Source organism: Ursus arctos, unplaced genomic scaffold (assembly GCF_023065955.2).
Source record: "Ursus arctos isolate Adak ecotype North America unplaced genomic scaffold, UrsArc2.0 scaffold_14, whole genome shotgun sequence".
NCBI lineage: Eukaryota > Metazoa > Chordata > Mammalia > Carnivora > Ursidae > Ursus > Ursus arctos.
The window spans coordinates 23,023,912-23,096,000 of NW_026622808.1; the positions used below are offsets into that span (position 1 = coordinate 23,023,912).

Sequence of the window (72,089 nt, forward strand, 5' to 3'; positions counted from 1 at the left end):
AGGAGCTTCTGAGACAGGCAGAAACTGAAAGAATATGTGACCATCAAGCCAGACCTGCAAGAAATATTAAGGGGAGTTCTATAAAAGGAGATGGACTCCACGAGTGATACAGAACAGAAATTTACAGAGATAATCTATAGAAACAAGGACTTCACGGGCAACATGCTGAGAATAAAATCACATCTTTCAATAATCACTTTCAACATGAATGGCTTAAATGCCCCCATGATACAGCACAGGGTTGCAGATTGGGTAAAAAGACAGGAACCATCCATATGCTTTCTACAAGAGGCTCATTTTGAACATAAAGATACATCCAGACTGAAAATGAGGAAATGGAGAACCTCACTTTTTCATGCCAACGGACCTCAAAAGAGAGCTGGGATAGCAATTCTCATATTTGACAAATTAGATTTTAAGCTAAAGACTGTAGTAAGAGATACAGAAGGACACTATATCATTTTAAAGAGTCTATCCAACAAGAGGATCTAACCATTATAAATATCTATGCCCCCAACACGGGAGCAGCCAACTACATTAGCCTTTGTAAACCAAAATAAAGAGACATTGATAATAATATGTCAATAGTAGAGGACCACAACACTCCACTCTTAGCAATAGAAGGATCATCTAAGCAGAAAATCAACAAAGAAGCAAGATCTTTGAATGACACACTGGACCAGACGGACCTCATAGATAAATACAGAACGTTCCACCCTAAAACGATAGGATACTCATTCTTCTCAAGTTCACATGGAACTTTCTCCAGAATAGTCCACGGACTGGGTCACAAATCAGGTCTCAGCTGTTACCAACAGACTGAGATTATTCCCTGCATATTCTCAGACTACAGTGCTTTGAAACTGGAACTCAATCACAAGAAAAAAATTGGAAGAAATTCAAACAGTTGGAAGCTAAAGACCATCCTGCTAAACAATGTTTGGGTCAACCAGGAAATCTAAGAAGAACTTAAACAATGCATGGAACCCAATGAGAATGAAAATTCATCAGTCCAAAACCTATGGGATACTGCAAAGGCGGTCCTGAGGGGGAAATACATAGTCATCTAAGCATCACTCAAAAAAATAAAAAAAAATCCGGAATACGTAAACTAACTTTGCACCTTAAAGAACTGGAAAAAATACATCATCTGTAAATAAATAAACACTTTTACTTCTTTCTTTCTTCCTGATTTGGATGCCATTTATTTCTTTATCTTACCTGATTGTTCTAGCTAGGACATGCAGTATTATGTTGAATAAGAGTTGTGAGAGTGGACACCCTTGTCTTGCTCCTGATCACAAAGAAAAAGTTTTCTAACCTTTCAACATTGAGTATGATGTTTTTGTGGATTTGTCATATATGGTCTCATTTTATGTTGAGGTATATTCCTCCTATACCCAGTTTGTTGGAGCTTTTTTTTTTTTTAATTCATGAAAGGGTGTTGTATTTTGTCAAATCTTTTTCTGCATATATTGAGATGATCATATGATTGTTGTATTTCCTTCTATGAATGGGGTGTATCACATTTATTGTTTGGCTAGAGTGGTTTAATTCCCACATATCTGAATATATCAGATATCTGTGCCCTTCTATTCATTGCAGCATTATTCACAATAGCCAAGACATAGAAACAGCCCAGAATCCTTCAACAGATGAATGAATAATGATGGCATGTCTGTAAAATGGAACTCAACAAATAAAAAAAGGAAGACAACCTGTCCTTTGCTAAAACATTAATGGACCCTGAGGGCATTATGCTAAGTGAAATAATCAGACAAAAAACAATTACTGTGTGATCTTACTTATAATGTAAAATACAAAAAGCTGAACCCATAGAAACAGAGACTAGGTTGATGTTTGCCTGTGTCTGGGGTGGGGAAATGAGAAGATGCTGGTGATAGCCTACAAAACTTCAGTTATAAGATCAATGAGTTCTAGGAACTTACATACAACATGGTAATTATGGTGATTTCTATTGTGTTGTATACTTGAATATTGCTAACAGTGTACATAGTAAATATTCTTACAACAAAAAAAACTGATAACTTTGTGAAGTGATGGATGTATTCACTAACCTATTGTGGTGATAATTTCACAATGTATATGTATATGAAATCACAAATTTGTATGCTTAAATTTCCAGAATTTTATATGTCAATTATATTTAATAAATCTGGAAAAATGAGGAAAAATATTCCTATGTCTCTGTCTTTTACTTGCTTTTTAAATGTCACCTCCTTCCAGTGGAACCCTCCCCATAAAAAATAAAACATAGTATCAGGATGAAAACCATTATAAATATGTCAGTGTCATTCAATAGTATCTACATAAGGATGCCATGAATATGGCATTGGTGATACAACAGTTCTTATCTCCATTAATCAGTGAGTTACATACAAGGTCCCTGCTCTCTGAGACATCTGGAAAATAAATCTTTCACTTCTTTGATCTTTTATGAGACTAGGAATAGTGATTGCTAGGCAAAGCGTGGGAGGAAATATTTACTTTTGGAGGAAAGCCTGACCTTGTGGAGTAGAATTTCCATAACTGCTCAGTAGACACATAATTCAGTCCCACTGTCTTCTCTGAGATCATTCCACTAGCTATCCAAGCCCCAGTTATATTGGAATGCACTGGAGAGATCAGCAGAGCTCCTCCAGCTGACACACAGCCGACTCAAGACTCTTGAAGAAATCAACAGAGTATAACAACTCATGACCACACAATTCCACTTGATACTAAAGTCATTATAGCAATCCATTTGCTTTCAGGATGGCTTGCTATGCAGCAACATTCATGATCATTCTGTTAATCAAGTTTATTTTGGATAACTGTTAAAAAGTGACATTAGGGACATCTGGGTCGCTCAGTCAGTTGAACTTCCAACTTAGTGTCAGCTTAGGTCATGATCTCCAGCTCCTGGGATGAAGCCCGACTTTGGGCTCCATGCTCAGTTAGGCAGCTAGAAGTCTGCTCGAAATTCTCTCTCCTTCTCTTTCTGCCCCATCCCCCTTTCTTGGTCTTTCTCTCACTCTCTCTCCAATAAATAAATAAATAAATAAATAAATAAATAAATAAATAAATAAATCTGAAACAAAAAGAGTAACTCTAATGAGGATATTTTTCAGGTACCAAGAAGAGTTTGGAATGCCATGCATTTTTGTGGAGAATAAATAATGACCCAGAATCACGTAAGTAGGAAGGAATTCACTCTCTCTGTGTCCTGCAGAGACATCTTGATTTTAGCCCGAAGAGATTCATTTTTGGCATTGACTTCCAGGACTGGAAGAATATAAATTTGTTTCTGTTAAATCATCATTGTGGTACTTGGAGATAGCAGCAATAAGAAAGTGACAAAGACATGTCCCCAGTAAAATTTTCTTTGAAGAAACGAAATTTAAGCCTCTCAAATCATTCACTTAGCTTCTATGGGTCAGGGCATTGTGTGTTGAAACTGTATCTTAAGTACAAGAAAAATCTAGTCAGTTTGGAGATTTTCAGTCCTATTAGCTGGTACGGAGGAGTTTTCCTTGCATAAATTTCAATGTGGTTCTGTCTTTGAGGCCTCTGGGCACTTAGGTAGGAAAAGTGATCCGTTGTGAAAACTAAGGCCACCTGTTCTCTAGATTTTGTTTTTCTAAATTTCTACACTCCTAGCATATGTGAAAACAAACATTCATACTTTTCATTTATTTACCCATTAAGTTTCTCTAAAGCTTTCTTTCTTTTTGTTTTTTGTTTTTTTGTAATTCATGTATGCACATGCATTTCATTCTCCCAGGACAGTAGAAAAATGCCATACAAAACGAACTCACTTTTTTTTCTTTCTTGACATGTGCACGGTCCACCAACGCTCTCTCTCCCTCCAGCTACCTGATGAGTGAGTAAGGACCACAAGGAAAAGGAACTCCATGTTACGCTACCTTTTCTTTCCTGTCTTTGTCATAATTTTCAGCCTCAGTAAATGCAGGGATGTATCTCTAATGAAAAAGGGTAAGATGCGGTTCCTTGGTATCGTTTTTATTTCTCACAACACCATTTAAAGCTTTCTTTCAACACAATAGAGTGTTTATAACGAGTTATAATGAGGGTTAGGAGCCTTGTGCACGTACATCCTTGCGTGTCAGTATGTTTTCTTGAAATAAAAATGTATGTGAATATACATACATTTACATACACCCACTCTTAGTCTTGAACATTCTTCATCCCCAACAAAGTATTTTCACACATTGCATCTTGCTTTAAAACATCCCTTGAAGTTATGTTTCTGATTCCACATTGCCTTCGGAAGAAAACGAAGGTTGGAGGGATTACCCCCTAATAATTGCACAATGAAGTAGTGAGAGCTTACAGTGCACCTCCTTGAATTCTGTGGAAATGGAATCATGCAGTACGTACCCATGATTTTTCTATGACTCTTTCAATTCCTAAAGTTGCACACTTTAAATATGTACAGTTTATCACATGTAATAATGCCCAACTAAATTAATTAGAATTAAAAATTCTAGTGGTGCATGACTCAGGGTCAGATCTTTAGCACAGGTAGCTGGGTCACACCTATCGGGGTGGGAGAGCTCTTGTCCAACTGTGAAAAGCATCGGTTCACGTGTGGGTGTTAAAATCGAGGAATTAGGGATGCCTGGGTGGCTCAGTTGGTTAGCGTATGCCTTCAGTTCAGATCTTGATCTCAGGGGCCTGGGACCCTGAGTTGGCCTCTCTGCTCAGTGGGGAGCCTACTTCTCCCTCTCCCTCTGACTTCTGCTCCCTGTGCTTGTGCTCAATCTCTCTTTGTCAAATAAATAAATAAATAAATAAATAAATAAATAAATAAAATCTTTAAAAAGAGAGGAATTAAACTAAGACAATTCACATTTGATAAACTCATTTATTTGGTAACTAGAAGATTTCCTACATATATGAAATGGGTAAAATGACATAAGTTGACTCAAGACAGAAGAGCACTGCAGCCACACACTTCATGGATGAGCCTTAGAATCACAACATAGAGATTCCCACCTGACTTCAGACTCTTGAGGAGCCCTGCAGAGATCAGAACAATTCCTGACCCTAGAACTTCCTTCAATAATAAAGACATTATAATAAGCCATTTTTAAAAACTTTATTTATTTACATAAGAGCAAGAGAGAGCAAGCTAGAGAGAGAGCATGAGTGGCAGGCGGGGAAGGGACAGAAGGAGAGGAGGAAGCAGACTCCCCACTGAGCAGGGAGCCTGCTGGGGGGCTTGATCCCAGGACCCCAGAATCATGATCTGAGCTGAAGGCAGACACTAAACCAACTGAGCCACCCCGTGGCCCCTATACTAAGCCATTTTATTTTAGGATGCTTTGTATGAAGCATTGCTAACTGATATAATAATCAAATCAGACAGAGGTCAAGGAAATTTGTAGTAATCTGAGTCTTTTATCCTAGGCATTTGTTCTGATACTTGAAACTAACTTTCAAGATTACCTTATTCTTCAAGTTTATCGCATGTGATTGTGTTATAAAAATGACTCCATTGAGGCCCCTTTGAGGTAACATGGAAAGGTTGGAAGGACATGCATGTGTGCACCAAACTTATGACTCTGATTCACATCCTGGACAGGAACCCAAGCTTCCTGGTGAGTCCTCCTGTGGTTATGAGGATCATATATAATGGGTGATACTGATGTTGTTCACTCACTGCCACTTTAGAAGTTATGACAAAATTTTGAATAGCAGGGGATAGCTCATTTGGAGAAATGGAAGGAATCACATTCATACGTAGCACAGGAATATTTCAATCGGAATCCAGAAAACAATTTAGTAAAACCCTAAACATGCCACCGGTCTTTCATCTTAATGAATACACTTTACAAATGGACTCTGATATACCATAATTCAATGAATAGATGAAGTGTCTGATGAAGAAACATTTTTTCACAGCAATAAATGTGCACTTTAATATATTTCTTATCATTCTTAAAGCCAAGTTCAATTCTAAGGCTACATTATGTCAACGTGTTTTTCCATATTTGCTTCTCTGTGTAGATTCCACTTGGAGACACGTATTTATTAGCATTTTCTTTGCCAGTGACTATGGTAGGCATGGCAGACACATCTGTGTAAGAGGACACAATCCTAATGTGCAGAAAAATCCCTTGATTAGCTATAACCACCGGTACATCAAAGTCTGCATTGCCGGGAAGAGCAGGGAAGGTAGTGAGATACACAGGATTCGTGTTCACAAGAGTGAAACACATGGTCTCAGATTTTTCTCTGTTATGAACTTACATAAACAGCTGTGGTGGCCAAGAGTAGATTTTCCACAGGAGTAGTGTTCAGTCAAACAAAAGAAAAAAATATTCACTGTGATATATTTTATTTGAGAAAATTATTCTTAGCAGATTTATATAGTCTTTTGGATAAGTGAGAACGTCTTAATATTTCACATCCTAGGTTAGAAATGGTATTGAGAGAGCACGATGATGACAAAGAGAAAATCTCTTGGGTATCACAAAACTGAATAAAGTATGTTATGTAAATTATTCAGACAGGTAAAAATATAAATTCTAGGAAAAAAATAAAAGAGGCATGTTCCACTTTCATAATCTGATCAAAGTATCCCAATATTCGGCTCAGGCTTTGGGTGCTGCCGTCATGGGCACTTCTTCAGCTCCAGGATGATTGTCCCTTTCAGAGCTGCCATCCCAGAGAATCTCATCAGAGCCCCCTTTATATCTCTGTTCCTCAGGCTGTAGATGAAGGGGTTCAGCATGGGGGTGACCACTGTGTACATCACCGAGGCCACTGTACTTGTGTGGGAGCTCTGGGGAGCAGCAGAGCTAAGGTACACTCCTAGGCTGGTACAATAGAATAAGGAGACAACCGAGAGGTGAGATGCACAGGTGGAAAATGCTTTATACTTGCCCTGAGCTGTTGAGATACCAAGTATGGAGGAAACTACCTTAGAGTAAGAGTAAAGGATCCCAATGAATGGACCAGCAGCCAGCAACATAGCTGCAAAATACATCATCATATTATTGAGAAACATGTCAGAACATGCAAGTTGTATCATTTGATTGAGTTCACAGAAAAAGTGGGTGATTTCCACCTCTGTACAGAAGGACAACCGCAACACCATGCAAGTATGTAATAAGGAATTAAAGACACTCAGAACCCAGCATACCAGGACAAGCAGTCCACAAAGCCAGGGGTTCATGATGACCATGTAGTGCAGGGGGTGACAGATGGCCACAAAGTGATCATAAGCCATCAGAGTCAGGAGGAACATGTCTAATCCTGTAAACAGCATGAAAAAGTACATCTGCGTTATGCAGCCTGCAAAGGTTATGACTTTGCTCCGAGTCTGGATGTTCAGCAGCATCTTGGGGATGGTGGTGGAGGTGAAACAGATGTGAGCAAAGGACAGGTTGGCCAAGAAGAAGTACATGGGTGTGTGGAGGTGGGAGTCTGAGCTGATGGCCAGGACGATGAGCAGGTTTCCAAACACAGTGATCAGGTACATGGAGAGGAAAGGCCCAAATAGGAAGGGCTGCAGTTCTGGGTCCTCTGAAAATCCCCAAAGGTGAAACTCTGAAATTCCTGTATTGTTTCCTGGGTCCATGTGGTGGAGGTGACTACTGGCACAGGGGAAAATAACATAACTAATTTTCACACATTGCTTACAATGACATTGGTAGTCATTGCTCTCTTTGTGGAAAAGCACAATTTATATTTTCCAGTCAAGAAACTAATTGCAATATTTTGTGAATGGATTTGGTCCCCTTTGAAAGGATTCTTAGTTCCTCACAACATCAGATGTTCCTGAAAAGGTCGGGTATTGTACAGTTTTTAGTAAGAAATTATTTCATGCATTTGAGGAATATATAGAGTGTTGACCATATTTTGGAAATTCTATCATAAAGCAGAGAGTTCTGAGAAGCAAAAATCCCTGCAATTCAATGATGGTGATAGGGTAAATACGTATATAAAAATTAAATGATCATGAGATGGTGACAGACGCTAAGAACAAAACAGAAGCAAGTTAAGGCAGATAATGAGTGAGGTGTTATGTTGGGTATTCAGTCAAAGTTGGCTAAGGTGGCATTTGAACAGAGACCTCATGGAAGAGAGTGTGGAAGAAGGGAGGTCTTCCTGGTAGAGGGACTGGTTGGTGCAAAGGCCCTAAGGAAGTGGTTCTGTCAGAAAATCAAGGGTTTAAAGGAAGCCACTATGTTGAGGGGAAAGGACAAGAGGGAGAGTGATGAGAGGTGGTGGCAGTGAATTTTGTAGAATGATGTGACCTCATAGCTGCTTAAAGTTCAAGACACAGGGAGTTCCTTGTCCACACTATGTACGTATTACACTTTATGATGGTTGCAATAGGGTCCTGTCTATTGAACATCCCTTCTTAATAATATCTGTTGATTGAGTTTGGATTGTTTATTATAAGGGTCACCTTGAAATAGAGGAGCCTGTGTATCACTGCTCTGAGGACTGCTCTCACTCATCAAGGTGCATGCACCCATGTACACACACACACACTGTCACACACACACACACACACACACACACACACTGTCTCACACACACACACACACACACACACACACACACACCACATCACACCATGTCCTCCTGGTGTGTGTTGCTTCTATGTCCTTCTCATCTCTCCCCGACCCTCTACAACACACTGTTTAGAATATGAATGCATACACATCATATTACCTTTTCCATAAGGAATGCAGAAATAGTACTCAGAAATTTCTATTCATAGCTTCCCAGAGACAAGTCCTCTCGGGGTTCCATTTTGCAATGGCCACTTTCTGACCTGTGTGTAAAGAAACATTAAAAAATTGTGTTCAGCATTTGGGGTCTTTCCTGGTTCCATACACATTTTAGATTATTTGTTCCATCTTTGTGAAAAATGCTTGCGGTATTTTGATTAGGATTACTTTGAATGTGTAGATTGCTTTGGGTAGCATAGACATTTTTAATAATATTTGTTCTTCCAATCCGTGAGCATGGAATGTTTTTCCATTTCTTTGTGTCTTCGTCAATTTCATTCGTAAATGTTCCACCATTTTCAGAGTACAGATCTTTCACCTCTTTGGTTAGTTTCTTCCTGGATATCTCATGGTTTTTGGTACAATTGTAAACAGCTAAGAAATACATAGAAAAATGGTTACATCACTCAACATCCGGAAGATACAAATCAAAACCACAGTGAGATACCACCTCACACATTCAGAATGGCTAAAATTAAGATCTCTGGAAACAATAGATGTTGACTCAGATGCAGAGAAAGGGGAACCCTCTCACACTGTTGGTGGAAATGCAAACTGGTGCAGCCACTCTGAAAACAGCATACAGGTTCCTCAAAAAGTTTAAATAGAGCTACCCTATGACCAGCAATTTCACTGCTTGCTATTTATTCAAAGGATATATAGTGATTCAAAGGGGCACATGCACCTCAATGTTTATAGCAGCAATGTCCACAGTAGCCAAGCTGTGGAATGCCATCCACAGATGAATGGACAAAGAAGATGTGGTATATATACATGGTGCAATATTACTCAGCCATTAAAGGATCAAATCTTGACATTTGCAATGATGTGGTTGTAGTTATCATGTTTTATGCAAAGCAAAATTAGTCAGAGAAAGACAAACACCATATGATTTCATTCATTTGTGGAATTTAAGAAATAAAACTGATGAACATAATGGAAAAGAAGGAAAAATAAAATAAAAACAGAGAGGGAGAAAAACCATAAGAGATGTTGGTTGTAGGACAGAAACTGAGGGTTGCTGGAGGGGAGGTCGGGGGGGGGATGGGGTAATCGGGTGATGGTCATTAAGGAGGGCACTTGATGGAATGAGCACTGGGTGTTATATGCAACGGATGAATCACTAAATTCTACCTCTGAATAGAGCAATACACTGTATGTTAATTAAATCAAATTTAAATAAAAAATTACGAAAATAACAGCAGCAAAAATATTCTGTTCAATAGACAGAGAGAGAGACAGACAGACAGAGGGAAGGAGAAATGAGATGGACATAAAAAGTAAAATGATCTAATAAGCTCAGTTGTCCTGAGAGACTGTGAGGAAGGAAAGTTTCCTTGGAACTAGTGGCATCCAGTCCTGGTTACATCCCATTTATACCCACCAAAAATAATAAAAGAGCAAAATTAAATTTGTCCACAACACAAGGTAGTGACATCTTTATGGTGTGAAACACCTTACAGAATGAACATCACAAGGGAAAAATGAGTAAAAAGAATAAACCAAAATTTCACAAAATTTGGGCATTTTTATCACCAGATAGCAGACAGCAGAAGACTTGCTTTTTCTGGGGCTATTCAAATATAAATTAGATTGCCAAGGACTCATGAATAAAATAATTTGAAAAAGTCTTTTAACATGGAGAGAAGCAGTGTCTGAAGTTTTAGTTTATCTCACATAAAGAGATGTGGGAGAAGTGTGCTTATGGAAGGTATAGGTGTTTCGTGGTCAAACATAACAAGAAGAATCCCTTCCAAGTGATGGCATTTCTATTTTAGAAAGATATCCAATAATAAAAAGCCAAAAGGAACAGTAAGGAATACAGAGACATGAACACTAGTTGTAATATATGTATAAAGGGTGATTTGTGAGTAATAAGTGTGCAGAAGGACATGCACTTTCAGTGTTTGGAAAACAAGTATGAACAAATGAAGAATATTAAGGTGACAGACCAATTCTAGCAAAACAAACAAACAAACCAAAAAAAGTAGAAAATCAGTGGAGGGAATATATTATGAGCAACTCCAACTTTATCACAAAAAGTTTATACACTCTCACACATTCTGCACAAATACATCTACACATACTTAAAAAAGCAAAATGGCAAGTAGCTAAATTGGTGAAATAAACAGCAATCATTTGCTTGAAAAACATAATAAAAAAAAAGGAATAAAACCACTCCAATCCCACTATGCAAACACCAAGGACTCCCACAGACCATTTTCAACAGAGAAATTGGGTGGCGAGCTAACCCAGACCATATTCAGGCTCACAGGTAATGAGGTAATTGTAAAAGAAGCTCGTTAGCTGACTCTTTTTCACATAATACGTGTAAAAAATTTCATTTGAATATTCGAGAGAGGAGGTATTGTGATATGTATGCTTCATAAACTGTTCTTTTTTTTTCATGTTCAATTGATGGTGTATTGCATATTTTCATTGAGATATAATTGAAATGAAATACTATGTTAGTTACAGATGTACAGCATGGTAATAGGATACTTGTGTATATTGCAAAATGATCAACATGATAAACTGTTCTTGCATAGATGGACCTGCAAGAATTCTTTCGTCTGGATTTTTCTGCTCTGTATGGAAATGTAGTCTAATATGTCCCAATTTAAACATGAAAAGACATGTACTCACTTCACTGTATATCCCTCCACAGCTAATACTTGACTTTTCTACTCTGGTTAATTGCAAACATCCTTGGTCTCATGTTCTACTTTTCCACTTCCCATCTCTAATAAGATTGGGCTTCTGTTATTATTATTTACTTGTTAACATTGAATCTTGCCTTTCTGAGTTCAATATTCACTTCTATTGTTAGCATAAGAAATTCATAAATGAGTCTATCAATAAATTTCCTTTTTTTATTTGGTCCAAGGGAATTTTTTTATAATAATTTTTTATTATATTTTGTTAGTCTCCATACAGCACATCCCTAGTTTTTGACGTAAAGTTCCATGATTCATGACTTGCATGTAATACCCAGTGCACCATGCAATATGTGCCCTCCTTACTACCCATGACCGGTCTATCCCATTCCCCCGCCCGCCTCCCCTCTGAAGCCCTCAGTTTGTTTCTCATAGTCCATAGTCTCTCATGTTTCATTCCCCCTTCTGATTACCCCCCCTTTCTTTATCCCTTTCTTCCCCTACCGATCATCCTAGTTCTTATGTTCCATAGATGAGAGGAATCATATGATAGTTGTCTTTCTCTGCTTGACTTATTTCACTTAGCATTATCTCCTCCAGTGCCGTCCATGTTGTAGCAAATGTTGAGAACTCGTTCTTTCTGATAGCTGAGTAATAGTCCATTGTATATATGGACCACAACTTCTTAATCCAGTCATCTGTTGAAGGGCATCTCGGCTCCTTCCACGATTTAGCTATTGTGGACATTGCTGCTATGAACATTGGGGTGCATATGGCCCTTCTCTTCACTACGTCTGTATCTTTGGGGTAAACACCCAGTAGTGCAATGGCTAGATCATAGGGTAGCTCAATTTTTAACTTTTTAAGGGACCTCCACACGGTTTTCCAGAGTGGCTGTACCAACTTGCATTCCCACCAACAATGTAGGAGGGATCCCCTTTCTCCACATCCTCTCCAACAATTGTTGTTTCTTGCCTTGTCTATTTTTGCCATTCTAACTGGCGGAAGGTGGTATCTCAGTGTGGTTTTGATTTGAATTTCCTTGATGGCTAATGATTTTGAACATTTTTTCATGTGTCTGTTAGCCATTTGTATGTCTTCATTGGAAAAGTGTCTGTTCATATCTTCTGCCCATTTTTTGATTTATTTGTTTCTCGTGTATTGTGTTTGAGAAGTTCTTTGTAGATCTTGGATACCAGTCCTTTATCTGTAGTGTCATTTGCAAATATATTCTCCCATTCCGTGGGCTGCCTCTTAGTTTTGATGACTGTTGTAAGTTTTAAATACTGATCTTATATGAATTGACAAGGCAGATCTCTCTGCCCTGCAATTTGTAACCTGAAAACATTATTACCAGATCCTGGATGGGTGTCATTTTTCTTTGTCTCTTATTCTTGAAATGATTTCCATTTTGGGGTCCTCCCTCAGATAACATCAGAGACATGGGAATGCTCTTGGCACTGTCTTAGGTGAGGTTGGGTGTATTCAGGGGGCATCACCATAACCGTGAATGAAGGTACCAGAATTTCGATGGGCCTTGAACCAATGTGTATATCATTCCCTTTGAGTATGGAGAAGTCCTGGCTCAGGGGCTCTGGGACTATTTCTTTGGGCATCCTTCACAGGGGAGGCCAAAGCTGATGGGGGAAGTGCTTCCTCTATGAAAGAATCCCTGTGCTTTTGGATTCACACATGTTTTAAGTGAATTTAATGAGGAACCAAAGGTTCACTTCCTTGTTGAAAACCATCAACTATTTTTTTTAGATTCCAGATAATGTTGATACTGCCTAGTTTGCCCCAGTATTTTCAATGCTTTTGTGAGTTGGAATTCCCTACATCATCATTTCCTCTGTCATTGACTATCTAACTATTTTGTGGCACTTGTTCCTTTTTTTTTCTTTTTCTTAAGATTTATTGATTTATTTGAGTCGGGGGAGGAGGGGCAGAGGGAGAGGAAGAGAGAATCTTAACCAGACTCTGCCCTGAGGGCACAGCCTGATCTGGGGCTTGATCCACCACCTGAAATCACAACCTGAGCCAAAACCAAGATTTGGATACTTAACTGATTGTGCCACCCAGGCACCCAGAGAACACTTTTTAAAGTACAAGTATGAATATGTATGTATACCAAGCTCTGAATCCTTTCCTTAAAAACAAAAAATGCCCAAATATAACATCAGCCTAAACTGTGGTGCTTATATTACTTTTAAAAATGATACTTAAAGAATTCTACTCAGGGATAAAAGAAAGAAGGCATAATGGCAGGTTTTCAAATGACATAGAACAGAGTGTCACAAAATGACCATGCAAAATAGTATAATATGGTCAGAAGAAATACAAATCATTGTGAAAATTATAGATATTTGTATTGAAAAACTAAATATAGGATTCATACACAGTGTTTGAAACAGTTAAGACAAATGGATGAAAATTATTGACTCCACACAGATGGCAGAAAAAGAGCTCCTATTGAGCTAATTATTAAGCTCCTATTATTTATTGAGCTCCTATTTTTCCTACATAGAAAGTAAGGAGGTTTGAGGGAAGATGTAGTGGAAAATAAAAGTGAGGAGATAAAAGTTGAAGGACTGAAAGGCACAGATGTTCTAGACCAGCACAACTCAGTCATGATCAAGCAGGGGAATCCACCATGATCTTGTCACAATGTGGATTGTGATTCAGCAAGTCTGAAAGTGGCCTGGGACTCTGCATTCAAAACAGCTCTGGGCAATGCTGCACCTTCTGGTCCAGGGACCACACTCTGAGTAGCCGGGCTATAAAGGGCACGACTGCTTTGGAACTAGGACTACATTTCCAAATGGCAGTGGCAGCAGAGGGAAGGATGGAGCATCTCCAATTCCCCAACTGAGGCGATTATAAAGGGGAAGTACTTTATTAATCCACTCACCTGAAATTAAAGGCAATCACATTTCTGTGCTGTCACTGTGATGGTCATTGAATGCTGATTTTTTTTCCTTTCCTGCTAGTTTTTTCATCCACATGGAATCAGGAAATCAAACACACGCCTCAGAATTTCTCCTCCTGGGGCTTTCAGCAAAGTTGGAGACTCAGTTCATGCTCTTCGGGCTGTTCCTGTGCATGTACTTGGTCACGTTCACTGGGAACATGCTCATCATCCTGGCCATCTGCTCAGACTCCCACCTCCACACCCCCATGTACTTCTTCCTCTCCAACCTGTCCTTTGTAGACATCTGCTTCACTTCCACCACTGTCCCCAAGATGCTGCTAAACATCCAGACTCAAAGCAAAGCCATAACATATGAAGGATGCCTCAGTCAGATTTTTTTTTCATTGTATTTGGATGCCTGGACAATTTACTCCTGACCATGATGGCCTATGACCGCTTTGTGGCCATCTGTCACCCCCTACACTACTCAGTCATCATGAACCCCCAGCTCTGTGCATTGCTGGCCCTGGGGTCCTGGTGCATCAGTGTTATGGGCTCCCTGCTTGAGACCTTAACTCTTTTGAGGCTGTCCTTCTGCACAAACATGGAAATCCCACACTTTTTTTGCGATCTTCCTGAAATCCTGAAGCTCGCCTGTTCTGACACCTTCATAAATAACGTAGTGGTGTATTCTGCAACTGGACTTCTGGCTGTGATTCCTCTCCATGTAATACTGTTGTCTTACTATCAAATTGTTTCCTCCATACTCAGTATTTCATCAGCTGCGGGCAAGAACAAAGCCTTTTCCACGTGTGGGTCTCACCTCTCGATGGTGTCCTTGTTCTATGGCACAGGCCTCGGGGTCTACCTCAGTTCTGCAGCAACTTCATCCACTAGGATGAGTCTGGTGGCCTCGGTGATGTACACCATTGTCACCTCCATGCTGAACCCCTTCATCTACAGCCTGAGGAACAGGGACATGAAGGGGGCCCTGAGCAGACTCCTCCACAGGGTGGTGCCTCTCAGTGTCAGGACCATCACAGGACTCTCCTGAGTATCTGGGCACACAATATGGAAGCCCAGAGATCCTGGCTTCCTCCATCCACTATTTTAATTTTTTCCCCAGGTGTACACATTTTAAAATGGTTCTCTCTTTGGGTCTTCCTTGTCTTCTCTATTTTTCTTCAGGTTATAATCAGGGTTCCCCCTTTCACTTTATAACCAGTCATTTTCACTTGATGTGACTACAACCTGATTTTCTCAGTAATCTTTGGTGATGGTTTGGATTTCTTGACAAAATAAGTCAAATCTCATGTAGTTAATATCTATACTCAGAGTGATAGGATGAGTGCTTATTTTGGAAATGTCCTGAAAATTCACTTACAAAGATGTTTTCTCAGATCATGTGAATAAAACCAACTCAACAATTTGACTCTCCCCCCCTTTTTTCCTGATCTGATTCAATTTCCATCCAGTCACCTCAACTTTACTAATTTTTTCTATTCATGCACAATATCCAGGCCTTGAATTTCAGAACTGTCTCCTACCTATCTTTGAAAGTGCAGTGCTTACTACAGTCCTCAGGATGGTGTTTATGCTCAGCGAATTTTTGTTGAGTGAAAAACAGATGAATGGTGGTTAAATATAGTCAGGACCAGAAAATAAAATGTATTGATCTAATGAAAGTTTTTGAGTTAGAAAACAAATTTGGTGTTTTTTGTTTGTTTGTTTGCTTTTAGTAGGTTTCATGGGCTGAACTCAGGACCTGGTGATCATCACCTGAGCTGAGATCAAGAGTCAGCCAGTTAACTGAGCCACCCAGGTGCCCTAAGAAATTTGGTTATTGATGTGGATCTTGATAACACAAAATAATAATAACACTCTGCCTGCACTGTTTAAGTGTTTGCACACATTATCTCATTTAAGTTTTCCAATAATACTTATATGATTAGTATCATTCCCCTATGTTATGGAGGGTGTGAAGCTTATGGAATCTAGCCGACTTACTCAAGGTCAAGGCTGTGGTGAAAAGGCTCACCCCTTCTGAGGTATGTGGAGGGCTGCCTGGTTCAGATGGTCTCTCAGGCATCATGTTATGTTACATCCAGTAAAATCTTATTATAATAACAGTTTAACCCCTAACACATAAATGCACGCTTCTAGAAATCAGCTATCCAGCTAAGAAATATTCTGTCCCTGGGGGCTGCAGGCTTAGAAATAAATCCAACCTTGTACTGAGATTTACTAAGATTTCCTTAATATTATAATTTCACTCCATTTGATTGTTATAAAGTTTAACACATTTTCGTGTTCGTATATTTATTCAAATGTACTCTTTGCATATTTTTGGTTTGTGTCCTTAGATCATTTCTCATCTTAAGTATTTTTATTCTAATTGGTTTAAAAGAACTTCTTACATGTCTATACTTTTTGCTTTGCAATATCCAATGTGTTCTAAATATTTTTCCTAGTTTTACACTTGTTTTTATATCTTTTTTATTGTTGGACCTTTAGGTTTTCACCCCCAGGAATCCATCAATGATGTTCTCAGTCTTCCATCTGGTTTATGATCAGTGAATTAATCTAATCTGTCTCCCACAAGTCAGCTGCTATTTTATATTTTTTCAACAAGTTTATTTTAGTCACGTTATTTTTCTGTAACTTCACTCACTTTATGCCAACAAATGGTTCATGTTAATATACACAACTAATGAATCATTGAACATTTCATCAAAAACTAATGATGTACTATATGTTGTCTAATTGAACATAATACAAAATGAAAAAATAAAATGCCAAAAAGAAAAGAAGATAGAAATTTAATGTTATTTTGCTTCTAGCTAATAAAAACTGTCCAAACATAATTTGTATCAAAAGCTTGCTTTCTTCATTGGTTTTAGTTTGTTTGTTTGCTTGTTTGTTTGTTTTTGAGTGATATATATATATAGAGAGAGAGAGGGAGTGTGCAAAAGGGGCAGAGGGCGAGACAGAATCTCCAGAAGGATCCATGCCCAGCAGGAAAACCCATGAAGGGCTTGATTTCACAACCTCAAGATCATGTCCTGAGCTGAAATCAAGAGTTGGATGCTTAACCAACTGAGCCACCCAGATGCCCCTAATTATTGGTTTCAATTCCACTTTTATTTATTTTTATTTATTTATTTTTTTAATAATAATTTTTATTATGGTATGTTAGTCCCCATACAGTACATCATTAGTTTTTTATGTAGTGTTCCATGATTCATTGTTTGTGTATAACACCCAGTGCTCCATGCAATATGTGCCCTCCTTAATACCCACTTTTATAATGTAACAGTTTTTTTATTTTATAGGATTTGTGTTTACTCATTCTCCTGTCTTAACACTAGTTTAGGCTTAAGCCAATTTCACAATTTTTAAAAATTGGTTTCAGAAGTAGAATTCAGTGATTCATCAGTTGCAAATAACTCCCAGGGCTCATACATCAAGTGCCCTCCTTAATGCCAATGACCCAATTATCCCTTCCCCCATCCACCTCCCCTCCAGCAACCCTCAGTTTGTTCCATATATTTAAGAGTCTCTTACTTCCTCTCAATTTTCATCTTATTTTATTTTTCCTTCCCTTTCCCCATATTCATCTCTTTTGTTAAATTTCACATATGAGTGAAATCATATGGTATTTGCTTTCTCTAACTAACTTATTTCACTTAGCATAATACCCTATAGTTCCATCAACATCATTGCAAATGGAAAGATTTCATTCTTGTTGATGGCTGTGTAATATCCCATTGTGTGTATATATATATGTGTGTATATATATATATATATATATATATATATATATATATATATATCACATCTTCTTTATCCATTTATCTGTCGAAGGACATCTGGGCTCTTTCCACAGTTTGGCTATTGTGGACATTGCTGTTATCTACGTTGGGGTACAAGTGCCCTTTCAGATTGCTTTGTTTGTGTCCTTTGGATAAATACTGAGTAGATGGGTCATAGGGTAGCTCTATTTTTAACTTTTTGAGGAACCTGCATACTGCTTTCCATAGTGGCTGCCCCAGTTTGCATTCCCACCAACAGCGTGAGAGGGTTCCCCTTTCTCTGCATCTGGGCCAACATCTGTTGTTTTTTGAGTTGTTAATTTTAGCCATCTGACCAGTGTAGGGAAGGATTTCGTTGTGGTTTTGATTTGTATTTCCCTGATGATGAGTGATGTTGAGCATTTTTTCATGTGTCTAATTGCCAATGTATATCTTCCTTGGAGAAATGTCTGTTCATGTCTTCTTCCCATCTCTTAACTGAATTTTTTTTTGGGGGGTGTTGAGTTTAATACATTTTTTGTAGATTTTGCATGGTACCCCTTTATCTGATAAGACATTTCAAACATATTCTCCCATTCTGTAGTTTGTCTTTTAGTTTTGTTGGCTCTTTCCTTTGCTGTGCAAAAGCCTTTTATTTTGATGAGGTCCCAATAGTTCATTTTTGGTTTTGTTTCTCTTGCCTTTGGAGAGAAGTATAGCAAGAAGTTGCTGTGGCTGAGGTCAAAGAGGTTGCTGCATGTGTTCTCCTCAAGGATTTTGATGAATTCCTGTCTCACATTTAAATCTTTCATCCATTTTGAGTCGATCATTGTGTACAGTGTAAGAGAATGATCCAGTCTCATTCTTCTGCATGTGGCTGTCCAATTTTCCCAACACCATTTGTTGAAGAAACGGTCTTTTTCCTTTGAATATTCCTTCCTGCTTTGCAAAGATTAGTTGACCATAGAATTGAGGGTCTACTTCTGGGTTTTCTATTCTGTTCCATTGATCCATGTGTCTCTTTTTATGCTAGTACCATACTGTCTTGATGATTGTAGTTATGTAATACAGATTGAAGTCTGGTATTGTGATGCTTCTGGCTTTGGTTTTCTTTTTCAGCATTCCCTTGGTGATTTGGGGTCTTTACTGGTTTCATACAAATTTTAGGATTATTTGTTCCAGCTCTGTGAAAGATGTGGATGGTATTTTCATATGGATTGCATTGAATGTATAGAATTGCTTTGGGTAGTATAGACATTTGAACAAAATTTGTACTTTCAATCCATGAGCATAGAATGTTTTTCCATTTCTTTCTATCATCCTCTATTTTTTGATAAGTTTTCAATAGTTTTCAAAGTACAGATTCTTTACCTCTTTGGTTAGGTTTATTCATAGGCATCTTATCCTTTTGGGCAATTTAATAGGATCAATTCCTTGATTTCTCTTTCTTCTGCCTCATTGTTAGTGTAGAGAAATGCAACTAACTTCTGTGTGTTGATTTTATTTCCTTTGATTTTGCTGAATTACTGTATCAATTGTATTAATTTTTCAGGGGGAGACTTTGGGTTTTCTACATAGTGTATCATGTTGTCTCCGAAAATAGAGTTTGACTCCTTTTTTTTTTTTTTTTTTTTTTTTTTTTTTGCCTGTTTGAATGCCTTTTATTTCTTTCTGTTGTCTGACTGCTGAGGTTAGGATTTCTAGTACTATGCTGAACAAGAGTGTTTAGAGTGGACATCTCTGTTGTGTTCCTGACCTTAGGGGAAAAGCTTTTAGTTTTTCCCTGTTGAGGGTAATAGCCACTGTGGGTTTGTCATATATGGATATTATGATATTGAGGTATGTCCCTCTATCCCTATACTTTGAAGAGTTTTAATCAGGAACAGATGTTGTATTTTGTCAAATTTTTTTTCCTGCATCAATTGAGAGGATCATATGGTTCTTGTCTTTTCTTTTATTAATGTGCTCTATCATATTGTTTGATTTGTGAATGTTGAACTACCCTTGCATCCCAGGAATAAATCCTACCCAGTTGTGATGGATAATCCTTGTAATATACTATTGTATCCTATTAGTTAGTGTCTTGGTTAGAATTTTTGCATCTATGTTCACAGATATTTGTCAGTTACTCTTCTTTTTGGTGGGGTCTTTGTCTATTTTTGAGATCAACATAATCCTGGCTTCATACAATGAGTTTGGAAATTTTCCTTCTATTCCATTTTTGAAGCAGTTTCATAAGAATAGTTACTATTTCTTCTTTAAATGTTTGGTTGAATTCCCCTGGCAGGCCATCTGGCCCTGGACTCTTGTTTGCTGGGAGATTTTGGATTACTGCTTCAGTTTCTTTGCTGCTCATGGGTCTGTTCATATGAACAAAACTAGGAGTTGGTTCATTGAAAGAATTAGTAAGTCAATAAACCCCTGGCCAGACTTTTCAAAAAGGGAAGAGAAAGAATCCAAAGAAATAAATAATGAGTGTAAGAGGAGACATCACAACCAACACTGAAGAAATACAAACAATTGTAAGAGAATATTATGAGCTATTACATGCCAACAAATTAGGCAATCTTGAAGAAATGGATGCATTCCTGCAAACATTTAAACTACAGAAACTGAAACAGGAAGAAACACAAACAATGGATCATGGAACACTACATCAAAAACTAATGAGGTACTGTATGGTGACTAACATAACATAAAAAAAGAAACACAATGCTTTGATAAACAGAAGTTTATTACACTTTTTAAAATCATGAACAGAGACTAGGTGGCCTTTCCTAGGGGCAGGACACTAATTTCATAAGTGTGGCCATATATTCAGATTAAAACATCAATATAGGGGTGATCACGTGCCTTGGGTTCCCGTTATTGTGCTAACCAGTGATCCCAGACTTAGTGTCTTAAAAGAGCATAAAGGTATTACTTTATCATTCTGGAGATCAGAAGTCCAAAATGGGTCTCCCTGGGATAAAAATCAACTTGTCTGCAGGACTACATTTCTTTCTAGAGACTCTAAGAGGTAACCCACTTTCTTGCCTTCTCCAACTTCTGGAGGCCACCCCCATCCCTTGCCACATGGTCCCACCCTCCATCTTCAATGCCAGCAGTGGCTGGCTGAGTCTTTCTCATGTCTCATCAATCAGACTGTTATTGCTGCCTCTTTTTCCATCCACAGATCTTTGTGATTCCACTGACTTTATCCAGGTAACCCCAGATAACCTCTATTTTAAGGTTGGGTGATTAGCAATCTTAATTCCTTTGATAGCTTTAATTCCCTTTCTCTTGTAACCTAATATTTTCACAGGTTATGAGGATTGGGATGAGGACATTTTGGAAGGCCATCATTCTGCCTAACATACCACATGACACAAATATGCCCAAATGTATGTGAGCTGAAATCTCTTAGTGGAGCATCTAGGAAAACATGTATTTTCCTAATGAAAAAAAAAATACATCATCAAAATGATGAAATAGGATTTTTCTGACATCTTTTCCCAAAGGGCACCTCTTTTGACATCTCATGGTTGAGAGTACTTTTGTGGAAGTACAAGGGTCCGATGAAGAAACTCAAGCCTAAAATCGGAGCAAAATACAGCCAGCATTGAACACACTGAAGAGAGTAAGAGGAACAATTACACTTTACCCATATACCGTTCATCCCAGCGCAGCACACACAGTGCCACAGAGATCTTCTTGTCCAGGGACTTCTCCTGTGGATGAATGTGAGTGTGTGAGTGAGCGCCTGATTTCCTCACCTGTGCAGGATGCTGCCAGTGACACACACTTCATTCCCAACTCACCCAGAAAACTGTCCCAGAGGCAGAGGAATCCTGGACTCACTTCCTGTCCTAGAGGAAGCCTTTTTTGGTATCATCCTGAGCTTAGGAAATGTGGAACTTAGATGGTCACAGAGGTCCCTGTGGATGGAACACCTGCTCTGTGCCAGGGAATTTCCTGTGAGCTCTAAAGTATTACTAAGTTCTCAGACAGAATCCTTACATGGAATTTGTCCAGTTTATAGATAAGGGAACAAAGGCTTAGAAGGTTCATTTCCTGTCATGAGGGAAAAGTGACACCTATAAACTTGTTTGGCTGCCTAAGGTCAGATCAGAGGAGGGTGAGGGGATTCTGAGAGAAGAAGATCACATCTGACTCTGACACTGGACCACAGCCTTAACGTACAAAAGTGTCTACAGACCAAGACAGACAACATCAATGACTGGGATCAAGTTACAGATGCAGACTCTCTGGGCCACCCTAGACATGCCATAGTAGTAGTAGCACTTCCCAAGCTACGAAGTCAAAAATTTCTCCAGATATTTTCAGGTGTCCTCTGGAGGCAAAATCATCCCTGGTTGAGAACCACTGTCCTATCTTGTTGCATTCCAGTCAAAGCACATCAACTCATAATGACCCAGTTCATAATTCTGGGTTGATCACTCAACCCTTCCAAGTCACATTTCTACAGATGTAGAATGAGGCTTATCATTTTATGGTCCTCATAGAATGGCTTTTGCAAAAATAAATGAGACAAACCATATAAGATTCTGAGATCAGCCCATGGTGCATTAAAAGGTCTAAATAGATCTCTTATTTTCTTTAAAGATTTATTTATTTATTTATTTATTTATTTATTTATTTATTTATTCACTTGACAGAGATAGAGACAGCCAGCGAGAGAGGGAACATAAGCAGGGGGAGTGGGAGAGGAAGAAGCAGGCTCATAGCGGAGGAGCCTGGTGTGGGGCTCGATCCCATAATGCCGGGATCACACCCTGAGCTGAAGGCAGACGCCTAATGACTGCGCTACCCAGGCGCCCCTAAATAGATCTCTTATAACACCAAATGTTTTAAAAGTGAAGGGCTAAATGTCAACTTTAAACCTGTATTAGAAACACTAAACTCCTATTGATTTCTCAGAAGAATTATGAATCCAAGGATTATTGTACCCATGGTTTTATAGCAAAGGAACACACTTTTGCTTGTTGAAGAAGGAAGAGCAATTTTCTAGAGCTATCAGGAGTTGTGTGCCCACCATAAGTCAATGTTTTGGAGACCCAAGGGACATGGTCAAGACAGGTTCCTCAGTCTTCAATTTGGAAAATAACTTTCACTCAGGGCTGTGGAAGTTTCAGTGTTAGAGCTCTGGAAGCCAGGCAAGTTCAGAGAGGAGTAATAAACATTGGATGCACCTAAATTCTAACCTGGTCTCTTGGGAACAGAGAATCTACAGGAAAAAACTCCATTCTGCCCAGATAAGTTCCCATGGGGAGATGTGCTCAGGGGTTGGAGTAATAATGGGAGTGTTTAATGAGCAGGGTTAGGGAACAGAAACAGCAAACATAAGGAGCTGTAAATATCTCATCTGCTACAGCCACTGGGCATGTTCAACCTTGACCTGGAGAAGACATGGTTTTTGCATTTGGGTTCCAAAGTCTGGCTGGGGGACTCATGATTCAGTCCTTCCTGCTGTCCTGTTTGGAAACAGAGCTTCAGTCTCCATCATCACCAATCCGAGGGGGAATTCAGACATCCTCATTGAGAACTTCCTCTCAGAGACCCCATCCTGGTGAGTCTCAGAGCTCAGCAGGTATTTCAGGAAAGGTTCAGAGAGAATGAGAGCAGAAAGATTTTACTTGAGGTCACCTGACCGCCTATCCAGCCTAGCCTGGAGCCAAGTGATCATTATGTTTGTTGGTGTGGTGAACTCATTAATTTAGTGTGAATTTATTTCATATATTAAAAAAAGAAATGTCTATGAACTTGGCAATAAGGATTACTGTAGATAATTAAGTGGTGGGAATAGAATGAGACTAAAGTAGGAATGGGGGGCATTCTCTTTAGGAAAATGTGTACAGTTCCATGGGGATTTGCAGTAAAGGGGATTATGAAAATAGACTGACTACTAGGTATGAAGGTGGGTGCAGAGCCATGAGGGCATTTAAAAAATATTTTTAAGATGGGGTACATTGGAGCATATTCTGTATTTGTTAGAAAGATCCAAACCTGGATTTTTAACTATAGGAAAGACTGAGGGTTATTGGATTGCAGACCTCCCTCTTCAATAAACCCTCTGGGTCAAACTGTCTCTGCTTCTGAGTGCACCCAACTCTATAGACTCCCACAGTTCATGCCCACTGCAATCCCCTGGGGCCCATGAGCATCACTCTACTCTGTGTCTTTGTGACTGAGTGGTTGTGGGCTTGCACCTACATCTTGTTCTGTTGTTCCCAGGTCACTGCTGGGTGCTACCCTACTGTCCTTTGCAGGGCCACCACTGCCCTGATAGCTGTTGCCCAATCATTGGCCCAGTTGTTTCATCCCTCCCAGGGGGATGGTAAATGGCCCACACATTTTAGTCCTTTTCAGGGTGCTCAGGCAAAGAGTGGTCTCCCTACCAGCCTGACTCCTGGTTTATGGTGACCAGAGCTGAGAGTACCTTGTGGGCTTGCTGACCATAACCAGTGTCCTGGCTCCATTGCTTGGGTGCTGTATGGTTTCAGGCATCTCTTCTTTCTGTGTCTCCTGGGATCCTGAGACCACAATGACCCACCTAGAATTCTGCTCTTTTCATCCCCTGAGCCCCTTTCAGAAAGCCATGTCTTTCACTGGAGTAGATTTATAAGGGTTCAGATTTTGCCCTCTGATCTTATGTCACTTTCCAGTAGCCAGCTTATGGAGGCTTCCTCACCCTCCATTTATCTTCTGATATCTCCCTGCAGATTCAGGTCTCCACACCTCCTACCTTGTAAAAAGAAGTCATTTTCTGCTCATAGCATTCCAGATATATTTTCTTAAATCTCAGGCTGAATTTGTGGGTATTCAGAATGGTTTGATAGATATCCACCTAAATTCAAGGTACCAGATGAAATGAGGTCCCCTACTCTTCCTCCATCTTGCCTCCCTCCTTCGTGGTTTATCAATCTTATTAATTCTTTCAAAGAATCAGTCTTCTAGTTTCATTGGTCTGTTCTACTGCTCTTCTGGTTTCTATTTCATTGATTTCTGCTCTTATCTTTATTATTTCTCTTCTCCTGCTTGGTTTAGGCTTTATTTGCTGTTTCCCCCTCTCCAGCTCCTTTAGGTGTACAGTTAGCTTGTGTATTGGAGATTTTTCTAATTTTTTGAGATAGACATGTATTGTAATGTACTTCCCTCTCAGGGCCAGCTTTGCTGTATCCCAAAGGTTTTAAACAGTTGTGTTTTCATTCTCATTAGTTTCTATGAATTTTTTAAAATCTTTCTTTAATTTCCTGGTTGACACATTCATTCTTTTTTTATTATGTTCATTTAGCCAACATATAGTACATCATTAGTTTTTGTTGTAGTGTCCAATGATTCATTAGTTGCATGTGACACCCACTGCTCATGACAACATGTGCCTCCTTAATACCCATTTATTCTTTAGTAGGATGCTCTTTAACCTCCAAGTGTTTGAGTTCCTTCCAAATTTCCTCTTCTCAGAGGGGAGGAGGGTGGGGGATTGGGATAGGCTGGTGATGGGTAATTAAGGAGGGCACATATTGCATGGTGCACTGGGTGTTATACACAAATAATGAAACATGGGACATTGCATCAAAAACTGGGGATGTACTGTATGGTGACTAATATAAAAAAAATAAAAATTATAAAAACAAAAGAAAACAAAAACAAATTTCCTCTTGTGATTGAGTTCCAGTTTCAAAGCATTGTGGTCTGACACTATGCTGGGAATAATCTCAATATTTTGGTATCAGTTGAGACCTGATTTGTGACCCAGTATGTGATCTAATTTGGAGAAATTTCCATGTGCACTCAAGAAGAATGAGTAGTCTGTTGACTTAGGATGGAATGTTCTGTATATATCTGTGAAGTCCATTTTGCCCTGTGTGTCATTCAAAGCCCCATTTCTTTGTTGATGTTCTGCTTAGATGATCTGTCCATTACTGTGAGTAGGGTTTTGAAGTCCCCTACTATTAATGTATTATTTGCTGTGTGTTTCTTTACTTTGGTTATTAATTGCTTTATATAATTGGCTGCTCCCACATTGGGGGCACAAATATCTACAATTGTTAGATCTTCTTGTTGAATAGACCCTTTAAGTATGATATAGTGTCTCTCTACATCTCTTACTACAGTCTTTGATTTAAAATCTGATTTGTCTGATATGAGATTCTCTCAACTTTACCCTCTGCCCCTCCTGTTCATTCTCACTTGCTCTCTCTTTCTCTAAAAATAAATAAATCTTGTTTAAAAAAGAGATCAAAACCCAAATTGGAGGAATTTCAGAGAAAAGATGCCATCAAGAATCATGAGAGAAGGGGAAGAATCATCTATTACTCAGCCATATGAGGACTAGGGTGGTCAAATACATAGGAATAAATATGGAATAAAAACCAGATGAAGGGCCTGATGTGGATACTGTAATTTAGTGAACGGGGTAGTAAACCTATAGTCAGTTAGTGGTCCCTTAATCTGGAGGAACCCTAGCACCCACAGGGTCTTCCCGCTGTCTCTTCAACCTGGCTTTTCCAATAGGCTATTTGTTCATATTGCTTTTCCCTCATCAGCAGGTAGTGACCTTCTGTTAAATCTTTTCTTGCATTTGGGCGCCTGGGTGGATCAGTTGGTTAAGCATCTGCCTTACACTCAGGTCATGATCCCAGAGTCCTGGGATCAAGTCCTGCATTGGGCTCCCTCCTCAGTGGGGAGTCTTCTCCCTCTCCCTCTCCCTCTGTGATCTCTCTCTCTAACGAATAAACAAAATCTTAAAAAAAAAAAAAACTATTATTGCATTCAGTGCCATGGATAAGAAACTTTTGACTATACCCCAGAGGAAAACATACCTTTTACATTTGATCAAGCATGTGTACACAGGCAAACACAGAAATAAGCACTTGCTCATGGACCCTCTAGTACGCATACAGCTCAAGGAGGAAAAGCACAAAATGGTTGGTATGCCCCCGACTGTATACAATGCACTCTGATATTTTCTATTGTGGCTTATTTATTCTCTCCCTCTCTCTCTCTTTTTTTTCACTGATTTGAATTTTTCTTTAAATAGGATTTTTTTAATAATAATTTTTTATGATTTTATGTTAGTTACCATACAGTATATTCTTAGTTTTTGATGTAGTGTTCCATGATTCATTATTTTATTCTTACAAACCAGTCAGACCCACAAATGGTCCTAATCTCAGAATATGGAAAACATTCCTCTCTCACATCCTCCATTCTTGTGCTAGTAGCTCCCTGCTTCTGTTCTCTTTCTTATCACTGGCAACTTCTGTGAGCAGATTCTCTCCTTCCTTCATGCAATATGTATTTATTCCTACTGTTCCCATCCAAACTATTTCTGGGGCTAAAGGACAGGAGAATGTATAAATACCCAGGGCACTCTCAGTCTACCAGGGACCACACGCAAATTTTAAAATTTAATTAAAAAAAACAAGTCTTTTCTCAGTGTCTTTGCACTGGTTGTTCCCTCTGATGGGCACACACTTCCCTGGATAACTTTGTGTCTCCTGCTATCTCCTCCTGGAGGCCTCTGTATAAATGTGTGCTGGCCTACCTAAGCAACCAGTAAAAAAATAACACCTCATCCACTCTCCTTTTTACCAGCTTTTTCTTCAGAGCACCTATCACCTTGTGATATTCTCTCTGATCTTTTATCTGCTTATCTTCTCCATTAGTGAACTATGCAGACACTTGTTTCCTGACACCTATACTCTGCCTGGAGGTCAGTCAGTATTCAAGTTTATTCCTCAAATGTGTGACAAAATTTCTCATTAAAAGTATAGAATACACGAGTACTTGGGCAAAAGGCCAAGTGTGGGATGCCCATTCTCATTCAGAGCTGGCATGAGGAGTATGGAGAGGGGACAAGTTCCATACAAAAACGAGGGATATTGACTTTGTGATTGCAAAACAGAGATTGTAGAGCTTCAATGATATTTGTAATGTTCATTATTGAGAAAATAAGTCATGTTATTTTTTGTTTCTTGCTAGTCACCTCCACCACATGGAACCAGGAAATGATACACAAATTTCAGAGTTTCACCTCCTGGGATTATCAGAGGACCCAGAACTGCAGCCCCTCACATTTGGGGTTTTCCTCTCCATGTACCTGATCGCTGTGGTTGCAAACCTGCTCATCATCCTGGCCGTCAGCTCAGACTCCCACCTCCACACCCCCATGTACTTCTTCCTGGCCAAGCTGTCCTTTGTAGACATCTGTTTCACCTCCACCACCATCCCCAAGATTCTGTGGAACATCCAGACTCAGAGCAAAGTCATAACCTATGATGGCTGCATCACTCAGATATTCTTTTTCTTACTATTTGCTGGATTAGATGACTTTCTTCTGGCTGTGATGGCCTATGACCGCTTTGTGGCTATCTGTCACCCCCTGCACTACATGGTCATCATGAATCCAACCTACTGTGTCCTGTTGGTTCTGGTGTCCTGGGGGATGAGTACCCTGAATTCTTTATTACAAAGCTTAATGGTGTTGCAGCTGTCCTTCTGTAGAGAGGTGCAAATCTCCCACTTTTTCTGTGAAATCAATCAGGTGGTCCAACTTGCCTGTTCAGATGCCTTTCTTAATGACATGTTGATGCATTTTGCAGCTGTCCTGCTGGCTGGTTTTCCCCTAGCTGGCATCATTTACTCTTACTCTAAGATTGTTTCCTCCATACTTAGAATTTCATCAGATCAGGGCAAGTATAAAGCATTTTCCACCTGTGCATCTCACCTCTCAGTTGTCTCCTTATTTTATTGTACGGCCCTAGGAGTGTACCTTAGCTCTGCTGCTCCCCAGAGCTCTCACGCAAGTGCTGTGGCCTCGGTGATGTACACGGTGGTCACGCCCATGCTGAACCCCTTCATCTACAGCCTGAGGAACAGAGACATAAAGGAGGCTCTGAAAATAATCTTTTGGGTTCCAGTGGTCTGAGGGCCAATCATTGTGGGCAGGAAGAAGTGCCTGCAATTGTTGGGGTCACAGCCTCAGAGCCAGGAACTGCTATTTTTAGATCAGGTTGTGGAAGTAGCACCTGCTCCTTCTATTTATTTTTCTGAGAGAGCATGAGTGGGGAGAGAATCCTCAAGCAGACTTCCTGCTGAGTGTGTAGCCTGAGGTGTGACTTGATTCCAGAGCCCTGAGATCCTGACCAGATCTGAAATCAAGAGTCTGATGCTTAACCAACTGAGCCACCCAGGTGCCCCGAGTCTGTCAATCATTTTACATCACTACCTTCACTTATCTTCCTGAGAATGTGGACTCTAACACTGTTCCCTTTAAGTCTCAGGCTTCTGACAGGGATGTGCAGGCTAGGAAAGCCCCGGCACCCCCTGCGCCCCTGTGCTTGTGGACATTCCCACAGATGCTTCCCTGACCAGAGCCTCTGCTGTGGCTGCACCAGCCCTTGGGTTCTCACTGTGACTGCAAGACAGGCCTCAGCAACACCGTCAAAGAACTCTAACAAAACCAGGTTTATTCCTCACAGATCCTGGAGGTCAGAGGCAGAAAGGTCTGGAGGGGGGCAGAGACTTAGAGTGAGTGAAAAAAAGCCCAGAACTGGGGGTCCTGCTTTTATTGGGGTTCATGAGAAGAGTAGCTACGGGTTCCTAGGTTCACTCTTTATTGACCAGTTTAAAATATATGAGCTATATTCCGGAACCGAAGGGGAAAGCAGGGTCACACATGTGTCATTATCCAGGTTACCCAGGGCTTTCTGAAGAGGTGCTTCATGCCTGGAGGCAGCCTGAGTGATTATCTGGAAATAGTGTCCCACACCTGCCAATATGTTTATTCAATATGTTTGTCCTTGAAATGGATGCCTCAGAAATCAAAAGCTTCATGTCAGGCACTTTGTCTGTCAACATGCTCCCGTGCTTCATAACTAGTCTCCTTGTTTTATTCTATCATTCATCTAGGAGTCCAGAATGCCTACCACAGCCACTGGCAAACGTTTATTAGCAAATGTATATCTCCAGTGGAGTCTACATAGAAAGACAAATTTGAATAAATAGATTGACCTGGTATGTTCGTAGAGTCTGAGACAACTGCAAGTGTGAGGATGCATCCTCTTTGGGTAAATACCTAGTAGTGTGATTACTGGATCACAGGGTAGTTCTACTTTTTAATTTTTGAGGAACCTCCACACTGTTTTCTCAGTGGCTCTGCCAGGTTGCATTCCCATCAACAATGCAAGACGTTGTCCATATCTCGCCAACAACTGTTGTTTCCTGTGTGGTTATTTGTAACCATTCTGACAGATGTGAGGTGATATCTCATTGTGACTTTCATTTTCTTTTCCCTGATGAATCTTGTTGAGCATCTTTTCATGTGTCTGTTGACCATCTGTATGTCTTCTTTGAGGAAATGTCTGTTCATATTTTCTGGCCCCTTTTAAATTGAATTATTAATTTTTTGGTGTTGACTTGTTTAAGTTCTTTATATATTTAGGATATATTTTTTAAATTTTTTTTCTGGGTTTATTTTTTATTTTTTTTAATTTTGATTTTTCATTATGTTATGTTAATCACCATACAATACATCCTCAGTTTTTGATGTAGTGTTCCATGATTCATTTCTTGGGTATAATACTCAGTGCTCCATGCAATATGTGCCCTCCTTAATACCCATCACCAGGCTAGCCTATCCCCCACCTCCCTCCCCTCCGAAGCTCTCAGTTTGTTTCCCAGAGTCCATAGTCTCTTGTGGTTCATTCCCCTCCTTCATTCTTCCCTTCCCAGTCTGACCGATCTCCCTGCTATTTCTTATGTTCCATAAATGAGTGAAACCATATGATAATTGTCTTTCTCTGTTTGACTTATTTCACTTAGCATAATCTCCTCCAGTCCCGTCCATGTTGCTGCAAATGTTGGGTAATCGTTCTTTCTAATGGCTGAGTAATAGTCCATTGTATATATGGACCACATCTTCTTAATCCAGTCATCTGTTGGACCACATCTTTTTTTTGGACCACATCTTCTTAATTCAGTCATCTGTTGAATCCAGTTGCTGCAAATGTTGGGTAATCGTTCTTTCTAATGGCCAAGTAATATTCCATTGTATATTTGGACCACATCTTCTTAATCCAGTCATCTGTTGGACCACTTCCATTTGAACCACATCTTCTTAATCCAGTCATCTGTTGAATCCAATCATCTGCTCCTTCCACAATTTAGCTATTGTGGATATTGCTGCTATGAACATTGGGGTGCATACAGCCCTTCTCTTCACTACATCTGCATCTTTGGGGTAAATACCCAGGAGTGTAATCACTGGGTCATAGGTAGCTTTATTTTTAACTTTTTGAGGAACCTCCATACTGTTTTCCAGAGTGGCTGTACCAGCTTGCATTCCCAGTGTAAGTGGAGTCCCCTTTCTCCACAACTTCACCAACACTTGTTGTTTCCTGTCTTGTTATATTTGGCCATTCTAACTGGTGTAAGGTGGTATCTAAGAAACTGAGTTTAAGCCTCTCCATTCATTTATCCTTAGGTAAGGGCACTTTGTGTTGAAACCCTACCTTAAGTAGAAAAAATAATAAAGTCACTTAGAGATATTCAGCCCCGTTAGGTGGTACAGGGAAGTTCTCTTTGCATAAATGTCAAAGCGGGTCAGTCTTTGAGGCCTCTGTACTTTAAGATAGGAGAAGCGATGCATTGTTAAAATTAAGGCCAGGTGTTCTATTCTGAATTTTTTTGTCTAAATTTCTCCATTCTTAGTATTTCATGTGAATGCAAACATTCATTCTTTTCATTTCTTTACCCTCCAAATTTCTCTCAAGCTTTCTTTCAACATAGTAGATAGGTTATGATGTTATAATTATGAGTCTTGTACATGTACATGCATGCATATGAGTGTGTTTGTTTGAAAGAAATATGTACATAAATGACATACATTTACATACACACAACCCTTAGTCTTGAACATTCTTAGGACCCAACAAAGTATTTCCATACATTTCATCTTTCCTCACAACATCCTTTGAAGTTGTATTTAATTATTCCACAGAATAATTTCTTTCTTCAGGAAAAAAGGAAGCCTGGAGGGATTATATCCTAACAATTGCATAATGAAGGAGTTAGTACTTATTCTGTACCTTCTTGAGTTCTATGTAAGTGGAACCATGCAATATGTACCCATGATTTTTCTTTTTTTAAAAAATTTTATTATGTTAGTCACCATACAGTACATCATTAATTTTTGATGTAGTGTTCCATGATTCATTGTTTGCATAAAACACACAGTGCTCCATGCAACATGTGCCCTCCTTAGTACCCATCACCAGCCTATCCCAGTCCCCCACTCCCCTCCCCTCCCCTCTGAGATCCTCAGTTTGTTTCCCAGAGTCCAGAGTCTCTCATGGTTCATCTCCCCCTCTGATTCCCCCCCTTCCTTTTCCACTTACTTCTCCTAATGTCTTCCATGCTATTCCTTATGTTCCACATATAAGTGAAGCCATATGATAATTGTCTTTCTCTGCTTGACTTATTTCACTTAGCATAATCCCCTCCAGTTCTATCCATGTCGATGCAATTAGTGGGTATTCATCCTTTCTGATGCCTGAGTAATATTCCACTGTATATATGGACCACATCTTCTTTATCCATTCATCTGTTGAAGGGCATCTCAGCTCCTTGTAGGGTTTGGCTATTGTGGACATTGCTGCTGTGAACATTGGGGTGCATGTGCCCCTTCTTTTCACTACGTCTGTATCTTTGGAGTAAACACCCAGTAGTGCAATTGCTGGATGATTCCTTCAGTTCCTGAAGTTGCACACTTGACATATGTACAGTTTATCACAAGTAATAATGCTCCAATAAAATAATTAGAAATTAAAAATTCTAGCGGTACATGACTCAGGGTCAGACCTGGAGCACAGTTAGCTGAGTCACACCAAATGGGGTGGGAAATTTCTCTTTTCTTTTCTCTTTCTCTTTTCTTTCTTTTCTTTTTTTTGTAAGATTTTATTTATTTATTTGACAGAGAGAGAGCACCAGCGAGAGAGGGAACACAGGAAGGGGGAGTGGGAGAGGAAGAAGCAGGCTCCCAGCAGAGAAGCCCAATGCGGGGCTTGATCCCAGGACTCCGGGATCATGCCCTGAGCCAAAGGCAGACGTTTAATGGCTGAGCCACCCAGGCACCCTGAGATCTCTCTTTCAACTGTGAAAAAGCACTGGCTCACATGTTGATATTAAAATAGTGAAATTAGGGGCGCCTGGGTGGCACCGCGGTTGGGCGTCTGCCTTCGGCTCAGGGCGTGATCCCGGCAATCCAGGATCGAGCCCCACATCAGGCTCCTCCGCTGGGAGCCTGCTTCTTCCTCTCCCACTCCCCCTGCTTGTGTTCCCTTTCTCGCTGGCTGTCTCTATCTCTGTCAAATAAATAAAATCTTTAAAATAAAATAAAATAAAATAAAATAAAATAAAATAAAATAAAATAGTGAAATTAAGGCAATTCATATTTGATAAACTCATTTTTTTTGTAAACTAGATTAGACTAAATATATAAAAGGAGTAAAATGACATAAATTGGTTCAAGATGGAAGAGCACTACAGCCACACACCTCCTGGATCAGCCTTAGAAACATAATGTAGAGATTTTTACCTTACTAAGGACTCTTGAGGAGCCCTGCAGAGATCAGAACAACTCCCTCCCTATAATCCTCTTTGATAATAATGAAGCTACATTAAGCCATTTTATTTTAGGATGCTTTGTATGCAGCAACAGCTGATATAACAAGCAAATTATGCAGAACTGAAGGCATTTTTAATAATCTGATTCTTTTTATTGTAGGCATTTTTTTAATAATTGAAGATAACATTCATGATTATTCTGTTCTTCAAGTTTATCTCATGTAACTGTATTAAAAAAATGTGTCCATTGAGGCCCCTTTGAGGCAACATGGAAAAGTTGGACAAGAATCCAAGCTTGCTGGTGAGTCACCCTGTGCTTGTGAGAATGATTGCATAATGGATGATACTGAAATTGTTCATTCACTGACCCTTCAGTGGTTATGGCAAAATTTCAAAGAGTAGGAGATATTCCATTTAGAGAAGTGGAAGGAAACATGCTTGTGTGTGGTACTGGAAAATTTCAACCAGAAAACAGAAAAGAACTTATTTTGCATGACAATAAATGTATGCTTTAATATTTGGCTTAATCATCCTTAAAGACAAGTTTGATTCTAAGGCCATATTATGTCACTCTATTTTACCCATATTTGTCTTTCTGTGTAGATCCCACTTGGAGACGTGGATATTATTATCATTTTCTTTTTTGTTTTTTGTTTTTGTTTTGTTTTGTTTTTTTGCAAGTGACTATGGTAAGCATGGTAGACAAAAGCTGTGTAAGAGGAAAGGATCCTAATGTGTAGAAAAATCCCACGATCAGCTATAACCACCAGTACGTCAAAGTCTGCATTCTCAGGAAGAGCAGGGAAGGTAATGAGATACAAAGGAATGATGTTCACAAAAGGGAAGCACGTGGTCTCAGATTTTTCTGTTTAAAATTTAAGTAAATAGCTGTTGTGGCTAAGAGTAGATTTTCCATAGGTATAGTATTCAGTAAATCAAAAGAAAAAAATACTCACTCTGACATATTTTATTTGAAAAGAAATTTTTCATAGCAGATCCATGTAATCTTATGAAATAAGTGAGAATGTCCAAATATTTCATATCCAAGGTTAGGAATAACATTGAGAAAGTAGGAAAATGACAAAGGGAAAATCTCTAGGATATCAGAGATATCACAAAACTTAATAAAGTAAATTATATAAATTATACAGATAGGGTGAGATAAAAAAATAAAAATTCTAGTAAAAAAAAAAACGAGATATATTCCACTTCAACAATCTGCAACAAGGAATCTCAATATTTAGCTCACGCTTTGAGCTCTGAAATCATGGGCACCTCTTTAGTCCCAGGACAATTGGCCCTTTCAGAGCTGCCATCCCAGAGAATCTCATCAGAGCCCTCTTTATGTCTGTGTTCCTCAGGCTGTAGATGAAGTGGTTCAGCATGGGCGTGACCACCGTGTACATCACCGAGGCCACAGCACTTGCGTGGGAGCTCTGGGGAGCAGCAGAGCTAAGGTACACACTGAGCATCGTGTAATAAAATAAGGAGACAACGGAGAGGTGAGATGCACAGGTGGAAAATGCTTTATACTTGCCCTGAGCTGATGATATTCTACGTATGGAGGAAACAATCTTAGAATAAGAGTAAAGAATCCCAATGAAGGCACCACCACCCAGCAACAAAGCTCCAAAATACATCACCATGTTATTCAGAAAGGTGTCAGAGCAGGAGAGTTGGATCATCTGATTGAGTTCACAGAAAAAGTGGGGGATTTCCACCTCTGTACAGAATGACAGCCACAACACCACTAAAGTTTCTAACAAGGAGTGCAAGAGACTTATGATCCAGGTCGCTAGAACCAGCAGTCCACAGAGCCAGGGGTTCATGATGACCGTGTAGTGCAGGGGGTGACAGATGGCCACAAAGCGGTCATAGGCCATCACAGCCAGGAGAAAGGCATCTAATCCTGCAAAAGGTATGAAAAAAGACATCTGGTTGAGGCAGCCTGCATAGGTTATAACTTTGCTCTGAGTCTGGATGTTCAGCAGCATCTTGGGGAGGGTGGTGGAGGTGAAACAGATGTCTACAAAGGACAGGTTGGCCAGGAAAAAGTACATGGGGGTGTGGAGGTGGGAGTCAGAGCTGACGGCCAGGATGAGGAGCAGGTTTCCAAACACAGTGCTCAGGTACATGGAGAGGAAAAGCCCAAATATGAGGGGCTGCAGTTCTGGTTTCTCTGATAATCCCAGAAGCTGAAACTCTGAATTTCTTGTATCATTTCCTGGGTCTATGTGGTGGAGGTGACTACCACTATAGGGGAAAATAACATGACTAATTTTCACACATAGTCACTGCTCACATTGTGGAAATGCAACAATTTATATTTTCCAGTCAGGAAACCAATTACATATAAGGCAAACAATGAATCATGGAACACTGCATCAAAAACTATTGATGTACTGTATGGTGACTAACATAACATAATAATAATAAAAAATAAGAAACTAATTGCAATATTTTTGAATGGATTTGGGCCCCTTGAGATGATCCCCACTTCCTCTCTGGTTATGAATTTCCATCCCAACATCAGATTTTTCTGAAAGTTCAGGTATTGTACAGTTTTATTAAGAAATCATTTCATGAACTTGAGGAATATATAGAGTGTTGACCATGTCTTGGAAATTCCTAGTCATAAAGTAGAGGGTGCTGAAAAGCAAAAGTTTCTACAATTCAATGATTGTGATAGGTAGAAGCAGATATAAAAATTAAATAATTGTGAGATGGTGACAGATGCTATGAAGAAAATGGAAGCAGGTTGTAGGAGAAAGTGGATGAGTGTTATGTTGAGTGTTCAGTCAAGACTGGCTGAGAAGGTGACATTTGAATAGAGACCTCAAGGAAAAAAGGGTGGAAGATGGGAGGTCTTCCCGGCAGAGGGAACTGTCAGTGCAAGGGCTTTAAGAAAGTGTTTCTGTCAGAAAATTAAGGCTCAGAAGGGAGCCAGTGTGTTGAGGGGAATGGGCAAGTGGGAGAGTGAGGAGAGGTGGTCGCAGTGAATTTTGGAGAACCATGTGGCCTCATAGCTGCTTAAATTTCAAGACACAGCGACTTCCTCATCCACACTACATACCTCTTGCACTTTTTGATCTGGTTGCAATAACATCTTGTCCATTGACACCCTTCCTTAGTATCATCTATTGATGAAGTTTGGCCTGTGTATTATAATGGTCACCTTGTAATAGAAGATCCCATGTATTCCTGCTCTGAGGACCGCTCTCACTCATCAAGGTGCCCATGCACATGTGCGCGCGCGCGCACACACACACACACACACACACACACACTCACGTTCACAGCACAGCACATCATGTCCTCCTGTTGTTTGTTGTTCTATGTCCTTCTCATCTCCCCCATGCCTGCCCCAACACAGTGTTTAGGATATGAATGCATACACATCAAATTACCTTTCCATTAGGAATGTAGAAATAAGACCCAAAAATTCCTATTCATAGCTTCCCAGGGACAAATCATCTTGGGGCTACATTTTGGAGTGTCCACTTTCTGACCTGTGTGTAAAGAAACATAAATAATTGTGTTCAATAAAGAAGGGGGAGAGGGAGAGGGAGAAATGAGAGGGACATAAAGAGTAAAATGATCTAATTAGCTCAGTTTTCCTGACAGACTGCGAGGAAGGAAAGCTGCTTTGGTGGTAGTGACTTCAGGTCCTGGTTACATCTCATTTATACCCAGCAAAAATAATAAAAGAGCAAAATTAAATTTGTTCACAGCACAAAGTAGCAACATCTTTATGGTGTGAAACACCTTACAGATTGAACATCACAAGAGAAAAATGAGTAAAAAGAATAAACCAACACTTCACAAAATCTGGGTGCTTTTATTACCAGATAGATGACTTGTTTTTCCTGTGCCTATTCCATATTTATTTGACCAGTTGGTTTTTATTTGGTCCAATAGAGGATGAGGTGAGTCCCTTTATCACTTTTCTTACATGACATCTGTTTTGTGTTTACTTGTCATTCTCACCCTATGGGTTTTAGTCACATTCTTGACAAGTCCGATGAGCACAACTGCTATGGTTTTGTTCCTTTCCCAAAATGCAAAAGCCTTCACAGACTCTAGACAATCCTACACACCTCATGGCAATCTGTCCTCTTACTCTGAATACACTTCATGTGACTTATCTGAGGACAGTATCTCATGCTCACATTTATCTCACTGCACTCTTGTCTGTTACTGTGATGTAAGGACCAAAGGAGCAAGGACTTCACTTGTGCTGTTCATGTTTTTCTTTATGAGTGTGGATGTATATGCACTTATATAGAAACAAATGAAAGAAAATGAGACGTTATGAAATACAGAGAATGAGAGAGGTGATAAAACCAGGTTAAGGGGAGCAGTTTCAGTGTAACTTTATTCAACAAAAATAAGGGGAGTGTAGAGAATTAACTGAAACAGGATCTACAGGAGCAGTAATTCCACAAAATCAATATGAAGGAATATTAAAATTCCCCACGACCTTGAAATAGAAAGGTACAACACGTAAAGTTCTTAGAAATTTCTGGAATGTACCAGATGTTCTTTTGGTATGTGTTGAATGAATCAGGAATTAGAGCTCATTAAATATGTAGATTTAATACATGGCAAAGTTGCAATTCAGTTTTGCTGGAAAATGGATTATTGATGGAAATTGTGACAAAAGGCTTTCTACATGGAAGGAAGTGCAGTGGCTGCTTGTCTCACACACCTCACAAAAATCAGAAGGAGTAAACCCTCAGCGTAAGAGTAGCCATCCCATTTTAGATGCACATCCAGAAACCTACACATGAAATCCACAGGCAAAGCATTATAATTAAGGCAAAAAACTCAGAAGTAAGAAGATAGATTTAACTAAACAAAATTTAATACTATTTTATGACCAAAAATATCTCACTAAAAGTCAATAGAGAAACTGTGATTTATAACAATTATTTGAAATGCTGATAATTATAGATAAATCGGTATATAATATGTGGACATATAATAATAATATACAAATGTGCATGGTGATGAAATACAGGAATCTTTGCTCAAGCTTATTAACAGTTTAAAGACGCTACAAGAATTTCTTTCACACCCAACACCCTGAGAAAACAATTAAAGTGCTGTCACATTAATTGGGTTTGAAATTTTTAAACAAGTAGCAAATGTGTACTTTTTTTTTGCCGATTAATTTTTATCTTTTTAGAATAATATTTTTTTATTATATTATGTTAGTCACCATACAGTACATCCCTGGTTTTTGATGCAAAGTTCGATGATTCATTAGTTGCGTATAACACCCAGTGCACCATGCAATACATGCCCTCCTTACTACCCATCTTTCTAATTTTGTTGTCAGAATTGTGTAGTGTTATAGTGCCTTGGGGAGGATCTGAAGAGAGTTAAAATATTAAAATATAGATGTTTTGGGGACATCTCACTGGCTCATTCAGTAGAGCATGGGACTCTTGAGCTTGGGGTTGTAAATTCAAGCCCAATTTTGGGTGTAGAGATTACTTAAAAAAATAAATAAATAAAATAAAAAATAAAATAAAAATAAATAAATAAATAAAAAATAAAATAAAATAAATTAAAAAAATAAAATAAAAAATAAAAATAAAATAAAAAATAAACACAGATATGCTCTAACTCAGGGTTTCTCAGTCTGTGCACTACAGACATTCTGGGCCAGAGACTTCTCTGTGGTGGGCTGTGTTCTATGCATACAGGATGTTAGAGCATCCCTGGCCTCCGCACGCCCCTCCCCAGTGTGACAACCCAAAAAGTCTTCTAACATTACTCAATGTCCCTGGGGACCTAATAACCTTTGGTTATGAAACATAGTTTTACCTATTTAAAACTATTTTGTAGCATTGATATAATCATAATTTAAGAAGGAAAAGATATGATAGATCATCAGAAGTGTAAATGACACAGCCACACCATGAGATGTCATGTAAGTGTTGAAATCATGAATCAGCATTACACTGGTTGACTGGGGGACGTGTAGAAGGTATTCCCGAGTCAGAAAGACTGGGGGAGAAAATCTAGAAAGAAAGATTGTGCCAGAACATAAAGGTTACTTATGATTTGCATAGGTTTCTTTTCATAGATCCGAATTGAAAGCATGTGAATTTGTAAGTGTATATAACACAGGATAGTTTTAGAAGAGACAGAGCCTTTTGAAAGATAGAAGAACAGTGAAACTGTACTTAGGGGAAGCAGAGTGGTTCAAAGCAACTGTCTGAAATGAAATTGAAGGAGAACCCAAAACCAACTTCTGAACAAAAATCTTTTAAAGGAGATAATGCTAAGTGAAATAAGTCAAGCAGAGAGAGACAACTGTCATATGATTTCTCTCATCTATGGAACATAAGAACCAGGATGATCAGTAGGGGAAGAAAGGGATAAAGAAAGGGGGGTAATCAGAAGGGGGAATGAAGCATGAGAGACTATGGACTATGAGAAACAAACTGAGGGCTTCAGAGGGGAGGGGGGTGGGGGAATGGGATAGGCCGATGATGGGTAGTAAGGAGGGCACGTATTGCATGGTGCACTGGGTGTTATACGCAAGTAATGAATCATCTAACTTTACATCGGAAACCAGGGATGTACTGTATGGTGACTAACATAATATAATAAAAAATCATTAAAAAAAGAATTTAATGAAATCGACATGGATCCAAATCTAAATTAGATTGTCAAGGCCTAGGGAATAAAGAATTTGAAAAAGTCATTTAAGGTGGAAAGAAAGCGATATCTAAAGTTTCATGTCACATTAAGAGATATGGGACAAGTATGCTTATGGAAGGTAAAGGTGATTCTTGGTCAAAAGCAAAAAATTCCTTCGAAGTGATGGCATTTTATTTTACAAATAGATCCAATAATAAAGGCCACAAGGAACAATAAAGAATACAGAGACGTGAACACTAGTTGAAAATAAGTATAAAGGGTGATTTGTGAGCAATAAATATGCAGAAGGACATGCACTTTCATTTTTTGGAAAGCTGGTATTCACAAGTGAATAAGTGAATAATATCAAGGTGACAGATCAATTATTCAGCAAAAAAAAAAAAACTAGAAAAAGCAGCGTATGGAATATATTATGACTACCTCACAGACTTTACCACACAGAATTTATACACTCTCACACATTCTGCACAAATATATCTACACATACATAAAAAAGTGAAATGGCAAGTAGCTAAATTGGTAAAATAAACAGTAATCTTTCCCTGAAAGAACATAATAAGAAACAGGAATAAAACTGACCATACCCCACTATGCAAACACCAAGGACACCCACAATTTTCAATGGAGAAAGTGAGTGGTGAGCTAAGCCAGACCCTGTTCAGGCTCACAGGTAACGAGGTAATCATAAAGGAAGCTCATCAGCAGACTTTTTCACATAATACGTGTAAAACATTTCATTTGAATACTGAAGAGAGAGGAGGTACTGTGATATGTATGTTTCACGTACTGCTCTTGCAAGGATATACCTGCAAGAATTTTTTTGTCCGGATTTTTCTCGTCAGTACGGAAATGTAGTCTAATATGTTCCATCTTAAACATGAAAAGACATGTTTTCACATCACTGTATATCCTTCCACAGCTAATACTTGACTTTTCCACTCTGGATAATTGCAAATATCCTTGGTCTTATGTTCTACTTTTATGCTTCCCATTCCTTATCTAATTGGGTTTCCATTTTTACCATTTAGTTGTTATGTTGAACCTTGCATTTCTGAATTCAAAATTCACTTCTATTTTTACCATCATAAATACATAAATGAATCATTCAATACATTTCTTAATTAAGCCAGCATACAGGCACAACAAACTCTCAGCTCTGGGCTGGGCTGCGCTGGCCCTGAGGTGACCTCAGATAGACGCTGTTCTCTTTCATTCTCTTGACCTTCTCCTGCGTTCCCTACTGGGCAGTAAAACTCATCTAGATGGGGTCTCTGAGAGGAAGGTCTCTACATGGACATCAAAATACCTGTCTGGTTGGTAGATGATGGAGGACGAAGCTCTGTCCCCAGACAAGAGAGCAGGAATGGGTCAGACTCCAGTGCCCCATCCAGACTCAGGACTGCACAAGAGATGACCAGGTCTTGTCCAGCCCAAGGTTGCCTGAGCTGCAGGACTGCAACAGAGGAGTATTTACAGCTGGTTCAGTCTGCTCATTAGGATCATTTCCCTCCTGTTCCTCCCACCTGTAGGCACATGATCTCCCTGCGGGACACTAGTGTGGACAGAAAGGAAAATTTTCCTATTGAAATTCTGTTCCTAGGGGACTGGCTGATAAGCCAGGTGAAGTGAATGTTTTCTCCTGTTTAAGACTGAGGAATCCAGTCTTGGATTCCTGGACCCTGAACCCAGGGTCCCCTGGCTTCTTCAAACATTGACTTGAATTCTGTCAGGACGCTCCCAGTTTTTAAACTCTGTGCCTGTGGTCCCAAGCAGAGGTGGTTCTCTTCCCCTGGGCACATCTAGCAATGTCTGAGGGACGCTGCTAAACACCTCCACTGAGCAGGACAGTTCCCAACACAGATAATGACCCTGCCTCAAAGGTCATATTGAGAGTGTGAGAAAATGTACTCTAGACCAGCACTTCTCCAACTTCAAAGTGCATGTGAATCACCTAGGATTCTAGCTCAAATGTAGATTCTGCTTTTGAAGATGCTGGTGGGCCCAGGAGTTCAGCATTTCTAACAAGCTCCTGAGTGAGGTCGATGCTGCAGGTCGTGGTCTGTGGACCACTCTTTGAAAATCAAGGCTGCGCCCCTTTGATAGAGTAAGGTGCAGGGGTCATAGGCCTTCTTCACAAAAAAAATATCGTGTTTGCCTAAAATTTGGAATGAGAATTGTATCCAGTCATTGTAGAGGCTGTAATAAATTCTGTGTTTGTTTCTTTTATATTAGGACTCTTGAGTGGCACCAAATAAAATACTTTTGAAAAATACTTTCTAATAGGCAGAATCAGCCTTCTTAACTGGTCCAAATTTTAATTCATGGAATGTTTGAATATGTTATTCTTTATAGGAAGAAGGAGGTTAATGTAGCAAACGAAATAAGGCTCTAATCAGCTGATTTTAAACTAAAGTTGGCCAAGATTATGGAGGTAGAATTAATGTAATCACCATGTTCCTCTGAATGTGAGAGAGGAAGGCAGAATAGTTGGATCAGAGAGAGATTGAAGATGCCATGTCACTGGCTTTGAACATGGTGAAAAGACAATGAGCCAAAGAATGCTTGTTGTCACTAGAAACCATAATAGGAAAGAAAAGAGTCTTTCCTAGAACATCCAGAAGGAACCAGGCCCTGCAGACATCTTGATTTTAGCCCGCTGACACTTAATTCAGCCTTCTGACCTTCAAAACAGTAAGAGCATGAATTAGTTTCTTTCTTTTTTTTAAGATTTTATTTATTTGTCAGAAAGAGAGAGAGAGAGCACAAGTAGGGGGAACGGCAGGCAGAGTGAGAACAGGTTCCCCGCTGAGCAAGGAGCCTGATGTGGGACTCGATTCCAGGACCCTGGGGTCATGACCTGAGAGAAAGGCAGATGCTTAACTGACTGAGTCACCCAGGCGTCCCAAATGATGTGAAGCCTCTAGTGTGGTAATTTGTCATAGCAGAAATAGGAATGTTATGTAGACATTTATCCTACAAAATTGGAGGAAAGTGAATTTAATGTCTCAATTAATTCATTTCTCTTCTCTTGGGTAAGGGCATTTTATGTTGAAAACCAACCTTAATTGGAAGAAAAAAATAGTAAAGTCAGTTTGGAGCTTCTGTTGAAATGGAGTGGAAAAAGTGAATTCCCCATTGCTAAAATATGAATGTGATTTACTTTATTTATTTATTATTTACTTATTAACAATTTATTTATTTAGTAAAGATTTATTTATTTATTTTGGAGAGAAAGTGAGAGAGAAGGCACTTGCATGAGGGAGGGGAGGGGCAGAAGGAGAGGGAGAGAGAATCCTCAAGCAGACTCCTCACTGAGCACGGAGCCTGACAAGGTGCTCAAATCGAGGACCCTGAGAACATGCCCTGAGCCAAAAATCAAGAGTCAGACCCTTAACTGACTGAGTCACACAAGTGCCCTTTGTATTGATTTTTAAAGTAATCTTTATGCCTAATGTAGGGATTGAACTCATGACTCAGAGGGCAAGAGTTGCATGCTGGGGCTACCTGGCTGTCTCAGTGGGTGGAGCGCATGGCTCTTGATCTCAGGATTGTGAGTTTGAGTCCATGTTGGGTACAGAGATTACTTTAAAATCTTTAAAAAAAGAAAAAAAGGTGTTGCTTGCTCTGCTGACTGAGCCAGCCCAGGTGCCCTGTGACTTTAGATTTAAATATAAATTCTTTTTTAAAAAATATAAATTCTGACTCTGAGCCCTTCATGCATTAAGATTAAAAAAGTAGTTCATTACTAATATTAAGGTTGCCCATTCTACTTTAAGTCTTCGTGTCTAAATATCTGCATTCTTTTTAAATTATTTTATTTTATTTTTTATTATGTTCAGTTAGCCAGCATATAGTACATCGTTAGTTTTTGATGTAGTGTTCAACAATTCATTACTTGCATGTAACATCCAGTGCTCATCACAACATGTGCCCTCCTTAATACCCATCACCTGGCTACCCCATTCCCCACACCCCTCCCCTCTTTAACCTTCAGTTTGTTTCCCAGAGTCCAGAGTCTTTCATGGTTTGTCTTACTCTCTGATTTCTTCCCATTCAGTTTCCCTCCCATTCCCTGTGGTCCTCCGTGCTATTCCTTATGTTCCACATATAAGTGAAACCATATAATTGTCTTTCTCTTGTTGACTTATTTCACTTAGCATAATCTCCTCCAGTTCCATCCATGTCAATGCAGTTAGTGGGTATTCATCCTTTCTAATGGCTGAGTAATATTCCATTGTATATATATGGACCACATCTTCTTAATCTGTTCATATGTCAAGAACGTCTCAGGTCTTTCCACAGATTGGCTATTGTGGACATTGCTGCAATGAACATTGGGGTTCAGGTGCCCCTTCTTTTCACTACATCTGTATCTTTGGGGTAAATACCCAGTACTGTCAATGCTGGGTCATAGGGTAGCTCTATTTTTAACCTTCTGAGGAACCTCCATACTGTTTTCCAGAGTTGCTGTACCAACTTGAATTCTCACCAACAGTGTGGGAAAAGGGTTCCCCTTTCTCCACTACCTCGCCTAAATTTGTTGTTTCCTGTCTTGTTAATTTTAGCCATTCTGAAATGTATAAGGTGGTATCTCATTGTGGCTTTGATTTGTATTTCCCTGATGACTAGTGATGTTGAGCATTTTTTCATGTGTCTGTTGGCCATTTATATGTCTTCTTTGGAGAAACTTCTGTTCATGTCTTCTGCCCATTTCTTGACTGGATTATTTGTTTTTTCAGTGTTGGGTTTGATAAATTCTTTATAGATCTTGGATACTAGTCCTTTATCTGATATGTCATTTGCAAATACCTTCTCCCATTCCGTAGTTTGCCTTTTAGCTTTGTTGACTGTTTCCTTTACCATGCAGAACCTTTTTATCTTGATCAAGTCCCAATAGTTTATTTTTGCTTTTGTTTCCCTTGCTTTTAGAGACGTGAATTAATTACAAAGAAACAGAGGTTTCAGGTTGATTTCATTGTTACAATTATATAACAAAGCTTTAAAGCTTGTGTGCACTTTCTTGAATTATATGTAAATGGACTCATGCAGTATGTACTCTTAATTTTTGTATGATTACTTAATCCAGAAAATTTGCATTTTAAATCTGTTTATTGCATTTCATTGTATTTCAATGAATTTTTTAAAAGAAAAAATATCTGATATAACTAATCAATGAATTCAGCAGGATAGAAAGTTTTCAATATACAAAAATTGGTCACCACTCTATATGCCAATAAGAAACTATCAGAAAGAGAAATTAAGAAAGCAATCCCATTTACAATGACACCAATAAGTAAATACCTAAGAATAAATTTAAGCAAGGAGCCAAAACACCTGTACACTGAAAATGATAGGACATTGCTGAGAGAAATTGAAGATAACATAGATGGAAAAATATTCCATGCTCATTGATTAGAAAAATTAATATTCTTTTTAAAGAAGATTTTATTTTTGCAAGAGAGAGAGAGAGAAAGAGAAAGAGCATGAGTGGGGGGGAAGGTGCAGAGGGAGAAACAGACTCCCTGCTGAGCTGGGACCCCCCCCAGTGCAGGACTTGATCAAGGACCTTGCAATCATGACCTGAGCTGAAGGCAGACACTTAACTGACTGAGCCACCCAGGTACCTGAAGAATTAAAACTCTTAAATAAATGTCTATACTACCCAGAGAAATCTGTGGATTCAGTGAAATCTCTGTCAAAGTTCCAATAGCATTTTTTATAGAAATAGAACACTCCTACAATTTTCATGGAATCACGAAGACCTCGGATAGATAAAATAATCTTGAGGAAGAATAGCAAAACTGGAGGCATCATGTGCCCTGATTTCAAACTATATTACAAAGGTACAGTAACCAAAAAAGAATGATACTGGCATAAAAAAACACACAGATCAATGGAAAGGAATAGAGAGCCCAGAAATAACCCCCCAGATATGTGGTTAATTAATTTACGACAAAGAAGGCAAGAGTGTATGATAAAGATGGAACAGTCTCTTACAAGAAATGGTGTTGTTTAAACTGGAGAGTCACATTCAAAAGAATGAAACTGGACCACTATCTTATAACATAGACAAAAATTAACTCAAATTTATAATATTCGAATGTATGATCCAAAGCCATAAAACTCCTAGAAGAATAAGTACTGGTCTTGGCAATGATTCTTAGGATTTGACACCAAAAGCAAGGGAACAAAAGCAAAAATAAACAGGGTCTATCTCAAACCAAAAACTTCTGCACAGTAAAGGAAACCATGACAAAATGAAAAGGCAACCTCCTGAATTACAGGGAATATTTGTAAATCACATATCTGATAAAGGGAAATATTCCAAATACATAAAGAACTCATGCAACTCAATAGCAACAAGCAAACAATCTGATTAAACAACAGGTAGAGGATCTGAATAAACATTTTAACAATGAAGACATACAGATGGCCAACAGGTCATGAAAAGATGCTCAACATCACTAATCACTAGGGAAACACAAATCAGAACCACAATGAGATATCACCTCATGCCTCTTGGAACGGTCGGTATCAAAAAGACAAGAAACAACAAGTGTTGGTGAGGATGTGGAGAGAAGGGAACCCCATGCACAGTTGGTGGGGATGTGAATTGGAGCAGCCACTGTGGAAAACAGTGTGGAGGTTCCTTGAAACATTAAAAATAGAAATACTATAGGATCTAACAATTCCACTTCTGAGCATTTATCTGAAGAAAACAAAAACACAAATTCAAAAAGATATGCATACTTCAATTTGATTGCAGCATAATTACAATAGTCAAGGCACAGAAACAACCTAGATGTTCATTGATGGATGAATGGGTATAGTGTGCTGTACCGGGTGATGTATATAAGTTTTGAATCACTATATTGTATGCCTGAAACTAGTGTAACACTGTATGTTGATTATACTGGAATTAAAATAAAATAAAATAAAATAAAAATGAAAGTGTACACTCTCTCCCTCTCTCTCTCATATATTTAATATTTCTGATCCAAGTTTGGGAAGAACTGTGGGAACGTATGAAAATGGACCAAGGGAAAAGCTGTATGCATATCAGATACTGCAGAAAACTTAGTTAACACTGTTTTCTGAAATTGTGTCGTTTTCTGGAATTGAAATTTTGAATTCTAAGAAATGGAAATTTCCAGAAATACATAGGAGCAGATTCTATTTTACAATGATCAAAGAATCATGTTTTCCACAAAAGATTTATAGCAGCCATTTTTTGGTTTTGAAAAGGAAGGGAAACTTTATTATTATTATAGAAACCTAACAGAGAGAGGAGAGGAAAGCAGTCTACCCACAGATGAAAGTAACAGTAGGCAATAAATGAGAATAAGGCAAAGTTACATTAAAACCAGTACCTACAACATACAACCTCATCAGCTGGGGAAGGCCCTGGAGACAGCCAGCCTGGAGTCCTGATTGAGAGGCCTGGACAGAGCACCCTTCTCCAAGGTGAGACTCTCAACTGACCATCCCAATAAGGGCCATATTGACAGGGCAAATAACAGGGTTTGAAATTAAACATCTGTTCCCCTACAGGCATTTTGGAGCAAGCTGCATTTCCATGTTATCATGTTTCCATATTTTCAAAGAGCCTGGGCTATGTGTGCCTACCTCCTCTCCTGGATTCCATTTCGGGGACCAGCCCAGCTGGAAGTAGGAGGGGGAATGAGACAAGATTTGTAGCTCTTGGCATTCAGACCAGAAGGATCAGTTCTGAACTGGAGCCCACATAGTATACTTTAATCAGCTAGGCTCTCAAGGTTATTCCCACAGCAGGAGTCTCACAAACAACATTCCTTAGCCTGCCTATGTACATGCAGGTCCAGGTGGTCTGTTATGTGGGACAAGTCACAAAAACATTTGTCCATACAGAACACATGGCTTTGAGCCCTGCAATCGAGGGCACTACTTTCCCACCAGAACAATTGTCCCTTTTATAGCTTCCATCTTGAAGATTCTCATTAGAGCCCCCTTTATGTCCTTGTTCCTCAGGCTGTAGATGAAGGGGTTCAGCATGGGTGTGACCACCGTGTACATCACCAAGGCCACTGCACTTGCATGGGAGCTCTGGGTAGCAGCAGAGCTAAGGTACACTCCCAGGACTGTGCAATAAAATAAGGAGACAACCAAGAGGTGAGATGCACAGGTGGAAAATGCTTTGTACTTGCCCTCAGCTGATGAGATTCTACGTATGGAGGATATAATCTTAGACTATGAACAAAGGATCCCAACAAGGGGAGCACCAGCCAGCAGCACAATTGAAACATATATCACTGTGTCATTAAGAAAGGCGTCAGAACAGGCAAGTTGGATCATCTGATGGAGTTCACAGAAGAAGTGGGGGATTTCCAACTCTGAACAGAAGGACAGCCACGACACCATTAAGCTCTGTAATAAGGAATTCAGGACACTCACGATCCAGGACATGAGAACCAGCAGTCCACAGAGCTGGGGATTCATGATGACTGTGTAGTGCAGGGGGTGACAGATGGCCACAAAGTGGTCATAGGCCATCACAGCCAGGAGAAAGTCATCCCAGCCTGCAAGGAGTGTGGAAAAATAGATCTGGCTGATGCATCCTGGATAGGTTATAACTTTGCTCTGTGTCTGTATATTCACCAGCATCTTTGGGATGATGGTAGAGGTGACGCAGATATCTACAAAGGACAGGTTGGCCAGGAAGAAGTACATGGGGGTGTGGAGGTGGGAGTCAGAGGTGACGGCCAGGATGATGAGCAGGTTTCCAAACACAGTGATCAGGTACATGGAGAGGAAAAGCCCAAATATGAGGGGCTGCAGTTCTGGTTTGTTTGATAATCCCAGAAGAAGAAATCCTGAAATGTGGGTATCATTGCCTGGTCCCATGTGGTGGTTGTGATGACTAGAATTCAGGAAAAGAAATGATTGATTTTTACACAAATGGCCATTAGTAACATGGCAGAAATGCTATAATTACAATGACATCTGGGAATAAAGGTGGGCATAAAAGAAAGTTGATGAGGTGTTATCTTTACTGGAAGTTCAGGAAGATGTAAAACAACATGATATTTGAAGAGAGACCTTAGGAAAATCTGCACATGAGACGCAGGGTTATCTGAGAATGTGTACCCTGCAGGAGAAAGAGCCAGTGCAAATGCCCTGAGGAAAGCACTTGCTTTTTATATCCAGGACCCCCAAAGGAGCCAGAGTGGTCAGGAGGTGAGGAAGAGGGAGAGTGATGAGAGATGGTATCAGGGAAGGTTGAAGAATGAGGTGACCTTCCCACTACAGCTGAGACTTCAACACATAGGGAGTCCTTCATTCACATGGTGCTCCTTGCACTTCATTAATTTGTGTCCAAGGAATCCTGTCAATAAAAAGGGATTCCTTCCTTATTTCCTAGTGTTGGTTAACATCCTGGTGTCTGTATTTCAAGAGTCCCATTTTGGCACACTACAGAGTCCTGGTGCCATGTGACTACCAGGCTCTTCTCACCCCCAGCTACAATAATTAGGAAAGAAATGATACTAGTTCAGGTCTCAATGTCAAATTATCATTACTCTAATGAATATAGAAAAGTACCCAAATTCCAGTTCACAAGACTCCCATGAACATGTAACTTTATGCTCCATTTTATATGACCAATTTGTCTTGTATTTAGAGAAGTACAAAAAACTAAAAGGAGACAGAGAAAAGGAAGAGTGGGGAGAAAGGTCTAATAAGCCCAGGTGGTCCCTGAGAGATCTTGATGACAAGAAAGCTTCCCTAAGTCTGGCTACATTCCAACCCTAGGCATATCCCCTTGATGCTCGGAATAACCAATAAAGCAAAAAACCCATTTTTCCGAAAGAGAAAAGAGTGCTATATTTATGGTGTCAAGGCATCTTAATGTATGAACACCCACTAGAAATATGAGGGAAAGGAACAATTCCATAACTGACAAAAGTAAATACACAATGCACAAAAATAGTGGGAATTTATCTAGATGAAATAGAGAAGACATTTTTAAATGGTATTAAATGCAAAATTTTAGAATCAGTGAATGAGTTTTGAATCCTGGATCTACCACACATTATAAGTTTGAATATGGAAAGACAACCAATTCATTCTAAAATGAACTGGTGTTATATGCAACTAATGAATCTTGGAACACTACATCAAAAACTAATGATGTAGTGTATGTTGGCTAATTGAACATAATAAAAAAATAAAATGTTAATATTCTCACCAGAATAGTGGAGATAGTGGTATCCATCCTCCTGATTTGGTTGACAGATTGAGTCCATATATGTAAAAAGTTGAGCATAGTTCTTTCATGTTAGTTTATGAATGGTTACTCTCTTTGTTCAGTTGTGTTTGTGTGTGTGTGTGTGTGTATGTACATACACGTGGATTTGTGTGTTTGCATGTGCACACATGCTTGATGTAAAAGGCATGTTTACTGTGAACAGAAAAAATATGGAATACACTGCAGGAAAAAAAATGGTTTTAATAGAGGGCCAGTGGCTGCTAATGTGGGAAAAGCAGTATGAATGAGGAGTATGTCAGAAGACCATGTTGCAGAGGGAAAATGCAGTCAGCGTGTGTACTGATGTTACATCAGACTCCAGGGAGCCCATGCTAGCTGCTCGCTGGTCTCATCATGAAGTCCTCTCAGGCCCCCGATCTAAGAGTCATTCCTGTCCCTATGCCCTGTTTATTTGACCACACTTGTTTTTATGTGTCCCAAGAATGGATGAGGCTGGCTCTTCTCTTACTTTACTTGGTGGCATCCATTCCTTTGTTATCTTGGGTTTTGGGGTTTGATCTTTGTTTGACACAAAATCCAATGGGTACATGCCTCTCCTGGTTCTCTGTTCCTTGTCTGCCATGCAGAAGCCTTCCCAGACCATACTCTGCAAAATCTTCCATGTTCCATGACAATCCATCCTCTTTTTGTATATGGTTTATCCTTGAAGACCTTGTGTCATATGAACACTTCGTTCCCTGTTCTCCATTATAATGTGTGATCCAAGGGAGCAGGGGCCTTACTTACTTTGTTTGACTCTTTGTGTTCACAAAGGTGTGCACTTGTATAGAAACAAGTTTTTTAAAAATGAGAATTCATTAAATAGAAATAATGGTAATTGAATAAATCATGTTAAATACGGTGGATTCAATTAACTGTCTTAAAAGTGAACAATATGCTAATACTAACATCTTACAGAAAAGATATAAAACAGTAACATTCACGTCAGAAAGGGTCTCGAGTTCAGGATGACATGGGTAAAAGCTTGGAAATAAAAGAATAGGAAAATATACTTTTTAATCCACAGGAGAGGATGCAGTAGCTAAAATTATAATTTTATCATGTTCAGTCATGCTTATGAAAAGGATGCACAGGATCTTTAGTTGAATACAAAACAAGGTGTTTCACATAATGACAGGAGGTAACTGCTATTTTTTAAAAAATATCTAATTCCAAATAATAAAGTGATAGAAATAAGGACAACTTGATGTGCAATAAGACGGCAATATGTGTAAAAAGCAATTCTTACTACTAAGGATGCAGAAGAATTTCAATGTTTCAAAGCAACGAGGGGGACATGATGTGACAAACTGATAGACTTGACCGCACAATATGTAGGCTCTCATGCCATCCCATAAATACATCTCTACACAATACAAGGAGTAAGTGGCAAACAGAAACTTGGTGAAAAAATTGCCATTCTTTTCTTGAAAGAATGGGATCCAAACACAATAAAAACACACAGATCCCAGTACATAAAGCAATGCATTTGCAAAACCAATTTGCATATCTGAAGTAAATGGCTAAGAAAGTCAAAAATAAATTCAGCCTCCTTCCTAATAAAAGAGTACAAGTTAATGTTCATTGGTATATCCCTTCATGTATATTAAGTACATTTTCCCCCTCTGGTGAATAGTAATGGGAGAGTGGATACTGTGAAACGTATGTCTCAAAAACTGCTGTCAAAAGGTAGTACTTACCTCCATGGGCCTGGATCCTTCTAATGAATACAGAACAAACTAAATGTATCCATCTGCAATTTTTTTAAAAAATTTTAAATAATAATATTTTTTTGTATTATGTTAGTCACCATACAGTACATCCCTGGTTTCTGATGTAAAGTTCCATGATTCATTAGTTGCGTATAACACCCACTGCACCATGCAATACGTGCCCTCCTTACTACCCATCACCAGCCTATATCACCAGCCTATCTGAAAATTTTTAAAAAATACTCTTGCTTGACTGCTCACACCTCCAAGCCTAATACTCTGGTTTCCTACTGCCCTTAGCTGTAAACTCCTTGAATATGTTCTAACTTCACTGGAAGCACTTTACATCCCTCATTTCTCCTCCATCCCATCCAACTGACTTCAATTCTCACCACATATTGTCAACCATGAAACCTATAATGCTGAGTCCAATGAAAACTGCTTTTTAAAATACATTAAATTATTTTAAACTTAATTGTCAACCCAGCAAACAAACACACAGTCTCTCAGCTTGGGGATAGGTTGGTTAGGGTTTCAGGTGACCTCAGGTAAAGGTTCTCAGGCTCCACATTCTCTGATCCTTTCCTGAAATACCTCCTGAGCTCTCAGACTCACCTTGGTAGGGTCTATAAGATGAAAGCCTGTGTGTGGAGTGAATTCATCTCTGGATGGTTGGTGATGGAGACTGAAGCCCTGTTCTCAGACAAGACAGCAGGAAGCAGTGAAGCATGGGTTCCCCAGCCAAACTTAGGAACCCAAAAGCAACAATCATGTCCTTTCCTGCACAAGGATGCACCACAGTAAGAAATTGCAATAGAGGAGATATTTATAGCTCCTGTGTCTGCTCGTTAGGCACTCTTTCCTTTGTTACTATCACCTCTGAGCAGATTACTTTCCCATGGGACATGGGTCTGGACAGAAACGATATTTGTTCCTGCCAATTCTCTGTTCCCAGGAGACTGTATTAAAAGTCAGGTGAATTCAGTTTTGGTTACTTTTTCTCTCTGATCTTGCCTGCCTTCCAGAGCTCTAACCCCCTTGCATCTTATTCCAATATTGAGTTAATATTTTCTCCAAATCTAAGAGTGAGGAACCTGCTTAACCAGGTCTCATGGACCTCCAAGGCATTGTCTTATGGCAGAGAAGATCCTGTGATATATCTAGAAAATTGCCATTCCCCTCTTCAACAAGAGAGAGTACATTAATTTGTTATAAACATACTGGTATTGTGCCCTTGTCTTCATGATGCTTTTGACTAACCGATAAGGTGATTCATGCTGATGATGCAAATTAAGAGCTGTCATTTAGTGCTCTATTTTAAAAAGTTTGTTAATTATGAGATATTTAGATCTTTTTATGCACCATGCACTGAGCTAGGATCCTATATGGATTGGTTTTTCTATTTAATTATGATGTTAGTTACCATAGAGTACATCATTAGCTTTTGTTGTAGTGTTCCACGATTCATTGTTTGCATATAACACCAGAGCTCCATGCAATACATGTCCTCCTTAGTACCCTTCACCAAGCTAGCCCATCCCCACCCCCTTCAGCTCTAAAACCCTCAGTTTGTTTCCCAGAGTCTATAGTGTCTCGTGGTTCATTCCCCCTTCTGTTTACCCCCCTTCATTCTTCCCTTCCTTCTCCTACTGATCTCCCTGCTATTCCTTATGTTCCACAAATGAGTGAAACCATATGATAATTGTCTTTCTCTGCTTGACTTATTTCACTTAGCATTATCTCCTCCAGTCCCGTCCATGTTGCTGTAAATGTTAGGTGATCGTTCTTTCTGAAGGCTGAATAATATTCCATTGTATATATGGACCACATCTTCTTAACCCAGTCATCTGTTGAAGGGCATCTCGGCTCCTCCCACAATTTAGCTATTGTGGACAACACTGCTATGAACATTGGGGTGCATATGGCCCTTCTCTTCACTACATCTGTATCTTTGGGGTAAATACCCAGTAATGCAATTGCTGGGTCATAGGGTAGTTCTATTTTTAGCTTTTTAAGGGACCTCCACACTGTTTTCCAGAGTGGCTGCACCAACCTACATTCCCACCAACAATGTAAGAGGGATCCCCTTTCTCCACATCCTCTCCAGAAATTGTTGTTTCCTGCCTTGTTAATTTTTGCCATTCTAACTGGCGTAAGGTGGTATCTTAGTATGGTTTTGATTTGAATTTCCCTGATGGCTAATGATGTTGAACATTTTTTCATGTGTCTGTTAGCCATTTGTATGTCTTCATTGGAAAAGTGTCTGTTCATATCTTCTGCGCATTTTTTGATTTGATTATTTGTTTCTTGGTTATTGAGTTTGAGAAGTTCCTAACAGATCCTGGATACCAGCCTTTTATCTGTAGTGTCATTTGCAAATATCTTCTCCCATTCCATGGGCTGCCTCTTTGTTTTGTTGACTGTTTCCTTTGATATGCAGAAGCTTTTTATCTTGATGAAGTTCCAAAATTTCATTTTTGCTTTTGTTTCCCTTGCCTTTGGAAACGTGCCATGAAAGAAGTTGCTGTGGCCGATGTCAAAGAGGTTACAGCCTATGTTCTCCTCTATGATTTTGATGGATTCCAGTCTTACATCGAGGTGTTTCATCCATTTGAAGTTTATCTTTGTGAATGGTGTGAGAGAGTGGTCAAGTTTTATTCTTCTGTATATAGCTGTCCAATTTTCCCAGCACTATTTATTGAAGAGATTGTCTTTTTTTCCACTGGATGTTTTTTTCTTGCTTTGTCAAAGATTAGTTGGCCATAGAGTCAAAGGTCCATTTCTGGGTTCTCTATTCTGTTCCATTGGTCTTTGTGTCTGTTTTTGTCCCAGTACCATGCTTTCTTTGTGATCATAGCTTTATAATATAGCTTGAAATCAGGCAACATGGTGACCCCAGCTTTGTTTTTCTTTTTCAACATTTCCTTGGTGCTTCTGGGTCTTTTCTGGTTCCACACAAATTTTAGGATTGTTTCTTCCAGCACTTTGAAAGATGGCATTGTTATTTTGATCAGGATGGCATTGAAAGTCTAGATTGTTCTGGGCAGCATAGGCATTTTCAGAAGGTTTATTCTTCTGGTCCCTGAGCATGGACTGTTTTTCCATCTCTTTGTGTCTTCCTCAATTTCTTTCATAAGTGTTCTGTAGTTTCTAGAGTATAGGTCCTTTACTTCTTTCTTTAGGTTTATTCGAAGCTATCTTATGGTTTTTGGTGCTATCGTAAATGGAATCGATTCCCTAATTTCTCTTTCTACAGTTACATTTTTAGTGTATAGGAAAGCAACTGATTTCTGTGCATTGATTTTGTATCCTGCCACATTACTGAATTGCTGTATGAGTTCTAGAATTGGGGGTGGAGTATTTTGGATTTTCCACATAAAGTATCATGTCATCTGCAAAGAGAGAGAGTTTGACTTCTTCTTTGCCAATTTGGATACCTTTTATTCCTTTTTGTTGTCTGATTACTGATGCTAGGATTTCTTGTATGATGTTGAACAATAGTGGTGAGAGTGGGCATCCCTGTCATGTTTTTGACCTTAAGGGAAAACCCATTGAGAATGATGTTCACTGTAGGCTTAGGCCTCTGGTCTGCAAGTATGTGCCTATTGATTAGAACTTTTTTAGTATTTTGGCATCCATGTTCATCAGGAATATTGGTCTGTCTCAACATTTGCTGCAACATGGACGGCACTGGAGGAGATGATGCTAAGTGAAATACGTCAAGCAGAGAAAGACAATTATCATATGGTTTCTCTCATCTATGGAACATAAGAACTAGGATGATCGGTAGGGGAAGAAAGGGATAAAGAAAGGGGGGGGTAATCAGAAGGGGAATGAAACATGAGAGACTATGGACTCTGAGAAACAAACTGAAGGCTTCAGAGGGGAGGGGGTGGGGGAATGGGATAGGTTGGTGATGGGTAGTAAGGAGGGCATGTATTGCATGGTGCACTGGGTGTTATACGCAACTAATGAACCATCGAACTTTACATAAAAAACCAGGAGTGTACTGTATGGTGACTAACATAATATAATAAAAAATATTTTTTAAAAAAGAAGATGTGGTCCATATACACATGGGAGTATTACTTAGCCATCAGAAAGAATGAATACTTACCATCTACCTCAACATGATTGGAACTGGGGGTATTAAGCTAAGTGAAATAGGTCATCAGAGAAAGGTAACTATCATATGGTTTCATTCATATATGGAATATAAGAAATAGTGCAGAGGATCATAAGGGAAGGGAGGGAAAACTGAATGAGAAGAAATCAGAGAGGAAGACAAACCATGAGTGACTCCTAACTCTGGAAAAAAAAAACCTGAGGGTTGCTGGAGGGGACATGGGTAGGGTAATGGGGTAACTGACGGGCATTAAGGAGGGCATGTGATGTGATGAGCACTGGGTGTTACATGCAGGTGATGAAATACTGAACTCTACATCTTAAACTAATGATGTACCCTGTGTTGCCTAATTGAATTTAAATAAAAGAGGTGTATTCTCTGGCAGAGCAGTTAAGGTTGTGATCCACAAAGGAAAGATGTTCACAAAAGGGAAGCATAGTGGTCTCAGGTTTTTCTCTGTTATAAACTTATTTAAATAGCTGTGGTGGCTAAGAGTTTATTTTCCATAGGAGTAGTATTCAGTCAAACAAAAGAAAAAAAATGCTCACTATGATACATTTTATTTAAGAAGAATTTATCCTTAACATATTCATGTAGTCCTTTGAATAAGTGAGAATGTTCCAAACATTTCACACTCAAAGTTAGGAATAACATTGAGAGAATAGGAAATGAAAAAGGGAAGATCTCTTGGGTATCAGAGATATCACAAAGTTTAATAAAATGAGTTGCATAAATCATACAGAAAGGTAAAAAAAAAAAGAAATTCTAGGAAAAAAATAAAAGAAGAATGTTCCACTTCCACAATCTGATCAAAGTATCTTAACATTTGGCTCAGGATTTGAGCCCTGCAACTGTGGGGACTTCTTCAGCCCCATGAAGATTGGCCCTTTTAGAGCTGTTAACCCACAAAGATCTCATCAGAGCCCTCTTTATGTCTCTGTTCCTCAGGCTGTAGATGAAGGGGTTCAGCATGGGGGTGAACACTGTGTACATCACCGAGGCCACTGCACTTCCGTGGGAACTCTGGGGAGCAGCAGAGCTAAGGTACACTCCTAGGCTTGTACAATAGAATAAGGAGACAACTGAGAGGTGAGATGCACAGGTGGAAAAAGCTTTATACTTGCCCTAGGCTGATGAGATCCCAAGTATGGAGGAGACTATCTTAGAGTAAGAGAAAAGGATCCCAAGGAAGGGACCACCAGCCAGCAACATAGCTGCAAAATATATCACCATGTTATTGAGAAAGGTGTCAGAACACGCAAGTTGTATCATCTGATTGATTTCACAGAAAAAGTGGGGGATTTCCAAGACTGTGCAGAATGACAGCCGCAACACCATAGATGTTTGTAATAAGGAATGCAAGGCACTCAGGATCCAGGATACCAGAACCAGCAGTCCACAAAGCCAGGGGTTCATGATGACCATGTAGTGCAGGGGGTGACAGATGTCCACAAAGCGGTCATAAGCCATCACACTCAGGAGAAAGATGTCTAGCCCTGTAAACAGTATGAAAAAGTACATCTGTGTGATGCAGTCTGCATAGATTATGACTTTGCTGTGAGTCTGGATGTTCCACAGCATCTTGGGGATGGTGGTGGAGGTGAAACAGATGTCTACAAAGGACAGGTTGGTGAGGAAGAAGTACATGGGGGTGTGGAGGTGGGAGTCAGAGCTGATAGCCAGGATGATGAGCAGGTTTCCAAACAGCGTGATCAGGTACATGGAGAGGAAAAGCCCAAATATGAGGGGCTGCAGTTCTGGTTTCTCTGAAAATCCCAGAAGCTGGAATTCTGAAATTCCTGTATTGTTTCCTGGGCCCATGTGATGGAGTGACTACCAGCACAAGGGAAAGTAGCACAACTAATTTTCACACAAATTGTCATTGCTCACATTATGGAAATGCAACAATTTATATTTTCCAGTCAAGAAACTAACTGCAATATCATGTGAATGGATATGGGCCCCTTGAGAGGATTACCAGTTCCTCTCTGACTAAGAATTTTCATCACAACATCAGATGTTCCCCAAAAGGTTGGGTAATTTACATTTTTAGTAAGAAATTATTTTATGCATTTGAGGAACATATAGAGTGCTGACCGTGTTTTGGGAATTCTAGTCATAAAGTAGTGGGTGTTGAAAAACAAAAGTCCCTACAATTCTATGATGGTGATAGGACAGAAGCAGATATAAAAATTAAATAGTCTTGAGATGGGGCAGATGCTATGAGGAATACAGAAGCAGGTTAAGGGAAAGAGTGTATGGGGTGTTATGTTGGGTGTTCAGTCAAGAGTACCTTAGAAGGTGACATTTGAACAGATACCTCTTGGAAGAAAGGGTGGAAGATGGGATGTCTTCCTGGTAGAGGGAAAAGCCAGTGCAAAGGCTCTAAGGAAGTGCTTCTGTCAGAAAATGAAGGCTCGGAAGGAAGCCAGTGTGTAGGGAGCATGATGAGAGGTGGTGGTAATGAATTCATAGAATCACGTGGACTCATAGCTGCTTTGAGTTCAAGACACAGGGAGTCACTGGTCCCCACTACGTACCTCTTGCACATTATGATTCATTCCAATAAGGTCCTGTCAATTGACACCCCTCCTTAGTATCATCTGTTGATTAAGTTTGGCCTCTGTATTATAAGGGTCACCTTGAAATAAAGGAGTCTGTGTATCTCTGCTCTGAAGACTGCTCTCACTCATCAAGTTGCCCTCAGGAATGTGCACATGCATACTCATACATGCACACACACATGCATTGTCACATACACACAACATACCACACCATGTCTTCCTGGTGTGTGTTAACTCTATGTCCCTCTCACCTCCCCACCACCCACCCCAACACACTGTTTAGGATATTACATCATATTACCTTTTCCATAAGGAATGCAGAAATAATACCCAGAAATTCCTATTCATCGCTTCCCAGGGACAAATCCTCTTGGGGCTCCATTTTGCAATGGCCACTTTCTGACCTGTGTCTAAGGAAGCATAAAAATTGTGTTCAACATTCAGGGCCTTTTCTGGTTTCCTACAAATTTTAGATTGTTTGTTGCATCTATGTGAAAAATGTTGGTGGTATTTAGATAAGGATTGCATTGAATATGTAGTTTGCTTTGGGTAGCATTGACATTTTAACAATATTTGTTCTTCCAATCCATGAACATGGAATGTTTTTCCATTTCTTTGTGGCTTCCTCAATTTCTTTCATAAGTGTTCTACAATTTTCAGAGTACAGATATTTTATCTCTTTGGTTAGGTTTCTTCCTAGATATCTTATGGTTTTTGTACAATCGTAAACAGCTAAGAGACACATGAAAAAAAATTATCAACATCACTCATCATCAGGGAATTTAAAATCAAAACCATCCTGAGATACCACCTAACACAATCAGAATGGCTAAAATTAACAACTCAGGAAACAACAGATATTGGCCCAGATGTGGAGAAGGGGGAACACTTTTACACTGTTGGTTGGAATGCAAGCTGGTACAGCCACTCTAGAAAACAGTATGGAGGTTCCTCAAAAACTTAAAAATAGAGCTATTCTACAACCCATCAATTGCACTGCTAGGTATTTATCCAAAGAATACAAAAATGATGATTTAAAGGGCATATATACCTCTATGTTTTGTTTTGTTTTTAAAGATTTTATTTATTTGTCAGAGAGAGAAAGGGAGCACAAGCAGGGGGAAGATCAGAGGAAGAGGGAGAAGCAGGCTCCCCACTGAGCAAGAAGCCTGTTGCAGGACTCAATCCCAGGACCCTGGGATCATGACCTGAGCCGAAGGCTGACACTTAACCTACTGAGCCACCCAGGCATCCCCACCTCAATGTTTATAGAAGCAATGTTCACAATGGTTAAAATATGGAAAGAGCCCATATGTCCAGCAACAGATGAATAGATAAAGAAGATGTGATACATATAAAATGCAATATTACTCAGCTATTAAAGAATCAAATCTTTCCATTTGCAACAATGTGATGGAGATAGAGTGTATATGTAAAGTGAAATAAGCCAGTTAGGGAAAGACAAATACCATATGATTTCATTTATATGCGGAATTTAAAAAAGAAAACTAATGAACATAGGGGAAAGGAAGGGAAAATAAGATAAAAACAAAGAGGTAAGGAAACCATAAGAGACTCTTGATTATAGGACACAAACTGAGGGTGGCTGGAGGGGAGCTGGATGGGGATGGGGTAATTGGGTGATTGGCATTAAGGAAGGCACATAATTTAATGTGCACTGGGTGGTTTTTTAAATAATTTTTTTAAAGATCTTATTTATTTGAGAGAGAGAGTGAGCGAAGAGAGCACACAAGCAGGGGCAGAGGGAGGAGAGGGAGAAGTAGACTCCCCTGCTGAGCAGTGAGCCAGATGTGGGGCTCAATACCAGGACCCTGAGATCATGACCTGAGCCATAGGCTTAACCAACTGAGCCACTCAGGTGCTCCTGCACTGGGTGTTTTATGCAAATTATAACTCACTAAATTCTACCTCTGAAAATAGTAATATACTATATGTTAATTAAATTGAATTTAAATAAAAAAATTAGAAAAATAACATCAGCAAAAAAAATCGTGTTCGATAAACAGAGAGATAGAGAAAGACAGAGGGAGGGAGAAATGCAATGGACATAGAGAGTAAAATGATCTAATAAGCTCAGTTGTCCTGAGACACTGCGAGGAAGGAAAGCTTCCTTGATGCTATTGGCATCCAGTCCTGGTTACATCCCATTTATACCCAGCAAAAATAATAAAAGAGCAAAATTAAATTTGCCCATAACAGAAATCAGTGACATCTTTATGGTGTGAAGCACCCTATAGATTGAACGTCACAAGAGAAAAATGAGTAAAAAGAATAAACCAACCCTTCACAAAATTTGGGCATTTTTATTACCAGATAGCAGGTGACTTGTTTTTCCTCTACCGTTTCTGTATTTATTTGACCAGTTGGTTTTTGTTTGGTCCAATAGAGGATGAGGTGAGTCCCTTTATCACTTTTCTTATGTGACATCTTTTTTTTTGTTTGTTTGTTTGTTTGTTATTCTTAGGCTTTGGATTTTAGTCACATTCCTGACAAGTCCGATGAGTACAACTACTCACATTTCTGTTCTTTGTCCAACATGCAAAGGCCGACCCTGCAAAATCTTAAACGCCCCATGGCAATCTATCCTCTTACTCTGAATACTCTACATGTGACTTATCCGAGGACATTATCTCTTGCTCACATTTATCTCACTGCACTCTTGTCTGTCACCCTGATGTAAGGACCAAAGGAGCAAGGACTTCACCTGTGCTGTTCAAGTTTTTCTTTATGGGTGTGGATGCATATGCACTTATATGGAAACAAATTCAAGAAAATGAGACATTATGAAATACAAAGAATGACAGAGGAGATAAAACCGGGTTAAAGAGAGCAGTTTCAGTACAACCGTATTCAACAACATTGAAGGGACTTCTGAGAACTAACTCAAACAGGAACTACAGGAGCAGTAATTCCACAAAATCAACATGGATGAATATTTAAATTCCTCATGACCTTGAAATAAAAGCATGTTACATATAAATTTCTTAGAAATTTTTGGAACGTAGCAGATGCTCTTTTAGTATATGCTGAATGAATCAGGAATTAGGTCTCATTATGTATGACATTTAATACATGACAAAGCTGCATTTCAATTTGGTTGGAAAAGATTGGATTGTTGATGGAAGTTTGCAAATATCAAAATACAAATGTTCTTTGGGACGCCTGCCTGGCTCATTCAGTAGAGCATGGGGCTCTTGAGCTTGGGGTTGTAGGTTCAGGACCCTTGTTGGGCATGGAAATAACTTAAAAGAAATAAAATATTAAAAAATAAAGATATTCTTTGAGTCATTGTTCCTCAGTCTGCAAAATGGACATTCTGGGCCAGATCCTTCTCTTTGGTAGGTTTTGGTTGTAAAACTTGGTTTTAAGTATTTAAAAATATTTTGTACCATGGAAATAACATAATTTAATGGGAAAAAATATGAAAGTCCTTCAAAAGTGTAAATGGCACAACCACACCATGAAATGTCATGCAGGTGTTGAAATAATGAAGCAACATTGCACTGGTTGACTAGAGGGACGAGTATAAGGTACTCCTGAGTCAGGATCACTGGGGGAGGAGAACTAGAAAAAAAGATTGAGCCAGAACATAAAGAATACTTACGATATTCATAGATGTCTTTTTATACAGTCCAAATAAAGTGTGTAAATGTATACGTGTGCATAACACAGAATAGTTTTGAAGAAATGAAATTTTTTGAAGGAAAGAAGAATAGTGAAAATGCACTTAGATTAAGTGGAATGGCTCAAAACAACTGTCTTAAACAAAATCGAAGGAAGTTCCCAAACCAACTTCTGAACAAAAAGATTTAAAAGAGTGAGAATTTAATGAAATTGACAATGGTACAAATCTAAATCAGATTGCCAAAGACTCGGGAATAAAGAATTGGGAAAAGTCTTGTAATGTGGAGAGAAGCAGTATCTAAAGTTTTAGTTTCATCTCACATAAAGAGATATGGGACAAGTGTGCTTATGGAAGGTAAAGGTGGTTCTTGGTGAAACATAAAGAAGCACGCCTTCCAAGGGATGGCCTTTCTGTTTTAGAAAGAGATCCAATAAAAAAAAAGCCAAAAGGAACAACAAGGAATACAGAGACATGAACACTAGTCAGAAAAATGTACAAAGAGTGCTTTGAGAGCCGTGAGTATGCAGAAGGACGTTCACTTTCATTTTTTGGACAGCAGGTATCCACAAGTGAATAATGTTAAGGTGACAGATCAATTCTTCCAGAAAAAAAAAAAAAAAAAAAAACCTACCTAGAAAAAGCAGTGGAGGGAAGATATTATGAGTAACTCACAGACTTCACCACACAAAGTTTATACGCTCTCACACATTCTGCACAAATACATCTACACATACATAAAAAAGCAGAATGGCAAGTAGCTAAATTAGTGAAATAAACAGCAATTCTTTCATTGAAAGAATGTAATAAAAAACAGGAATAAAACCACTCCGACCCCACTATGCAAACACCAAGGACTCCCACAGACAATTTTCAACAGAGAAAGTGGGTGGCGAGCTAAGCCAGACCATGTTCAGGCTCACAGGTAATGAGGTAATTGTAAAGGAAGCTCATTAGCAGACCCTTTTTCACAAAATACATGCAAAAACTTTCATTTGAATACTCGAGAAAGAGGTAGTACTGTGATACTTAGTTTCATATACTGCTCTTTCAGGGATGTCCCTGTGAGAATTCTTTTGTCTGAATTTTTCTAATCAGTACGGAAATATAGTCTACTATGTCCCATCTTAAAAATGAAAGAAATATCCTTGCTTCACTGTATGTCCCTCCGCAGCTAATACTTGACTTTTCTACTGTAGTTACCTGCAAAGATCCTTGGTCTCATGCTCTATTTTATGCTTCCTATCCCTTTGACTTATTGGATTTCCATTATTATGATTTGGTTGTTAATGTTGAACCTTGCATTTCTGAGTTCAATATTCACTTCTATTTTTAGCATCATAAATATGTAAATGAATCAATCAATACATTTCTTAAGCCAGCAAACAGCCACAGCAAACTCTCAGCTCTAGATTGGGCTGGACTGGCCCTCAGGTGACTCAGGTAAATGCTCTTGACTTTCATTCTCTTGACCTTCTCCTGCAGTCCCTACTGGGCAGTAAAACTCATCTAGATGGGGTCTCTGGGAAGAAGGTCCCTACATGGAAATCAAAATACCTGTCTGGTTGGTAGATGATGGAGGATGAAGCTCTGTCCCCAGACAAGACAGCAGGAATAAGTCAGACTTCAGTGCCCCATCCAGACTTAGGACTGCACAAGAAACCACTAGGTCTTGTCCAGCCCGAGGTTGCCTGTGCTGCGGGACTGCAACAGAGGAGTATTTACAGCTGGTTCGGTCTGCTCATTAGCATCATTTCCCTCTTGTTCCACCTTCAGGCACATGATTTCCCTCCGGGACACTAGTTTGGACACAAAGGACATTTTTCCTGTTGAATTTCTTTTCTGAGAAGACTGGGTGATAAGCCAAGTGAAGTCAGTTTTTCTTACTCTTTTTCTATAACTTCTTCTGCTTTTCAGAGATCTAAACTCCCAGCCCCTTATCCCACTCCTGAGTGACCATTTTCTCCTGTTTAAGACTGAGGAATCAGTCTTGATTAGGTCCCTTGGGTCTTTCAAAGCATCGACTTACTTGTGGTGGAGACATAACCCCTAATATCTCTAGTATGTTACTTTTCCCTTTTCCAATGAAGACGAAAAGTTTGTTCCTTTAATATAAAACCCTGGACTCTACACTCCTTGGCTTCAAGACAGTTTTGCCAAAACAATTAGAAATTCCACACTTCCATCACAAGTTCAGGCTGTGACTTAAAATGTAATTATAAAATGTTTGTTAATTGTAAGAGATACATTTAGAACTCTTTCTGTACTATAATCTGAGTTTATCACCATATAGGAATTGCCTGAATTAATATTGATACAGGTCCATTCTGTGAGGCAACACTAGTGTGAACTCCATTCCCCATGGAGACATGGGGCTTGAAGAATTTAGTGAGCTTCTCAAAGTTATTGTTGCAGAAAGGGGTGGGTTCTGATTGCATTCTGTCAGGTTGCTCCCAGTTTTCAATCTCTGTGCCAGTGGTCCCAAGCAGAGGTGGTCCTTTCCCCCTGGGCACATCTGGCAATGTCCGAGAGACGCTGCTAAACACCTCCACTGAGCAGGAGAGCTCCCAACACAGATAGTGACCCTGCCTCAAAGGTCAGATTGAGAACATGAGAAAACATACTCTAGACCAGCATTTCTCCAACTTTAAACTGCACGTGAATCACCTAGGATTCTGGTTCAAATGGAGATTCTGCTTTAGCAGGTGCTGGTGGGCCCAGCAGTTCAGCGTTTCTAACAAGCTCCTGAGTGGTGTTGATGCTGCAGGTCATGGTCTGTGGACCACTCTGAGTAGCAAGCCTGTGGTCCTGTGATAGAGTAAGGGGCAGGTGGCTGTACGTCTTCCTCAGAAAAAAAGTCATGTTTGCATTAAATTTTGAATGACTAGTGTATCCAGTCATTCTCAGGGCTGTGATAAATTCTGTGTTTCTTATTAGAACCCTTGAGTGGTACCAAATAAAACACTTCTGGAAAAGTCTTTCGAGTAGGCAGAATAAGAGCCTCTTCATTATTACTATTTTTGCCTTTGACACTGTTTCTTTTTAAATTATTATTATGTTAAATTAGCCAACGTATAGAACATTATTAGTTTTTGATGTACTGTTCAGTGATTCATTAGTTGTGTATAACAACCAGTGCTAAGTCATCCACATTCTAGTACCCAGAAATTTTGAATATGTTATTTTTTTTTTTTAGGAAGAGGAAGGTTAAGGTAGCAAATGGAATAAGGGTGCTAAGCAGCTCACCTTAAACTAAGATTGGCCCATTTATGCAGCTGGAACTAATATAATCATCATAGTTCTCTGAATTTGGGAGAGGAAGGCAGAATAGTCAGATCAGAGAGAGATTGAAGATGCCATGTCACTGGTTTTGAAGATGGAGAGAGGGCAGTGAGCCAAAGAATGCTTGTTGTCACTAGAAACTGCAATAGGAAAGAAAAGATTCTCTCCTGGAGCATCTATAAGGAACCAGGCACTGCAGACATCTTGATTTTAGCCCACTGAGTCTTACTTCAGGCTTCTGACCTCGAAAACAGTAAGAGCATAAATTTGTTTTTTGAAGCATCTAGTGTGGTAATTTGTTACAGCAGAGATAGGAATGAAATATAGACATTTATCCAAGAAAATTGTTTTGAAGCAAACAAATTTTGGTTTCTCAATTAATTCATTTCTCTACTCTTGGGTAAGGGTATTTTGTGTTGATAGCCGATCTTAACTGGAAGAAAAAATATAAAGTCTGTTTGGAGCTTCTGCTCCATTGTTTGAATGGAATGGACAAAGTGAATTCCCCATTGCTAAAATATAAATATCACTGACTGACTTTATTTATTTGTTTATTTATTAAAGATTAATTTATTATTTTGGAGAGAGAGAGAGAGAGAGAACGGGCCCATACATGAACAGATGCGGGGCAAAGAAAGGAGTGAGAAGCCTTAAGCAGACTCCTCACTGAGCATGGAGCCTGACATGGTGCTTGAATCCATGCCCTGAGATCATGCTGGGAGCCAAAATCAAGAGTTGGACCCTTAAGTGACTGAGCCATCCAAGTGCCCCTTTTATTTATGTTTGCAGTAATCTTTATGCCCAATGTAGGGCTTCAACTCATGACCCTGAGATCAAGAGTAGCATGCTCCAGCTGCCTGGCTGGCTCTGTGGGTGGAGTGGGTGACTCTTGATCTCAGGATTGTAGGTTTGAGCCCCACATTGTTTAAGCGATTAGTTAAAAACAAAATCTGAGAAGCAAACTTAGGGCTTCAGAGGGGAGGGGGGTGGGGGAATGGGATAGGCTGGTGATGGGTAGTAAGGAGGGCACGCATTGCATGGTGCACTGGGTGTTATATGCAACTAATGAATCATTGAACTTTACATCAGAAACCAGGGATGTACTGTATGGTGACTAACATAATATAATAAAAAAACATCAAAAAAATTTACTGATAACCAAAAAAAAAAAAAAAAAAAAACCCAAAAAACAAAACAAAACAAAACAAAAAAAAAAAACAAAATCTTTAAAGAAAAAAAAAAAAAAAAGAGTTGCTGCTCTGCTGACTGAGCCAGTCAAGTGTCCTGTGACTTTAGATTTAAATATGTTTTTTTAAAAATATAAATTCTGGGGTGCCTGGGTGGCACAGCGGTTAAGCGTCTGCCTTCGGCTCAGGGCGTGATCCCGGCATTATGGGATCGAGCCCCACATCAGGCTCCTCCGCTAGGAGCCTGCTTCTTCCTCTCCCACTCCCCCTGCTTGTGTTCCCTCTCTCGCTGGCTGTCTCTATCTCTGTCAAATAAATAAATAAAATATTTAAAAAAAAAATATATATATATATATATATATATATATAAATTATGACTGTGAGCCATTTGTGCATTGAGATTAAAAAAGGAATTCATTACTAAAATTAATGTTTGCCTATTCAAATTTTAGTATTTGTGTCTAAATATCTATATTCTTTTAATTTCATACCTTTTCAAAATTACTCTTTTGATTTCTATCCTCTTCAAATTTCTTTCAGATTTCCTTTCAACACAAAAGATGGGATTATTTAGTATGTGTTATACATACATGTGTAAGAGTGTATTTGTATGAAGTAATGTACAAATGCACAGATACATATATGTACATACACTTCAACCCATGAAAGACTTTTTGGACTCACCAAATATTTCCAAATGCTGTATTTATTCCTAACAACATCCACCTGAATTAGAGATAAGGAAACAGATTTTTCAGGTTTATTACATTTTTTACAATTATATAACAAAACTCTATTTTATTATTTTATTTTTTAACTTTTATTTTATTTTTTATTTTTTATTATGTTAGTGACCATACAGTACATCATTAGTTTTTCATGTAGTGTTCCCTGATTCACTGTTTGCATATAACACCCAGTGCTCCATGCAATATGTGCCCTCCTAATACCCATCACCGGGCTAGCCCATCCACCCACCCCATTCCCTCCAAAACCCTCAGTTTGTTTCCCAGAGTCCATAGTCTCTCATGGTTCATCTCCCCCTTTGTTTTCTCCCTCTTAATTTTCCCCTTCCTTTTCCTAATGTTCTCCCTGTTAGTCCTTATGTTCCACAAATAAGTAAAGCCATATGATAATTGTCTTTCTCTGCTTGACTTATTTCACTTAGCATAATCCCCTCCAGTTCCATCCATGTTGATGCAAATGTTGGGTAGTCATCCTTTCTGATGGCTGAGTAATATTTCATTGTGCATATGGACCACATCTTTATCCATTTGTCTGTTGAAGGGCATCTCGGCTCCTTCCATAGTTATTTGGCTATTGTGGACTATTGTGGACTATTGTGGACATTGCTGCTATGAACATTGGGTGTGTGCATGGCTCTTCTTTCACTACATCTGTATTTTGGGGGTAAATACCTAATAGTGCAATTGTTGGGTCACAGGGTAGCTCTATTTTTAATGTCTTGAGGAACTGCCATACTGTTTTCCAGAGTGGCTGTACCAGCTTGCATTCCTACTAACAGTGTAAGAGGGTTCCTCTTTCTCCACTACCTCACCAACATTTGTTGTTTCCTGTCCTGTTAAATTTTGCCATTCTAATTGGTGTAAGGTGGTATCTCATTGTGGTTTGGATTTGTATTTCCCAGATGGCTAGTGATATTGAGCATTTTTTCAATTTACAATTTCAATGCCATCCCTATTAAAATACCATTGGCATTTTTCAAAGAGCTGGAAAAACAATCCTAAAATTTGTATGGAACCAGAAAAGACCCTGAATCACCAAGGCAATGTTGAAAAAGAAAAGCAAAGCTAGGGGCATCACAATGCCTGATTTCAAGCTATAGGACAAAGCTGTGATTATCAAGGCTACATGGTATTGGCACAAAAACTGATACATAGATTGATTGAACAGAATAGAGGGCCCAGAAATGCATCCTAAACTCTATGGTCAACTAATCTTTGATAAATCAGGAAAACATATCCAATGGACAAAAGACAGTCTCTTCAATAAGTGGTGCTGGGAAACTTGGACAGCTACATATAGAAGAATGAAATTGGACCATTCCCTTACACTATACACAAAGATACATTCAAAATGGATGAAATATCTCAATGTGAGACAGGAATCCATCAAAATCCTAGAGGATAATATAGGCAGTAACCTCTTGGATGTTGGCCACAGCATCTTCTTTAGGACACATATCTAAAGAAAAGGGAAAGAAAAGCAAAAATGAACTTTTGGGACTTCATCAAGATGAAAACTTCTTCACAGCAAAGGAAACAGTCAACAAAACCAAGGGGCAACCCATGGAATGGGAGAAGATATTTGCAAATGACACTGTAGATAAAGGGATGATATTCAAGCTCTATAAAGAACTTCTCAAACTCAACACTCAAAAAACAAATAACCCAGTCAAAAAATGGGCAGAAGACATGAACAGACACTTCTCCAAAGAATATATGAATGAAAAGAAATCATTTTTAAGAATTCAAAGTGTTCTTGTAAAATATATGGAAATTTCCAAATATTCCTGATGCAAGGTTAGGAAGAACTGTGGGGACATATAAAAATAAACCAAGGAAAAACTGTATGTACATCAGATAGAGCAGAAAGCTTTGTAAATGGAGTATTCTGAAATTGTATAGAGAAGTTGGATTTTAAAAAAATGAAATTTCTGGAAATTTATAGGAGCTAATTCTATTTCACAATGATCAAAAATGATGACTTTGAGCCCTACAATCAAGGCACTTCTTCACCACCAGGACAATTGCCCTTCTATTTATTATTATTTTTTATTATGTTAAGTTAGCCAGCATACAGACATCATCAGTTCTTGAAGTAGTGTTCAAAGATTCATTAGTTGCCTATAACACCCAGTGCTCATCACAACACGTACCCTCCTTAATACCCATCACCTGGCTATAGTTGCCCTCCTGAAGAATCTTATCAGAGCCTCCTTTATGTCTTTGTTCCTCAGGCTGTAGATGAAGGGGTTCAGCATGGGCGTGACCACCGTGTACATTACTGAGGCTACTGTTCTTCCATGGGAGCTCTGGGTAACAGCAGAGCTAAGGTACACTCCCAGGACCGTACAATAAAATAAGGAAACAACTGAGAGGTGAGATGCACAGGTGGAAAATGCTTTATACTTGCCCTGAGCTGATGAGATTCTATATATGGAGGAAATAATCTTAGAATATGAATAAAGGATCCCAGAGAGGGGACCACAAGCCAGGACCACAACTGAAACATACATCACTGTGTCATTAAGAAAGTTATCAGAACAGGCAAGTTGGATCATCTGATGGATTTCACAGAAAAAGTGGGGGATTTCCACCTCTGAACAGAAGGAGAGCGTCAAAACCATTAAACTCTGTATTAAAGAATTCAGGGCACTCATGATCCAGGACAGCAGAGCCAGGAGTCCACAGAGCCAGGGGTTCATGATGACCGTGTAGTGGAGGGGGTGGCAGATGGCCACGAAGCGGTCATAGGCCATCACGGCCAGGAGAAAGTCTTCCCAGCCTGCAAAGAGTAGGGAAAAGCAGATCTGGCTAATACATCCTGTATAGGTTATAACTTTGCTGTGTGTCTGTATATTCACCAGCATCTTTGGGATGATGGTAGAGGTGACACAGATGTCTACAAAGGACAGGTTGGCCAGGAAGAAGTACATGGGGGTGTGGAGGTGGGAGTCAGAGCTGACGGCCAGGATGATGAGCAGGTTTCCAAACACAGTGATCACATACATGGAGAGGAAAAGCCCGAATAGGAGGTGCTGCAGTTCTGGTTTGTTTGATAATCCCAGAAGAAGAAATCCTGAAATGTGGGTATCATTGCCTGGTCCCATGTGGTGGTTTGATGACTAGAAATTAGGAAAAAAAGTGATTAATTTTAATACAAATGAACATTAGTAACATGGTAGAAATGCTATAACTTCAATGACATGTGGGAATAAAAGCAGGCATAAAATAAAGTGGATAGGGTGTTATCTTTACTGGGAGTTCAGGAACATGTAAAACAACATGACACTTGACAAGAAACCTTAGGGAAATCTGCATGGGAGATAGAATTAACTAGGGATGTGTGTGCCCTGTAAGAGAAAGGGCCAGTGCAATGTCCCTGAGGAAGTCACCTGTTTTGATCCCTGGAGGGATATCCAGGACTCAAAATGGAGCCAGTGTAGTCAGGAGAGGAGCAAGAGGGAGAGTGATGAGAGGTGGTGTCAGGGAAGGTTGAGGAATGAGGTGACCTCCTTGCTACAGATGAGACTTGAAGACACAGGAGTTCTTCATTCACATGGTGTTCCTGGCACTTCATTAATTTGTTTCCAAGAAATCCTGTCAACAAAAATGGATCCATTCCTTATTTCCAGGTGTTGGTTAACATCCTGGAGTCTGCATTTTAAGGGTCCCATTTTGGCACACTATGGAGTCCTGGGACCATGTGACTACTAGGCTCTTCTCACCTCCATCTACGCTATTTAGGAAAGAAATGTACTAGTTAAGCTCCCAACATCAAATTATCATTACTCTAGTGAATATAGAAAAGTCCCCAAATTCCAGGTGGTAAGACACCCATGAACATGTAACTTGGTGCTCTATTTTAATATGACCATTTTGTTCTGTATTTTGAGAAGTATAAAAAATTTAAAGTAAGAGAAAAAGAAGAAGGGAGAGAAGGGTCTAATAAGCCCAGGTGGTTCATGAGAGATCATGTTGATGAGAAAGCTTCCCTGGTTCTGGTTGCATTCCAACCCTAGGTGTATCCCCTTGATGCCCAGAATAACTAACAAAGCAGCAAAAACCCACTTGTCCGAAAGAGACAAGAGTGATATATTTATGGTGTCAAGACATCT

General features: G+C 39.3%; 4 protein-coding genes and 3 pseudogenes across 4 annotated transcripts; 2 read left to right on the top strand and 5 right to left on the bottom strand.

Moving 5' to 3' along the window:
* Positions 1–6,640: 6,640 nt before the first annotated feature.
* LOC113249414 (olfactory receptor-like protein OLF4) lies at positions 6,641–7,414 on the bottom strand (the record flags this gene model as incomplete). Its single annotated transcript, XM_026490926.3, has 1 exon — positions 6,641–7,414. A coding segment is annotated over one exon (774 nt), but the record flags the coding sequence as incomplete, so codon positions are not given.
* A 7,014-nt stretch (positions 7,415–14,428) lies between these two features.
* On the top strand, positions 14,429–16,906 carry LOC113250010 (olfactory receptor 7C1-like; annotated as a pseudogene).
* Positions 16,907–28,127: 11,221 nt separating this feature from the next.
* Positions 28,128–29,060, top strand: LOC125283810 (olfactory receptor-like protein OLF4). Its single transcript, XM_048227238.1, has one exon. The coding sequence runs from the start codon at positions 28,128–28,130 to the stop codon at positions 29,058–29,060; it is 933 nt and encodes a 310-aa protein (XP_048083195.1).
* Positions 29,061–35,022: 5,962 nt separating this feature from the next.
* LOC125280914 (olfactory receptor 7A17-like) lies at positions 35,023–35,823 on the bottom strand (the record flags this gene model as incomplete). Its single annotated transcript, XM_048211652.2, has 1 exon — positions 35,023–35,823. A coding segment is annotated over one exon (801 nt), but the record flags the coding sequence as incomplete, so codon positions are not given.
* Positions 35,824–48,463: 12,640 nt separating this feature from the next.
* LOC125280915 (olfactory receptor 7A17-like) lies at positions 48,464–49,126 on the bottom strand (annotated as a pseudogene).
* Positions 49,127–57,544: 8,418 nt separating this feature from the next.
* Positions 57,545–58,373, bottom strand: LOC125283794 (olfactory receptor-like protein OLF4; annotated as a pseudogene).
* Positions 58,374–70,142: 11,769 nt separating this feature from the next.
* On the bottom strand, positions 70,143–71,081 carry LOC113249122 (olfactory receptor 7A10-like). Its single transcript, XM_026490673.2, has one exon. The coding sequence runs from the start codon at positions 71,079–71,081 to the stop codon at positions 70,143–70,145; it is 939 nt and encodes a 312-aa protein (XP_026346458.1).
* Between the last annotated feature and the right edge of the window lie 1,008 nt (positions 71,082–72,089).

What these genes read in the sequence shown, in the direction of transcription:
- LOC125283810 (XM_048227238.1), top strand. Translation starts at nt 28,128, where the DNA reads ATGGAACCAGGAAATGATACACAAATTTCAGAGTTTCACCTCCTGGGA.
- LOC113249122 (XM_026490673.2), bottom strand. Translation starts at nt 71,081, where the DNA reads ATGGGACCAGGCAATGATACCCACATTTCAGGATTTCTTCTTCTGGGA.